The following is a 72,089-nucleotide window of genomic DNA, read 5'->3' as shown; positions in this document are numbered from 1 at the left end:
TAAATCACAGGAGGTTTATGTCATGTATGAGGATTATGGAATATATCCGTTATTTGACAGATGAATGTATGACTCATGAAAAAACATTTGAGAACACCTAAATATTTCAAGAACTGCTTGAGAGCCACCACTATGAGAAGATTCTACAAAACTTTAAAGGATTTTCAGGGCCCCTGGTTTCTGTTTTTTTTTCAGATATGTTTGTAGACTCTGCAGATAAAGGAAGTGTGTTCAGGGCATGGGTATAAGCCAAACAATGCAACCAGTGTCTGCAGTGCACAGAAGAAGGTCTTGTGCAATGAGCTCTAGAGCTACATGAAGTCAAAGCTCGGCATAGGTAAAAAGCAATTGCCTACAACCAAAGCTAATAGAGGTTTGTAATATATCTGTGGTGAACAGTGGACAAAGTATGCAACCTTACTCTATTGTGGGAGCAGAGCCTGCTTTGCATGCTCGAAAGCTCTTGGGGTAGAATGAGGTACAAGGAACAAAGTCAAAGGTCAAGGCAAGTTTCAAAGACCTCCATGCAGATTTGAAGTTGCTCAGAGTGAGCTCCTAGATTGGGTGTAGGATGTGGCGGAAGAACATACTTTTCGACCAGAACCAACCACATATGGCAAAAGTCCACCTGGAGTAGGATATAGGAGCTGATTTAGATCTTGGAGGGACTAACGATGTGCCAACATCACAGCGGCAGTCTGAAATACTCCGTCAGGCTGATCGAGTACCAACTGACTTATTTAGAGCTATGGTGCTTCAAACTCCATCCGTGCCGAAGGAGGGTACTCTGTTGGACGAGTGGTGTCCAACAGCTGGTGCAGCAGACTCCAATGCCAACTGAACTGTGGGATTGCGCCGACCATATTTAGATATCACAGTCATGCTGGTGGTGTACCAGCGGCAGTACCCTGATGGCGGGAGTCCAATGCAGGGCCGTTCAACATTGTACTATGGTTGTGGCTATTGGATGTATGCTAGCAACACACACTGGGTGTATATTGGCCAATTATGAACTCCCGCAAACCACACTATAAAATGCATTCCTTTTCAGAGCAGGATCTTGGCCATTCCACTGCAGTACAGCATTTAGATGCTGAATTTGCCACATAGAAGTCAGGTTTTTTAAATAAATTTTTCTCCCTCTGTTTTTTCTTTTATCAAATTTGTTTAATTTTCATCAACTTTTGGGGTACTAGTTAATTTCTTTAGACATTCACAATGGTAGGGAGGAGGAATACATATTTTTCAGAGAGAGAAGTGTCAGTCATGGTGGATTAAATTATTAGAGTATAGACTCAATTGTTTGGAGCCCAAGTATAAAATACTCAGAAAAGGCAAAGTGGTCCAGAATAGTTGACAGAGAGAATGATGTATCAAACAGCCTGCACACACAGGATAAAATTAGGAAGAGGTGGAATGACCTGCGGGGATGAGTGTATTCCCTGGCCTCCAAGTGTCACTTGGAGGCCCAGAGGACTGGTGGTGGTGGTTCTCCCAGACACCTTATTTCAACATTATCCTTGGGAGAACAAGGTCCTGCAGAATCCATGGTGGACTGGAGACTGGTAAGTTGGACTTAACAATGCCCCACTAATCACAAATGTAGTCTTTGCCCATAATTGTAAGAATGTTTTAAAACCCTTATCAAAACATAAATCAAAACTTCAGTTATCAAAACATGTTTTAATCAAATTACTAGCATCATTGTTGTACCCTCTTTTTAACAATGATTACTATGGGGGTCATTCTGACCCCGGCGGGCGGCGGGAGCCGCCCGCCTGGAGGGAACCGCCAGAATACCGCTGCGTGGTCAAAAGACCGCCGCGGGTATTCTGGGTTTCCCACTGGGCTGGCGGGCGACTGCCAAAAGGCCGCCCGCCAGCCCAGTGGGAAACACCCCTCCATGAGGATGCCGGCTCCGAATGGAGCCGGCGGAGTGGAGGATGTGCGACGGGTGCAGTAGCAGACACTGAAATTCAGGGTGGGGCCCCCAGTGGCCCCACAACACCCCATACCACCATCCTGTTCCTGGCGGCCGAAGCCGCCAGGAACAGGATGGCGGTATGGGGGTCAGAATCCCCATGGCGGCGCAGCAAGCTGCGGCGCCATGGAGGATTCTACAGGGCAGCGGAAAACCGGCGGGAGACCGCCGGTTTTCCCTTTCTGGCCGCGGCTGAACCGCCGCGGTCAGAATACCCTGGGGAGCACCACCAGCCTGTTGGCGGTGCTCCCGCCGACCCAGTGACCCCCAATGTGTTTTCAGTATGTGTATTGTTCTCCATGGATCATCTCTTGCAAGTGCCTAGAGTCTTGCTTTGTTTCAATGTATATTATTGTTCTTAACAAAAAGGTTAAAAAATCAATCTATTTGCACATGAAGGATTAGTGCTTGTAAGTGTTCTTTTCACCTATTAACATCATTCTCATTTGTGGGTACATATTGTAAATGGGTGTCCATTTTCACTGTACATATTTAATTAGGTAGGTTTAACGCACATTTTAACAAGTATTGTCAATGGAGTGTGCAAATGACTACAACTATCGTGAGAACCTCTTTTTGTCTCTGGAAAATAATAGTGCAATGTAATGTTGCTCAACCTCTCTTTTCTTGCCTACATGCACAACTGTAAAGTTTCATGTATTGTAAAATCAACATTTCATGTTATGCATGCAAATGTCATTTGCTGTGTTTATCCAATATGCTGTCACCTTCTTTTTACTCCATTGGAGTGAAGTAATTGCTTGCTTATATCATAGTATGTTGACTTAAAGGTTTCTAATCATGTTCTGTGGCATGCTGAATATAAGTAGTATTGATACACAATTTACTTTGATGCGTACATATGCTTACAATGCCATTAATTCTAATAAGTTGTACTATAGTCTGTTTTTAAGCCGGCTTGGCTTTGGAATGGTTTCATTCACAATTCACTTCTCTATTGTGTTGGGTTGAATGGCTGGTACATGTAATATACACTTTCTAAATAGCAGTTTCCTTTTCAGGACATCTCTTCAACCCTTCTTCAGAAGTTTGCATCTGTGTAAATTAACCTGCATTTGTAATGTAATAACATCACACAAAGGCCTAATCATTCCATTAATCACATTTTTACTTTTAGGTTCCTTCATTTGTAGCTGAGGTACAATCCAGACTTTGAATTTCCTCTTATCTGTACTTCATATTAGGAACAACACGCGCACTAGTGGACGACATTCCAGAACAGAGGACACTTCCACTCCAGACCAGGATCAAGCCTTTAGTGAGGTTACCCTCTCCTGCAAGTCTAGATGATAATGACCTTGTTGGCCCATCTGTTCTGTCGAGACAGACAGCTCCAGTGAGTCTCACTCGGATCCACACCTACACCTCCCACATCAGCTACAACAACAACTAAACCTCAGGATACCTCCACGTCCTGTGTCCAGAGGAATATGACAACCATCTTGTGCCCACCACAGTCCTGGCTGCTGTTGAGCTAACAGCACCACCACCAGTTCTGCCAAGATTCAGTTGGATAGGGCACACTGTCTCAAGGGCACAGGGTAGGGGTCGTGGGAGGGAATCTGTGGGCAAGCAAAGTGAAGCCACCGGGTACACTGTCACCCAGACCATCAACAGAGTCTTGGGAGCACTATAATAGTCCCAGGACGTGATGAGCCAGGTCCTAATGGAACTCAGGGAAATGAAGCAGGTACAGCCAGAGCAAAATCTAGAGATGCAAAATCTAAACTCCAATTTGTGCTTCCTGACTGGGGTGATATTTTACATTTATGATCACATGTGCAGGGCTTTTTGGGTACTATCCACCTCAGTCTGTGGTCATTCAATGTGTGGCCAGAATTAGGGGTGGGCAGAGCTGATGGAGGTCCACTGATGTGGAATTCTGCAAATTGGTTAAAACAAAACCTCGCAAGCTCAGTGGAATTCTGCCAGCGGGCGAAATTACTGGACTCGCCCGTTCATGCTATGTTTTTCACATTCAGGAGTGCGATGTGCATTCCCATGTTGAAAACAGCACCACATGGCTCACATGTGCACAACCATTTTGTTTTATCTGTCTGTCTTTACATGGAGCTAGGCCTAAGTTTAATCCACCCTTGATCTTTTCAGTACCACCTTTTCTAAATTATCCACACATTCTTTTCCTTTATTTCATCAGTGTGTGCCTTTGTGTTAGTGTATTTTACATTTCTGTCATTTTTTAAATGTTTTTTGTGACTTTTTTTTAATACTTTATTGTTTTTTTGCTTTTCCCTTAACTTCTTTATTTTTTCTTCTTCCCTCCTTCTTTCTATTTCTTCCCCTTTCTACTTTCCACCAACCGCCATGGCAGAGCAGGGCAGCAGAGGGAGTGGCGGTGTTGATGTAGCTGCTAGCCGCTTGCCTTGCACCAACTCCTCTCCATGGTAGCAGCAGGTGGCAGATCTGGGAGTGATTACACCCTTTGGAAGTGTCAACTGATGTGGAGAAGGCTGCTCTAGTGTGTTGACACAATGGGGTTCAGTGCTCTCAGCAGCAGTTGACGCACTGTTGGACAGGCATTCTGGACTGCAAGCAGAGTGTGCTGGGCATTGAGGTATCGGGCTTGGTAGGTAAATAATTTTTATTTGTTGTGTGTGTTCCACAATGCTATTTTTTTCTAATAGCAGGGCTGATTATCAGAGGTAAGCTACGTTAACGTTACAATGAATATTACAGGATCCCGTTTGAGCTAGCCAGGTGCTTAGCTTCACTTCCTAATTTTACTTGTCAGCCTGAATTTGGGCTGATCATTTAAGAAGAAGACTGAGATTCCTCCAGTCACCAAGAATAAGATAGTGGTAGTAGTAGTAAGTAATATCAATGAGTTAGCATTCCCTTTGTTGTGCCTTTCTTTATGCAGCTTATGCACTCCCTCCCAATCACATTTCCCAGTGATAAGTAGTATAATAGTATGCATCTATCCATTGAAATGAAAGGGAGACTGAGTTGGCCCATCAGATGTGGTTGACAAGTAAAGATCATTCATTGCAATATGAATTCATTATTAGCAGTACATAGTTGCAAATCTAGTTTAGGAAATTTGGAGAAGGGTTTAGGTGATGAAAATGAAAATGAAAAGGTCAACTCGAGTCAAATCAATACTAGCCCTATAGGTGATATTATTTAGAAAAGTACAATATTACTGTGTTTGCCTTTTACTGACAAAATATTTTTTGGAAAATTAAGTATACCACTAATCTATTTTTTATCTTCTTTATTTCTTAACTCAACGGCCAAGGGGAAGAAGAAGACAAAGTCTGAGGCATGTCCAGGAGACAAGGGTGTCAGTGCCACCACCAGTGCTGCAGCTGACGGATCTGCTGGCCCCATTAAGCCTTCCTGTTATAATATTATTATTATTTCCCTAACATTCACCTCTCCTCATTTAGAATCATTTTTCTTTTATTTTACTTGCCTGTCTACTTTTTTGTTGTAATTATTTCCATTCTATTTAAACCTCGTAAATTCGGGTTATCCCTGCAGTTTTCTATTTTTCATGTTTCTGTACCTGATGTCCTTCTTTCTGTACTAGTATGTAGCTTTCTTCTGCTTTGTTACTAAGTCTACCTTTCCCTCCTCCTTGCCGACTGGTACTGTAATACTAACAGGACAGATTTTTAGGACAGGTATTCTATCAACAAGACTGCATACCCTAGTCATCTTTTCAATGCATCTTTGTGAAGGTTTTCCTTTTCATGCTCATGCCCATTGCATTTGCCAACCAAGACCTCACCATAGGTTTTCCTCGATTGATCAAAATATTCCACCCCTTCATTGCACTTCAGTGACTTAGGGCCAGATGCAGGAAAGCTTTAGCGAGTCGCAAACGGCGAAAATCGCCGTTTGTGAGTCGCTAAAGCCACTTTGAGATGTAGAAATGCATTTTGCGAGTCGGAACTGACTCGCAAAATGCATTTCTGAGTCGCAAATAGGAAGGGGTGTTCCCTTCCTATTTGCGAGTCGCAATGCGATGTAATTCCATTTGCGACCACGAATGCGGTCGCAAATGGACTCGCAGTTACCATCCACTTGAAGTGGATGGTAACCCAGTCGCAAACGGGAAGGGGTCCCCATGGGACCCCTTCCCCTTTGTGACTGGCATAACAAATAATTTTTCAGAGCAGGCAGTGGTCCAATGGACCACTACCTGCCCTGAAAAATACCGAAACAAAAGGTTTCGGTTTATTTTCAAAGTGCAGCTCGTTTTCCTTGAAAAAAAAAAACTGCTTTATTTAAAAGCAGTCACGGACATGGAGGTCTGCTGACTACAGCAGGCCTCCATCCCCGTGAGTGCCCTGAATCGCTATGGGGTCGCATATTGCGACCCACCTCATTAATATTAATGAGGTGGGTCTTTGCAACCCCATAGCGACTCGCAGAAGGTGTCTGAGACACCTTTCTGCATCCCAAATTGCAACTTGCAATTTGCGAGTTGCAGGGACTCGTAAATTGCAAGTCGCAATTTGGGAATTTGCTACATCTCGCCCTTAGCTCTGCCCCTCCATTACAAAATGTTTGCAGTTGATTTGACTACCTGGCTTTTCTAACATAGTTAACCAACAAAATTCCTAAAGTGAATGATAGAAGAAGATGGAATTGTAGTCATGATAGAAGAAGATAGAACTGTAGTGATCTTTTGAGTTTTTTTTGTTGTTGTAATAGTTCTTAAAACAAGTGGAGGCATATCTGGCATCTTAAAATATAAAATGTTATCCAACTGCACCAATTACCAGTACAGGGGCCAGCAACAGCACCAGTGCACTGAATGCAGCAGTGGTCATCATGGGAGAACCGCAGGCAGCAGGGACAGGCATTGGTAAGTCATATTACTTGCTTATTGTCAATTATTAGTATACTCACTGCAACGGCATTGCTTGTGAAACCCCTGCTTTAGCAGCTTCAGCTGGAGTTGAGTTCTTAATGGCCTCTTCTATCTGCAACTCAGCAGACAAAAGCTCATAATGAATATATGCGTTGATGAAAGAAAAGATGATTGGAATGGTATATGAGTGAAAGGAAATGTGGGTGTGTAAAATGATGTGTAGGTGGGTGATAGGAGATGCATGGGTAGGTGAAACAATGGATGAAAGGGTATATGGGTGAAAGGATGCCTCAGTGGGTGAAGGTTGGATGGGTAAGAGGATGCTCAGGTGAGTTAATGGATGGGTAGATGGTAACAAACAATCCCTTTGTAAATAGATGGATGGGTGACTAGATGGTTGAAAGGGTGTACCGGATAGGTAATGCCATGGATGGAAAGGTGGATATATGAATGAATGGATTCGAATGGTGAAATACTGGATGAGGGAGAATGTAAATTTCAAATGGTGGGTATCAAAGTGAATAGAACAATGGAAAGATTAATGGATAATTGCTTGGATAGAGAAATAAGGGAGCTCTTCTGGAGATGGAAGTGTCTGTTCACCTACATCACTTGGTTTGCTTGGTTAGAAAAGCTTTGGCTCAAAGTGGAGTGTACTTTAGTATTCTGTCTACTCCCTTAACTCACTGTAGTTGTTAAACAAGACAAACAGGATTCCTACCCTTCATCATACCTCCTTCAGAATTAGTCACACATGCTACTATGATGTAACTGCAGCATGATTTAATTCGGCAGTACAAGTATGTTCCTTCCCTCCCAGTGTCCACTTTGTCTCCTCCTAGTTCTTCAGTCCTTTATTCTCACCAACGTTCTATCCCAGCCATTTAAAAAAATATGCTCCTCACAAACTCCCCTAAAAGCAGCCCCTCTCAGTCTATGGCTGCTGGAGGTGTCTTGTTCTCCTCTTCAGAGGTAAAGCCAGCCAGGACACGGGAATTGTGCTGCTGGGCACCGGTCACTGCTGTTGTGTAGCCATTTTAGTTATAGCTCCATGCATGTTAGTTTAATACACTAGGCCGCTGTGCACCTTGACCTAGATATATTTTATTCAGTTTCGCATTGTTATTTTTACAATAACCAGTTTTAAGGTCTTGTTTTAATTTCTTCTATCTAACTGTTTTGCTTAGTCCAGCACTGTGTTCTCAAACAACACATTCTTGATCACTCTGTGCTTCAGGGAAGGGTACAGTCTGGTACATTGCCGGTAAACGTGGTAGAAGGTTAGTCTCCAACATTCGTAGAAAATACACATCCTTACGTAGGGACATTTTCTTAGAACATCAGCTGTGTTGATTATAAAAACACTTTCTAATCCCATTACACATCAAGAGGGAGATTCCAGCCAGGGAACCACAACTGTATGCTGAATGCTTCGTTGCAGATGCTGACGCAGATTACAGGCCTTTGCTCAGGTATGAGGGTTGAGGTCCTCCGAAGGGAACCTGAAAGGCAGGATTAGAGCTTAACATGCCGTGCTCAAACTATGATTTAGATAGGAAATAGTCAATTGATTCTAGTGGCAATATGATAGCATTATTCTTGTGCATCACTCTCATCGTCACCATTTTATTATTGTTGTGTTGTGTCGTTCTGGTTATTGCAGCTCACGCTTTGCTATCTAAACTGCAGTCATTTATATATGAGACCGAATTGTGAATGAGAGAACCGGATGCGACCTTAGTTACCATGACTTCCCTGAGAAGCACGATATGTCATGCGCTCGGCTGCCCAATCATCTCTTCCTTTCGGGAGGGATGAGGCAATGCTAGTTAGCCGGAGCAAAGCCTGGATTTGGAGCGGCAGGTGTCACCTACCGTGGGTCAGACTTAGGGGGTCATTACAACATTGGCGGGCGGCAACCGCCGCCCGCCAAGTTGCAACCTCCGTGCGGCCGCCAATGCAGCCGCACTCCAGCGGTGCCCATTATGACATCTCCGCCGGCCCAGCGGGGATGTGGGACGCAACATGCAGACAGTGAAAAGCTGCACAGGGCCCTGTCAGGGGGCCCCTGCACTGCCCATGACAGTTGCATGGGCAGTGCAGGGGCCCCCAGGGGCCCTCTGACTCCCCGTACCACCAGCCTTTTCCTGGCAGTGAAAAGGCTGGCGGTAGGGGGACTCGTAATCCCATGGGCAGCGCTGCCCTGGTGGATTATCACCACCGGGGCAAATGTGGCAGGAAACCGCCGGCCCCGGCGTTGCGACCGCGGCGCTACCGCTGCGGTTGGAATCCCCTCTGAAGCACCGCCAGCCTGTTGGTGGTGCTTCAGCCAAAACAGCCCTTGCTGTCTTGGACCGCCAGGCTTGTAATGAGGGCCTTAGTCTCCCACACTGTGGACGATCTTGCTGCTAAAAATCCAGTAGTTCCATTAGAAAAATGAGATCCTACGCGACACTGCAAGTGGTTCACCTTCAGTTTCATCTCCATTAACAACCACCAAGGCAACCATTGGACAACCCTGTTGCATGGTGCAGCAGTTGCAGTGGCATAGGGGCCAAATGCTCTAGGAGACCAACTGAACATGGATTATTGCTATATTTTACTACTAGCAAGCAGTCAGGAGTGCTTTTTTTGTTCTTTTGTAACAATTGCACCCAAAGTAACACATAACCTAAAGTAACACTGTAATAAAAGCTGGAACCTAGTGGACTTTTCGGTCTACCTACATCTTATGTTACATTCAGAGTATTTATATTGCACATTTTAACCGTTTTTTGTGTGGTCCTAACATGCTTCTGCAGCTGGACACACTAACACCATGGCAGGGGCATTCTCCATTTTATACCATTAACATTTCAGATGTTGTAAACACTATATAAATACTTATACCTTACCATATAGAATTCCATACCAAGCATTGGCAAAGTCAATAGGTCTCGTCTATGCAATATCAATGAAGTGACCCATTTGATACAGCAGCGCTAGCTTCAGTGCAGCATAAATGAACATTTTAAAAAGTGCTATAACGAGGACAATACTGACTGTGTCATACAACTTTTTTTTTACATTACTTTCAGCCATTTGCAACATAGCTAAAAAACATTAGCAAAGCCAATAAATCCCACCAGGGCAAGACCTGTTGACTTTGCCAAAGCTTTTTTAATCTTTCTTCTTAAATTGTGCAACTATTCACCTAGCTACAACTTACAACAAAAAACAAAATATTATTAATCACGTAGGTGAATGTTCTTTCTTGCTATAGTTACTCCTAGTGGACATCCTCCTACAGGCCAGATGACAGCAGCATGCCTGCAGCGGAAAAAGCTGGAGGCCATCCGCATAGAAAAGCAGCAGATAATAGTTCCTTGGCAGGAGGAGGACAAAGCATAGGCAGCTGCCAGCTTGCCAGTGGGTTGAGCTCCTCCAACCGGTCTCTAGCACCTCCAGCCATTAGTGCCACCACTGGCTGACATTAGCCCGTCCACATGCCACCAATGCTGCCCCCCCCCCATACTTGAACACTATTTTTCAGTGCTGTGTCCTTCAACGCTTTGCAGGCCTGGACCAGCGGGGTTGTTGTAGGTGGAAAGGGTGTGTTTTTTATTTATAAATAATAAAAGGGGAATACTTTATTTTACTTAATTTATGCCTCAAATGTTTATTTTGGTGTTTTAGATTGCACTGCTGTCTTTCATTGTAGACTGTTTTTTTTAAAATCTGCTTGAAAACGTGTATGTCAATTAGTGATACCCTTGTTCTTCTGCCCTCTGTAACTATATTGACCACTAGAGGGTTATTGCCATTTCCTATTTTGCTTACACAAATGTAGTTACACAATATCTTCAGTAGAAGTTAAATATTAACTAAACAAGTTCATTTTAATCCATGGTTCTCTTACTTGAATAGATGAAGCAAAGGCTGCTACCTCAGTCTTGTGGCATCTTATCTTATGGTGCTGGTAGTAGTAGTAGTAGTAGTAGCAGGCTAGCACACTAATAGGGAAGAAATAGGTACCACTCCCACCTATTCAAACTCCAAATGTAGGAATACTCAATGGGTTATCCATCACTGTCAACCAGACTGAAGGAAAACATAGAGTTCATAGGTTATATTAATATCTTAACTTTAGAAAGACTACAACAAGATTACCACAATAAAAGTATGACTGATGACACACAACAGAGAAGACCTGATAAAAACATTAGGAATATCAGCTTCTTCTGAGAAATGGAAAGCAAGTATATACTGAAAACTAAACTTAGGAAATGAAATCCTCTAGTCAGGAGAAGTGGGCTTAGAGTCAGGAGTGGTATGGATGAGGTTAAGCAGTTACACAACATACAACTCAAGGCCTGAATGATATTGTTGCTGAATGATGCATGGATGGGTAAACGTGGCCAGTATGGGCTATTGCTCCTCAGGTAATAGAAGATAGAACAGAAGGTCATGCAGTAGGTTTGTGTTGCTTTCACCACATTCTCCCCAGAGAGTGTGATATGATCCATTTAATGTGTAACATGGAGTCACACCTCAATAAATATCACACAGCCCAGAGGAATAGGGTTGTGAGTTCAATAAATGTATGGGAAAGGGGATATGGGGAAGGGTGTGACAAAGAAATCACTATACAAAAGACACAATTAAAAATTTTAATTGCGGCGTTGAGCACCACACAGTCATCAATCTGTTATGGAAGGAAATGAAGGAATTAATATAACACAGTCCAATTAAATGCATTGCAAATAGTCCTCCAGCCCCAGAGAGACCCACACCAGAATATCTCTAAAGGTTCTGTCTTCTAGGTTTGGAAAATACAAATTATGGTGGAGTAAAATGAACCTACCCAGTTCTTAAAATTATGATTGTTGTGAGGAAAATTATATTGTATTGCCAAATTGGGTGGATCATCTCCATTCTTCCCGGAATGTCCGTCAGTCTTGAGGGCCTGTCTGAAACTGTCTTGTAGGTAAGCTGGAGTGTTTAGCTTTCAGCACACATTTGTTTGTAAGGGAAAGGACTAGGAGAAGGCCTGTGAATTGACAAACAATAACTGTATTGGAGAGTACAGGAGAAGGACAGAAGAAAGCAGGGTAAACTTCATCAGAGATGTGCCAAGAAAACTCAGAGATAGAGCAAGAACATAAGAGGAGTTTTATGTTTGAGCCAGCAATGCAGAAAACACACACCCAGCAGTATTTCTCAAATCAATGCACCTCTCTGTAGTCCACAGAGCTAAGTGAATAATAGGCCTTAGATTCTTCATCATCATCATGGTTACTCTTTGAAGTCGACAACTTTCTTCTTCTAGCTGTTGAGGTAGTCCTTCCTTGAGTGTTTCCATCCTTCTCCTCCTGTTTCTGTGTATCTCCATCCGAGTCCCATACTGTGTGAGATAGACCTGTGTAGTGTACTGCTGTTGAAGAACAAATAGAAAAACAGAATTGGAGTATTTTGTGTAGATTTGTGTTTGTAAACTAAAGTGACTGGGTTGGTCTCTGAAGAACCAGAAAAAAGGGTGGATCCTGCAGGTAAATTACATTGAGTTTGAAAGGCCAATCACCTTCAGTAAAAAATGATCACCCATCAGACCCCCAAACATTGCAAATCATCTAAATCAAGTTTACAAATTTGTTAAACTCCTTCCCTCCCTGTCTGACACAACATATATCATCATTCATCAATCACTCAATATATCATCAGTCATTGGTGCAATAGTTAGTAGTTTCATTTTCCAAACCAAGCACAGCGATAGAGACAAAATTATATCTCCTCTTTGTGGCTCACAACTCATTGGAATTGGGCATTGGCACTGGCAGTCTCTTAATCAATGATCTTTTCGGCCAGTCCTGCTAGGTGATGCAAAAAAGGATAAGCAATGCAATGCGAGGGATGCAGGCATTGTCTCCAATGTCCTGCAGGGAATGTGGAGGTGTCTTCATTACACACTGGTCTCCCTCCAATCCATCCATATATGTGACTAGAAAGTGGTAGGGCAGCATAAGTCCAACATGAATATAATGATCCACTCGCTTTTTTCTTTGCAAAGAAATAAGTTCAACAAGAAACAATTAAAATGTTCTATGATGGTACTGGCACAGTCCGGGAAGTATCAGGTAGTTCACTCAGATGTGGGGCAGCTAACACCCTTGATTCTGTCCAATCATTCTCCTCCTCCTGTAGTGTTTCAGGAACTGTATAATCAGGTGGTATGAAATGTTAGTTCATTTTGATCATGGTCAATTGCTCCATGTTTTGAGGTCAAGAGACTGGTCCTACTCGCTGTAAAAAGTGTACCAGTTGAACTGAATACATGCCCAGCAGACACACTGGCTACAGGACAAGCCAGATACTTTATTGCCCGCATGCTGAGCTTTGGCCATTGGTTCATCTTCCCTTACCAATACACCAATGGGTTTTGGTTCACATATATATCTTTTAGGTCATCCATATACCCCTGGATCATCGTATAAATGATCATTGGTGCTGCCACTTGCTCAACCTCTTTTGCATTTGCCTCTGCACTGAACTTAAGGCCTACCACATGAAACCAAGCCAATGCAGAGGCTGGGGCAATTCTTCTGTTCCGGTTGTTGCTGCTATTCTTGTTTCTGGTGTTAGCTGCTGTGAGACAAGTTCCCCCCCCCCTTTAGGTTGAAGGCGGCACCCCAGAACAGTGGAGTTCCAGCCATTCTATCTTGAAACTGGCTTGCTCACCAATCCACCTCGTGCATTTTGAAACATCCCCTTCAAAAATAAATGAATGAAAGGGGCAAGAATGTATTTGTAGCTTAGATCAAGTAGGGGGCACAGATGTGCTCTTTGGATGAGATAATGTTATTTTGCAGCCTTGCACTATAAGTCAAGTGATAGTTTAAGCTTTCAACCAAGTCATGCACTTCTGTGTTTCCATTCACACCTCCAAGTGCAAACCTTACAGACACCTTCTTTTGTTGGTCCTGTAGCAGATTGAACAACGGGATAGCTTGTCCCGTTGTACTGTCCTCCTTGCTAACTTCCCATGTGAAAACCTCAAAAGAGAGCAGCATCTGTGTCAGGCGTTTGACTAGGCCCCATTTGTCGGCATCCATGGTCCATACCGCATGGTCCTGGGTAATGGCAATAGTTAAGGTCATGTTAGGGATTTATTTTAATGCCTCTTGCTTCCGTCTTCATACTCATATATACTACTTCCAATGGCATCCCTCAAGGCCTACTGGCTCTTGTTATTGGGACTAATTTTCACTCTGTTGCTTCTTTGGTCTCTTTCTGGGGCAGGTAGGAGACCTATTTACTCTCCATGTAAATAAATAATTGCTGTTTCCTACTGGTTGTAAGCTTGCTTAGTTATTGTGAATTGGTTCGACCATCCCTTTGGTACCCATAGCAATACTGACCTCCTGCTTATTGGTTTTTATTGCAAGCAAATGCATGCTGCAGGACTCATTAACCTGGCGAGTTTCTCTCCTTTGTACATTCCAGGTACAGTTGTGTTGTGAATTTTGGACAGTTTTATGTAGTCCATTACCACTATTAATTGCTTATCACATTTTTTCTGGATTTTTAATTTAAACGTGAAGTTCCACAAGATATGACAGGGCACGTATACATGAGCATGTGTGAAAGGATTTCCAGTCTTGACTTTTCTACTTTACATCACCTACAACAATATTGGGGGAACAAAATCATCTTTGGTTGTCCATGGAGATATCACATTTTGGGCATGAGGTAAGGTGCTCAGCAGAGTCGCCTTGGGTATCCCGATGTCATCTACAACAGTTAATGTGGAGTTGTTCTCATATTATTCTTGAAGTCTTGAAAAAGTAGCTATGACAAAACACGTGTCGGCTGTCTGTGTATACTGGATGTCATTTGTGACACAAGAAGAATGAAGAATAAACCACTATTGACACTAACTATGGGCTCACAGTTGCTTCTTTAATGAGACTTAGAACTCTGATGTGTGATTCTGATTCTTCTTTATTCTTGTACAGCTGGACTAGGAGTTTTGTGGTTCCAGCAATTAAACCCCAGGTAGCAGAGTGTTTACAACGATAGCACCAACACTAATTATGATGACTCATGGAATTTCCCACAACTTGGGTACTACTTGGGAATGGGCATTACCATCACTATTATTTGTTATTGTAGGTCCAACTTGGAGGCTTCAATTTTGGGCAGATAGCTGCCACAAAATACAAGAATCCTACTCCTTCCACAAAAGGAGGAGGTTCAGCGTTAACATTTTTGCCAGCTTCCCATTGTATAAACATACTATTAGGTAGTTGCGGTCGCAGGACAACTTCTGCCTAAACATAACCGTAATAGTAGCCTGGGTTTTCTTTTTTTCTGTGACCACTGACAGAGGTGACTTTTGAGAAGTAGGTGGTGGTAGACTCAATGTGCATCACGGGGCAGTCACTGTATTCCATGTTATCTCCATCCGACTCTGAGTCTTCTTGTGTCATTGTGAGGTCGCTGAGGTGGGTGATTCTGGCACACTGCTGGGGACAAAGCTGCTTTGAGTGAGGATGTCTTCCTCTTCTTCCTTGCCTCCCACTGTGAGTTGACTAGTTGTATCTGATGTTTACTGGCTCTCCTCACCTTTGCCACCACGTTCAGCATTTTTTTAAAGTCTAAAAGAGGAGGTTTTTACTCAGCAGAAAGCTCGACCTCCTGTTCTGCTCTAGCTTCAGGTGGATCTACTGTTACTGGCTGGGGCTGCTGCCCACTTTGCTCTAGTTCTGAAACAATTGGGTACTACTTTGCAAAAGGGACAACTTAAATTCAGTGTCACAGCTTACCGGCATCACCATGATTGCAATGGCTGCTTTACTGACAGACATGGTCTTGGACTTAGGTTGGGGTAGTGCTGTTGAAGTGAAAGTACTGCTCCTAGGTTCCTCCCCGGTGGCCAATGAGGCAGGCACACATCTGAAAAAGTTTATGGCGGTCACACCACTGGTAAAAAGCTGCTTCTTCTCACTGACCACTTTCTTGGGAACAAATTCCTTTGTGGCCTTCGTAAGGCTCTCATTTGGCAGTGGCACTAAGCTGCACAAGCTGAAGAAATTGAAGGACTGAAATCACTGTATAGGCATGCTCTTTGGCAATACTGCAGGTGATGTCTCTTCCTCTCTTGTGCACCTAAAAGACATAATTCAGGAAAAAGATGTAGTTACTGAAAGGTGGCATTGTTGCAGGTTAAGATAATACAGGCAATCACAATATTAGTGTGGTTGGTTGTTTATGTAATAAATAACAATTTATCCAAACATTCTAAAGTCAAACCACACCACCATACAAAAAGATTTCATTTCAAATCATGCAACACAATATACAGATATAGCTCTTTGCTTTTTCTCCATCTATTTTAAATGAGACATCTGTGGTAGTCAGATAAGTGCATGGGTAAATAGATTATCCTTAAAAAAAACTATGGTGGCAAGGCAGTCAAGGGAAAGTGTGATAATCATTCAAAAAAGGAATTATGATGCTCATGTGTCTGCAGCGCACTGCAGCCAGGATTCCAGTAGGCAATGAAATTGTAGACCTAAAGAAACTGAATGCTGTAGTGTGGTTGTGAATCTATGGTAGATGGACGAATGGATGGGTGGCTAAAAGCAAAATGCAGAATTAAATAAATAAATGATAAGAATAAAAAAAAAAAAAAAAAAAAAAAAAGTTCAACTTATAAAAATAATAATGGACAAAATATAAACATCAAAAGTTAAAATCAAAAATGTAAATAAAAACATCAAAACAAAAGGTTACAAAAAATATAAAAAATTTAAATTAAAATATAAACCTAAATAAAACAAATGACCAATAATTGCTGATGTTTGTATGGGAGGATGAGAAGAAATGAACCTATTGTGAGGAAAGGAGGTGCAAAATAAAAATTGCAAAACAGCATATAATTATAATATAAGCAATAATTATCAAAATCTAATTCTAAGTATACATATACTGCTATGAACCCCAAGAATAATATTAAACTGGTATAACACATCCATCCATGCAAGCCAGAGGCAAAGGCACACTGGCTGGATGCACAAAATGGTGGCCAGCCACATGGTAAAACAACAATAACAAGCAAGGAGGCATAGGGAACAAAGAACACATGCAAGACCATGGCAAAAGTATACTGGCTGGGTGCACAAAATGACTACCAGCCACATGGACAAATAACTACAGAGAGCAGGGAGGCATGGGGAACAAAGAACACACACAAGACTATGGGAAAAGCACACTGGCAAGATGCACAAGATGAATGCCAGCCACATGGACAAACAGAGAGAAATGAGGCATTGGGAACAAAAAGCACATGCAAGCCTATATCAAAGGCACACTGTCTGGATGAGCTGACCCTGGGAAATGGGGAACACACATGAGATGTACACATCAGGCAAGCAGACAGCTTGCATATTGTTTAAATTGAAGCTGTAGACCTGTTCCCTGGCATGTGGTTGCACCAAAGCAATATGTATAGCACCAATTGCTCCATCCACATGTGGCAGGCCACCTGAAGCATAAAAATCTCCCTTCACATTGGCAAAAGACTGATGTTGGGAAAACTGGATAAAGCAATTGATGTGTTTCACCATTGACTAAAGAACTTCTTTTAGCAAGCCACTGAAAGTTGGTTGTGACTTGCCTCGAGATACTCCCATAGTGTATTAGAAAGATCCTGTGGTCACAAAAATGAAGTACTGCCATGATTTTCACTATTGGTTTTATTACTGTTGTATTCCTATTTAGAGACAGAAAATCAGTCTCCAGCAAGTGACATAAATCCAGTATAGTTAGCCTATTCAATCTGAATTTTTTTATATGATGTCTCTTTCCTCCTTGAGATCAAGATCCGGAAAAGGTTTAATGATTTGAGGTTGTCATCTTCTCTCCCTCTGTAGGTTCATATGTCTGCAGTTAAGAAAAACTAATTATTAGTTAAAATGGTCCTACAATAGTTAGATAATCCACACACATCTCACATCTTTGTAAAAAAAACATATAGTTTTGCAACATATATGTACTTATCATGTTTGTGTTAATGCTGCAATTTAGAAACATTTTTTTTACATGTTGGATATTTCTTAAAAATAATGTGTAAATAATGCATTTCAAATGTATTATTTACACATTATTTTTTTTTTTTATTTAAATCCGTCAATGGCAGTATAACATACACCACATTAAAAAACTGTGTTGTGCGTATCTTACATTGGAAAACAAATTAGCCACCATTTTGAGTGGTGATGCACATCAAATTAAAAAATACACTACTTCACATCCTAAAATGGTGGGTGCCTGACCTTGATATCAGGACATTGGCTATTGGATGGCCGTCAGCAGATGTTGACCATGTAGTAGGTGTAACACTCCATAACAGACATAGTTATAGGCTAACGTGTGATGGCTCTGCACAAAAGCCAATGGCTTGGTGCCTCACGGTGTACTTGTATGCAGTGCTAGGAAAAACATTCTCTTCCCTCTTAACACTGCAGCCAACAACATCTCCTCTACTTTTGCTGCTGTTATTGACCTCCGGGAGCCAGGATGATGGGCAAAGGATGTGATAGGGCCCCTAACTTCTCTCTTGGGGAGTTAGAACTACTCAGCACTGAGGACATGTCCCTGTATAGCCAGCTGCATGGGAACTCAGAACAGGAAAATGTTCTTCTAACTTGTTTTTTCTTAATGCACAGTCTAATGTGTCCCTTTTTCCTGGGTGAAGTTTTGTGATTGGAGTGCAGTGAACTCAATAATCTACCAGGGGACCTAATGACAATGTTTGGCATGTCTGTAAATTGAAATGAAGAGTCATCTGAATAAAGAAGGTGACTTTTCAGTTCCATTTACTTACAAATTGAGCTGACATTTAACAAACTGCATGCCCCTCACTTCCAGTGGCCAGTAGACAATGTACCATAAGTATGACATAAACATACAGCCATGTGTTGAAATGAGAGGAATGTAAAGTGCAAGAACAAACTTTCAAGTTATGGGCGTGTCTTCATTTTTATCTTTCACTTAAAATATATCCCATTTTCTGAAAAATGTGTATCTCTTTCTTTGACCGATGTAATGGTGGCACTGATGGGGAGAGGTATATCATGTGCTGCAAGTACAGTTGATGCTGGCTCTCAATCACCCAAACACATATGCCCCATTCCTACACACTTGCTCATATATCATCAATAGCCATGCTCTCACTGACACACATGACAGCCCTTCCATACCGGCCTTAGTCAATGTATGTGTTTCGAACCATAGTATCTGCCACTATAAACATTAGGCATGAAGTAAATGTAGCTTTGCTGAGGGATGTGGGTTTGCAATGTTCAAGCTGTTTAGCCTTTAATTGCTCACAATGAATTTGACTGCTCAGGAATGGTCCTCACTATGTGAAAGGACTCAGACCACTGGATTACTAGCTTGAGGACATTGAGAGTGTTGAGGGTACTCCACAGGTCACTACAAATTAGTATTTCCCAGGAAAAAAAAAAGAAACCTGGTGAAAAATCTGTACTGACTGTTTGCAAACGCTTTTGAGAGATGTTACAAGATTGTGTCCTAGCAGTATGAAAAAAAAAAAACCTGACAAAACATTTGTTCTCAACCATGCAGGTCAACCCCTATCAGAAAAAGGGGATTTGGCATGACATCGCCAAGGAAATGCAGACCATTGGGTTCTACAAGCTTTGCAGCACCCACTGCAGGAAAAGGTAGAAGGGCCTATGGACTCAAAAGTCAACAGAAGTCTAGTTTGCCCAGTCCTCTCAATATCGGAATGATGTGTGCTGCACACTGACCCCCCTAATGGCCTGCATACTTCGAGTGACCTATCCAGATATTGATGGGCAGTTGAGAGCTTAACAGCATCAAGGGGGTAAGTTCTAGTGTGAGTTCAACCTGTTAAATTAATATTTTTTTGTTACAGGAATTAATTTTGCCATCAACATTAAGGTTTACATATATCCAATGCAGACAAAGAGTTCTTAAAGGTATAACATTTGTATACGGTATATGATGACGTGTTTTGTAGATTACAATTTTGGAAAATATACCACCTGCTTTGTGTTCACTACCAAAGGACTGGTTTGAGCAACTACCTGAGTGCCTAACCAACCAATATACATCAGGTAGTTTGATGTTCTAAGAGACAGCAGGCCATTGGTCTTTATTGGGTCAGGTGTGATGCTCTTTCACTATTGTAAAGGATGTTACATTAGCCCTATTACAGATGACATGCATGAAATGCTAATATGGTAAGTGGATGTTCCAAACGTTACATTGTTAAGTTTGTAATATACAAAATCAAAAGTGAGCATGTGACCCTAAATGACTAGTAAAATCAGCAGTTACATTTCATCAATTGTATAATGGTAAAACAGACTTCAAATGACTAGAAATATTTAGGAGTCAAATGTGCAAATGCTTTAGCTCTGTATTGAAGTGGATTAGGAATTTATCAAGTCCTATGTTTTATTTATGCTGCAGGAGTCTTTTGTCAATTCATCTCAAAATAATCTTCTCCATTTCTTCAACAGCGTAGGTATATACACAGTGCATGATACATTGATAGGCTACTTCAGTACAGAATCCATATGATCTTTTTTACATGTGAAATACTCATTAGTTACTTGAAGTAAGTGTTACCATTGTGAAATGCCCAATCTTATGGTACAACATTGCAGTATTTTATTGACACACAATGATTCATGTTTTACTTTTTGTGATTGAAACTAATGCTGATTTTTGGGCCTTGTTAACCCACTGTACAAATGTATGTTTGGTTTATATCATTTTTGGTGACATAGGTTCACTATTCTAAATATCAAAGCCCACACATTCATAGCTGTTAAACATTTCCTTCAGAGACATTAAAATGGATATGAGAGTCAGGCAATACATGATATGGGAGCTATCATGGGGAATTACAGAACTGTGAACACATTTTTGGGAAATCGTTCCCTACATGCAGGGGATAATGACAATCAAGAACCAAAGTTATTTGATCAAAGTTCATGATCATTTCTATTTATACCAGTACAATAAAACTGTTGTCTATGTCATTTCAGTATCATCACAAGCACACTGAGGAGGCATTGTTCCCATAGGTGGGGAAACAGGTGGCCACTGCGGTTCGGGTGCTGAGAACACCAAGACTAGGAACCCAGTGGCATAGAGGGTAAGGGGACTGTAATGGAGCGAATAAATGGTAGCATACCTGAAGGCTGTCATTGTGCTATGTCTGGCTTACAGAGGTAATTTCAAGGTCCAGCCTCCTAACTGACTATAGCCTCCCAACCATCCAAACCTTGTGACCCAACCCCTTCATCCCAATTATCCATTCCAGCCCTGTCCCAAGCACACTCACTCCTTTGCACGTACCCACTCTAAAAAATATAACCAGCACACACACACATAAACACAAAAGCAGCTCAAAACACAGGCATGCACACAACGTACAGACACCACATCCACCACCATCACCACCTCCACCACCAAACAAAATAACACCCACAGAAACCCTCACTACCACAACACATGCACCACCACCACACCCACAAGCACTTCACCATCCACCACACCCACATGCACAGCTATCACAGCACATCTATAGACACCACATCTACCACCACCCCCACATGCACAGCCACCACTACCAGCACACCCATAGACACCAATCCCACCACCACAACCACATGCACAATCACCACCACCAGCAAATCCACAGACACCACACCTACCACCACATCCACATGCCCTGCCACATCTGCAAGCACCACAACCACACCCATCCACACACACACACACATTAGATACAACACACACTGAACAAAAATGCCAACACACACTCAAACAACAAATACCTAGGAAAATACCCAGACCCAAATGTTCACAATATAAACCAGAAACGTAAGCAACTGCAACCTCAACAGACACCCACACATTACTCACTGGCAAACTCTCTACTTCCCAAACCCAACTCTCTGCCAACAAGCCTATTAATTTTCCCCAAGAAGATATTTTATTTGATCTTTCCTTGACTCCTTCTACATCCCAAGCCACCCCTCCTAAACGCAAACCCACCCTTTCCAAATCCCACCTACCCCTCCCAAATCCACAAATGTCCTCCAAAACCAGGAACCTCACCTCCAAAATTCAGGCCCACCCCTTCCACACCCCCACTCAAGAAAAATCATCGAAGTGCCTGCTCTGTGCCCAATAGATGCCCCTGACTGAGAAGGTTGTACTTGACAGTGCAATTAGGAGCCAAGTAAAGGGTCTGAAGCCCACATTTCCACACCTGGGCTCTTTAGACCGTCCGGCACTCTTTCAGACTCTGGCGGTCTTCTGACTGCTAGAGTCATGGTGGCGGTCTCCACCTGTCTCACCTGTGACAGGCCGGTGTTTAAGACCACCACATTATGAGTGTGGCAGGTTCGCCTCTGCCAACCTGCCACATCCGTGCTTCAACCGCCAGCAAGGATGAACATGATGGGCTGTAGATTAGCATCTCTGACCCGGCAGTCGAATTAAGACCGCCGGTGGTATTTGCAGTCGGCTTTCCATCGGGGTTTCCGCAGCAGTAGCACCACCATGAAAACTGTTGCAGAAAGGCTACCAGTGACAGGAAATGTCTTTCCTGTCACTGGCAGACGACTCCTCCACCCATTCTGCAAGCCCAATACCCCTGACTCTCATCCATATCAGAACCCTCCACCCCCACCTACCAGAACAGCACCCCCTCTCCAACTCCCACTGCCCTACAACACAGCACCCCTCTACCCCCTACCAGCACAGCATCCCCCAGGCCTTCCCCACACACACGTACAAAGACACCCACACGTACCCCGTATGTACTCATTCACCAACACTGACATACATGCATGTACTTGCATGCATCCATACATGCACTGACTTCAACATTCATTCATTCACTGACTTCAACATTCATACATTCACTGACTTCAACATGCATACATGCACTCACTTCAACATTCATACATGCATTCATACATGCATACAAACACCGATATACACATGCATATACAAAAGCATTCACACCTACATTCACACATGCAGACAACACCCACTCTCACACACACACACAACCATTTTAGATTATTAGTGATTGATTGCTGATAGTGTTGTTTATGCAAATGTATGTGATGTGCACATATGCTCATTTCTGACAGTGACAAGGACAGGTTTTGTTCTAGTGCATACATTACTATTGTACATTTGTGATGGACATGGTAGTTTTGTTGCAATCATTCATCATGAAACTGGATACTTTGACCAAAATCATTTATGATAATATTTTTGTAACTTGAGAAAGCAGGCATGTTTATTTTAAGATAATATATGTTCATAATATGCACATGTACATTACACAAGGAAAATGACACTTTGTAATTACATGGCATTCAGTGTCAGAAATTGAACAAGACAAGGGGACATGTGACCTTAATTCATCTCTGGCATGCTTGACGTTTAGAGGTAACACTGGGTGAATATTCCATGTGAACCCACTTGTTGCATTATGTTATACAATTGCTACATCACATTTGATTTATGTAGTTACACTGATGTGTACTGTTCATGTATAGGATATGGTAGTTTAGGGAAAACTATTACACACACCTGTATGGACACATTTTGAAATAGGAATTAATGTAACTTTTTGTGTAGGTGTTCATTGGCATGAAGGCAGTTAGTACCAGATTGGTGAGTGTTAATGGTATGTCAAGATGTTTTCTAACTACTGCGTTACCCACATATGCATTGCTAGTATTTTGAAACATGTAAAACAGTGACTTACCTTCTGTTCGGGTGATGGTGGGATTGATTTCCATAGTGGCCCAGCAATAACAGCAAAGGTAGAACTTGTACGATATGGTTCAAGGTGAAAGGGATTTTGGAAATGTCAGAAAATGGAACGTTTCCTACTATACCTTCCAATCCTCCAGTGCAGATGTGGAGGTTTCCCTGCCACTGTTATGTCAGCAGGAAGGCACATCATGATTGGGCAGGTGGCAAAAGTGACTGGAGTCCCGCCACCCCTCCGCTTTTGCCTTTTATACAATCAATGGGGGTATACAATCTTAGAGGTGATGGCAGCTTCTCGACGGACTTTCGTCTATGGGCACGGCAACCTCTAAATAGAGGATCCAACATAGAATCCAACAGGAAATTCAATGGTGGGACTAATTACTCCAAAATCCAAATCAGGCCTACAATGATATATGAGCTTGGTGGAATGCATTGTCCAAGGCTGCTGTGCACAACAGGATATTATGTATAGTGGGCTCTGTGCCTTAGAATGGAAAAAGTGCCTGACCTGAGGTCACACACTGTGCTTGCTGTGCAGAGCTGATGGTTATGTGTGGTAGATTGTGAGTATACATGGAATGAGTACTAGATATGTCTATGGAAACCAGCGTTACTCCACAGCTGCAACACACCACAGACCACCTTAGCAAATCGTAGTAGGCTCAAAGCCATAGATATAGGTCTGACCTTGACCAGCGCCTGCTGCTCGTGGCTGAACTAATGCACAGTAGGCCTTGGCAGTACATAGAATGGGTGCAAAGCTACGTATCTTGATACCTACAAAATACGTAACAAATGCTGTAATAGGAAGTGAGTCAGAAGAAAAATAACATTTAAAAACATTGACGTTATCTTAAAAAAAAACAAGTTGAAGGGTTTGGATACATACCGTAAAAGAGACAACATTTTCCAGTTATGATGAATAAGTGAACTCCCACTGATAGAGTTTCTCAATTAAATTTGATTTTTTACATGTGATGTATTTGTTGTTGGAATGGAGCCTGATTACCATAATTGTGATACAAATGGTGAGAGGGCAGTTTCCAGGGGAGAGGAAAGTATTATTTTTGCTCAGGAAAACACAATTTCAATCACTGAATGCTCTATTTTGAAAATGTACTAATAATTGTATAATAATTTGCAGTCACTGAATGTTCTATATTAAAAATTCAAATGTGAAAAGGCAATGTTTAAACTTGTTCATATCTTCTGCACCATATAATGTACACAACATGCTTACATACTCTTTGTCTGTGACATTTAATGCAGGTCATTTGGCAGGGGTGGACCCAAGTTGAAAGGTGGAAGAAAAGTGTTCATTTTTCAGTTACTTTGGAGCTGTTTCTCTAATTTATATGAAATGTGACAGGCAGATTTTTAAGGTCTAACACTAATTGGCACACAGTAATGAGTCAGGACTATAGGGAGCAGGTGCATAGTAGAATGGACATTCAGAACACTACAAATGAATGATGCATGCAGGGAACTAGTGTCTCCCATGGACCATTTCAAACATGATTGTCAAAGTGGATATGCTTTAGTTGCCATGAGCCTCTTGGCTTTCTCAATGTCTATTTTGTTTTGTCTTGATTTTTGCTAACCTTGATCGTTGCAGGTGCAAGCTTTCAACAATCTAACACAAAGGGCAGAATGATATTGCTCACTGGGAAGTTAGCCTGTGGAGGGAGTGAACAGACCCAATGCCCATTCTGCCCTATGCAGTGGAAAGGGACAAACATGTGAATGACACAATAACAGATTAATGGATGATGAAGCTGGCTGAAAACCCCTATAACTTTATTTTTTTATCATACATATACTTTTATTAAAAATAAAAGGATCTAACTAATGCCATTGATGTAAATTTAAAATAATTCAGGCTTGTGTACTTAGTCAGCTAATCTTTGTTTAAGTATGGCAGTAATCCATGCTCTGACCAAGTAGGAGAACACCATAAATTAATCAAAGTCTTTATCTAAGTGCCCAAGTATCTACATACCTAATCTGTGTCAATTACACCACTTAGCTGTTCCTAAGTGAAACATCAGTAGTTTCACTGCTCCAACAAAACAATCCATAAAAAAAAAAGACATAATGGTTAGTTTAGGTGTAAGAGATTTGGAATAGGGTTTAGGTAATTAGGAATAGGTGAGCGTGATACTGGTGTTATATGTGATCTAATTTAGAAATGTATAATGTTACTGAGTTTGCCTTCCCCTATAGAAATATGTTTGGGACATCAGCTGTACCACTTATCCATTTTTTTGTCTTTCCTATTTCTTACATCATCATCCAAGGGCAAGAAGAGGGCTTCAGAGGCAGGTCAGGCAGGTGGAGTGCCATCATCAGTGCCATGGCAGGTGGAAGCTCCACCACCAGCGCCACAGTCATGGATGTTGGATCTGCTGGCCCCTGTTAATGTTATTATTTCCCTGACTTTTACCTCTCCCAATTTAGAATAATTTTGAATTATAGTTTTTACCATGATTGTCTTTTTTTCCAAATCCTCTTCATTCTAGCTAATGTTTGTTACATTATTGTTATCTCTGCATTATACTACTTTTTTCAATATTTCAAGTTCTGTGGCTGACTTCATCCTATATGTACTAGTCTGTGGCATTCTTTTGGTTTGTTAAAAAGCTTTCCCTCTGCCCTTATATATCTTGTGGACTGGTACTGTAAGACTAAGAGCAGCTTTTAGGATAGGCACTCTACTATAAGGATTGCATGCCCAAGAAGCTATGGGCCAAATGTATGAAACGTTTTTGCACTCGCAAACGGTGTGAATCGCATAAATCAGCCGCATGCAAGTGCAAAAAAGTGGCCTGCGATGCATGAAAGGCATTCGCAGACCAAAAATAGTAAATCGCAGAATTTGCGATTTTTTGCATTGCGACCTGGTTTTGTGACTCACAATTTGCAATTCGGTATTTCCAGTAGGGAATTGCGAGGCGCAAATTGCGAGCCGCAAAATCCAAGTCGCAAAGAGATGCATCAAAAAATCTCAAATTGCGTTTATTCGCAGAAACATTTTGCACATGCAAAATACCATGAACTGAAACCAGGTGGTAACCAGGTGCAACCTATATAAAGAGGCACAGAATGCCTCAAACTCTTTTCAACAATGGCTGCACTCTACGTCATGGCGAGGAGGATGAGGATCTTGGCAGGTTTGAGGAGAGGGAGGAGGAGACAGGAGTGCATTTTCAGAGTGCGCATTACACTTGTTAACCTGACAGAGAAGGAAATATATGAGAGGTATAGGTTGAACTCAGCCATGATACTTGATCTGATAGCTGAGCTACAACCCATACTACAGCGCAGAACACTAAGGACTCACAGCATACCCACCCATGTGCAGGTATTATGCTCCCTCCACCTACTCGCCTCAGGGAGCTATCAAGGGGTCATAGCAGCAGCTGGAGGGGTATCACAGAGTACCCTCTCTAGATTTTTCAATGCATTCATCAATGCCATGCTGAGCAAACTACAACAGTACATCAGATTCCCTCACACCCCACAGGAATTACAGCAGACAAAAATAGAGTTTTACCAGATAGCACAGTTCCCCCACATCCTAGGTGCCATAGATGGCACACATGTGGCAATCTGTCCACCATCAGCCACAGAGTATGTGTACCGCAACAGGAAATAGCAACATTCCATGAATGTACAGGTTATATGCAATGCCTCCTACATCATTACTAATCTCGTAGCCAGGTACCCAGGGACCACACATGATTCTTACATCTGCAGCCACAGCGGGATTCACACAAGACTGCTAGCTGGGGAGTTTGGTGAAGGATATCTACTAGGTATTGTCCCTCTGTACACTGGCGCATTGATGGTGTGCCGATGTCAGATGGCTCTGTTACTCATCATACCCTCTGTCCCTTCTAGGAGACAGTGCCTATGCAGTGCGCACCTACATGATGATGCCCTACCTCAATCCTGCAACACCTGCTGAATGGAGATACAATGCAGCACACAGGTCTAGCCGCAACGTGGTGGAGCGCACATTTGGAATGCTGAAGAGTCGCTTCCGGTGCCTCCACAAAAGTGGAGGGGCACTACCGTAAAGCCCAGAGACGACATGTAGAATAGTGGCTACTTGTGCAATCTTGCACAATATAGCTACCACCAGGGGCATACCTGTAGAAATATGTGAATCTGAATCTGATGAGGATGATGATCCCCTACCACCTCTACAGTCAGCAGACAGGACCTGTGCAGCAGAGGGAAGGCAAAGGCGTGCCGACATCACACACAACCATTTCAGACGTGAGTATTAATGACAAAAATCCTCTGACAACTGTACCTGTAGTGAAATAAATTTATTACCTTAAGTCAGGTAATGTACTTGTGAGTAATAACAAAAAGCAGGTAATGTGATAAACGCAAAACAATGAAGGACCAGAGTAATGCACTATTATTTCATAGTGTCAACAGTAGTCCACTGGCAGCTAGAGTCATTTTATGCGCCCACGCACACCACTCGGGTGCCCAGTTACATCACTAGCACCTCTATTGTCACCCTCAGTGGCAGTGCTGTGCCTGGCACTGCGCCGTCTGGTGTCCGCTGCTGGTACAGCAACACTGCTGAGGCTGGAACTGTCCTCAGTGTATCCCAGTGCTAGCTCACTCGTAGTGGCTGACCTTGGTCCCATAATGTGTTCGATCACATTGGTGATCTGCACAAGCCCATTTATAACGTCCCTGCTGCTGTGTGCTGCCTCCACTTGCGCAGCCACTGCACGACGGGCAATCAGTGCTGTTGAATTTGCCACCCTGATAGAGGAACGACGGAAGCTGCCAAACATGGTATGAAATCTGTGCTCTCCCTCTCATGGCGCAGCTCCTGGCAGAGTTCACGGACAGCACTTGTGAAGTCTCTGGTGTCCTGTGATGCCTGCACCTGTCCCTTCTGCAGCTGTACAATGTTATTATTGAGGGAGTCAAGTTGGCGATGCAGGCCCATCATGTTGCAGTTATGTTTGCGCAAGTTCTTATCTAATGTAAGGATCCGCTTATTTTGTAGACGCTGCTGCTGCAACATAGCAGCTTCCAGGCCACCAAATAAGGAGGGACCCTCACCTGCCTCATGCTGCTGTGCCCAGGAATCTGTTGCCATCCTGCGTGGTGCTGTGGTCTGATGACACCTGACCTCCTGAATCTGGCTGCGCCTGCCTGTTGCTAATGGGGTACTTGGCCCTTCCTTCTGCTCATCGGAGTCGTTGCTGAGCAGTGGCAGTGCCCTGGGCCTGCGTCGTACAGTCGCTATGTTGAGGGACCCAGTGGTGTTAGAATCGGAGACCAGATGGGTGTTTGTCTCACCTACCCATGCTGATGCTGTGGCTGCTGGGCCTGGCCCACCTGCAACAACAATATGCAGCATGTCAGTTATGTATGTTACATTTACGGTCAGACAATGGTAATAAAGGTACAGGTACTTCTCTACACGATGTTGTGTGTGTTGTGTTCCTCTGGGTGTCACTCTACTTAAATACATTGTTTGTGCTACTTTCAGTTCTGGGTTGTGGACACATATGGGGTTAAAAATCTATATTGCACTTACCTTGGCTGGTACTTGGTGTGCCGGAGGTGTCGATCTCTGTGACCCCAGTCACAGCTTCAGGGAGGAGTGTGGACTCGACTAGGTCCTCCAATGGTGTGGATGGTGCCTCTGTGGGTGGACCGCCTCCTGTGCCCCTGGCCTCCGCAAGTCATTCCACCTTTTTTTTATCTCTTCGATGGAGCGCTGTGCCACTCCAATTGTGCAGTTTTTTGACTGTATGTCCAACCATAGTCTCCTCCTCTCTCTCTCAGGCACCTGGAGTGAGCTTTTTCCAAAAAGGCGGTCATGGCTCCTGACCACCTCCTCAGTCAGCACCTCAAGCTCCTGCTTGCTGAATTTCAGCTTGCGCTTTCTTTCACCCTTCTCCTGTGCTTGGCCTGGGGTATCCATGCTGGCTCCTTCTGAGTGCTGCTCTGTGTGGCTGGGCTGCTCTCTCTCAGGATGCTGGTTTGGGTGTGGCACCTGAAACTGCCTGGGGTGACTCATTTCCTGCTGGTGATGTCATCAGGCTCCTCCAGGTGTGCTTTCTCAAACTTTCTTGCAATTTGCGATTTTTTACTGAATCGCAAAAAAATTGCAATTTGCGAAAATGCTAATTGCGATTCGGTAAATGGGCCTCGCAAATCACAAATAGCGATTTTTAAGAAATCGCTATTTCCGAATCGCAATATTGTTACATGGCCAATTGTGACTCAGAAATAGCGATTTCTTAAAAATTGCTATTTGCGATTCGCAAGCCACTGTTTTCATACATATGGCCCCATGTATCTATGCATGCTTGTTGAGAAGGCTTTCTTTTTCTTCCAGATGCTCAAACATAAAATGAGAGTGGCCATGGTCATAGTGGACCCCCCCCCTATTGTATTATTATTGACATTCATTTATACGGGAGTATACCAGCAGTTTCAAACTTTCCATGACAGTTTAGTGCAGCTGGAAAGTAGTTCAAGGGCAGTTCCATTGCATCTGCCAACTAAGACAATAGGACGTATTCCACTTCTTCATTGTGTGTCTATGACAGAGTCATCACAGCTCTGTCCCTCCATTACGAAAACTTTTTGGATTGGCTTGATTACCTTGGTTTTCTAACAAACTTTTCAACAAACAAAATGAACAAAGTGATAAGAAGATACTGCGAACTGAACTGTAGTGATGTATCACGGTTGAATTTTATTAAAAAACTTAAAATAAGGAGAGACGTATCTTGCATCTAAAATGTGTACTGTATTTTTCACTCTTTTCCAGCTTTGCTGGCTACCAGTACTGGGACCAGCAGCAGCACCAGTATGCCAGAAGCGGCAGAGGAGGTTGTTGGAGGGGGGAGTCCCAATAACGGCGGGGACAGTTGGTAAGTCAGATTGCTTGCTTATAATATTGACAAGTTAAATATATTCATTGTATTTGTTAAGCAAGGCAGGTATCCCACCCACCACCGTTCATCATCACCTCCCTGCCCATTTCATTTCACCACCTATGACCTAACTGCAGCATGGCTCAGTTTGGACCTGCAGTGTTGGCTGTGTAATGGGCGTCTGCTGGAGGTAATGCGTTGTTTAAGAAGTTTTCAATTAATTAACCGGAAATAAGCTGTGCTTCTGAGGGCCCACTCAGTTATGTCCTGGTACCTGTCTCTTTCCTATGTTCTCTCCGAGCCTACCTAAAAAATTGAAAAAAAATATTCTTGTGATGTGACACATACTGCAAATTTTACATTGGTATTATCAATTTTGTTATCAAAGATGTAATGACTGCCGTAATGTGTGGGGCAATTAGCAGTGAATGGTGAGGGCACAAGTTATAGTTATCGTAGGGCAGAAATTATACTTAAAGAGATACCTCTAACTATAATGGGTGAATTTCTATGGGTTTGTACATTTGAAATGTGAGCCTAACTTTAAAGCCTCTGTAACCTTTAGTTCTTTAGGTGACTTTCTGTGTTTTTTTAATTGTACTTGCTAACTATAACGTTCTTGTAAATTTTTGTTTCAGGGAATGTTAATGTTTTTTTAACGCATAGTAATTTTCCTAATTAATCCAACCATAGCTGTGCAAGTCAAGTGTTTGCTCTCACTTGGCAGGAGCTGTCAAAGCTCCCACTAAGTCAGAGTAAACAGTTATGTCCTGGGGATGGGCACCCTGGGATATAGTAGGAGCTAGCCCTGGGGAGTGGCAGTTCCCAATGCCATGATTGGCTCAACAAGGGGGGCCATGCAGCCCCCCTACAATGTAAAATAGCCCAGGGGAGGCGGTGGTCCCCGGAGCTGTGGTCAGGGGCATGTGCCCCTCCCACATTAATTATAAATAAGCCCTGAGGAGGTGGTGTTCCCTGGGGCATTAAAATGTCCTAGGAGTTGTGCCCCGACTGCCCCCTCCTATATTTCAAAATGCCCCCACATCCTGGCCTGCCCGGGAGCTTCATAAAAACAATTGCAGGAGACACTGTTGGAAATTCACTGCAATGTTTTTTTTTTAATGTGCGTTTTTGCCCTGGCTGGGTTGCTCTGAAACTTCAGCAACAGAACTAAGGGGTCAAGGTGTACCTGGCCTGCCCAGTTTTTCTTTTTTTCTCACTTTTTTCATGGACTCAGTTGAAGCCAAGTCCCTAGATGTCTTCCAGTGCTTCCTGGTTTAAAGTGTTGGCAGCTAATAAGTGTTCTGCAGCTCCGTGCACAAGCTCTTATTATTCACAAAGTCATCAGGGAGGGTCAGCAGCCCTAGATATACACATTTATTTTCCTTTTATTATCTCAAAAACTACTGAACAGATTTACATGTGGAACAATATCTAGCTTTCTGCCAAATTTGATGTAATTCTGCCCAGCAGTTTGGGTTGTAGTCATGTTCTAAACTCCTATGGGAATTAACATTGGCAGCACAAGTTTTTTTAACTCCCCCACCCCTTTTTCTTGGCCTCTACTTGACTGATCATCCCGAAACTTCCGATGCACAGCAAGAATCATGGGCACACTTTTTTGGGGGAAATATGGTGACATTATAGTTAGGTTCTGAATTTACTCCAAATAAAAAGAGAAATTCAGCAGTAACTATAACTTGTGCCCCCACCATGCACAGTTATCTGATCAATAATATTTAATAATATACTATATTTATTTTATGGCTTCCATAAATTTTTTTATCTTTCGTCATTCATAACTGCAGTGAATAAGCCAGTGACAACCCTTTATTCCTGAGCAAAGCCTCTACCTACCCTAATCCTGCTAACTTGCCTTCAGTAGTGTAAGATTCCTTACTGCCAAGCAAAGGTATATCTCTTTATTGAAAATAATTTGTGGTGGTGGACGAGATCAGGGAAGAAAGTGGGACAAAGTGCCAGTGATTTAGAGTTTGTCGTATGGGAAACTCTGTGACGAACGTGCCAAGTAAAGCCTGTGTCCCATTACTCCTGCAGTGCATTGCTTTTCCCACTGTCTACTTACAGCACAAACGTGCTAAGTAAAGCCTATGTCCCATTACTCCTGCAGTGCATTGTTTTTCCCACTGTCTACTTACAGCAGACAGGAAAGCTGTGTTTTATCAGTTTTTTTTTATATATGACGTGTGTGACATTATTCATTAGCCTCTATGGCATTAGGATAGAATTAAAAGGCAATTAGAGAAGAACAAAGCCATTGGGATTAAAGTAAGATAATACATTGTCCATTACAGCTACCCCAGCAGCAGACTGCAGAGAATAACAAAGTTCCCACTGTGCTAGCAGGCCTCCATTAATCTATCACAACAAGAATAATTGTGCTGCACACTGTATAATGCTTACTCATTAATAAGAGGTCATTTGTTTGACTGTTTTCACACAAAGGGCCTCATTACGGGGCTGACAGTCTTCAGACCACCAGTCCCGCAGTGGTGGTCAGGACTGCCGCTGCTGTGGTGGTCCAACCACCACAGAAAGACTCTGGCAGTCAGACTGCCAAGGTTATGTGAGCACTGCTGGGATCAGTGATCCCGATGGCCTGATGGTGGAGAAGCTTGTAACCCACCAGGGCAGCGCTGAAGTCAGCAATGCCCTGTGGATAATGACCTCGTTCTCTTCCAGCCTTCTTATAGCGGTTTCACCACCATGAAAAGGTTGGCAGGTAACAGGTGTAAGAGGCCACAGGTGGGCCCCTACACTGCCCATGCACTTGGCATGGGCAGTGCAGGGGTCCTCCTGCCCAGCACCCTCGCAATTTTCACTGTCTGCTTTGCAGACAGTGAAAATTACGAGGGGGCTACAGCATTGCCGCTGACTTAGTTACGAGCCGGAGACAATGCTGTGGCCTGTTTCCGGCTAGGCCAGTGGGCATAAACCGAGGTTGCGGAAAACTCCTAATAGGCCACTACGGCGGCGGCCACCCTGTTGGGAGTTTGGTGGATATGCTTTCCCATCTGCCAAACTCATAATGAGGGCCAAAGTGTCTGTTTAGATTTGTATTACCCCAAAATGCTTTAAAAGTAAAACAAAATACCCATATTTTAATCTGGAGTCAAGTCAGTGCTCTTTTATGAGGCATGTGTGAAGAAAACTTCACCCTGACCTTGTGACCATGACAAATTCAATGGCCCTGGGGGACCAGAAATGTACTGCTACTGTGCAACTGTATATGAACAGGTGTTTGCTCATAGCATTAGTTACAATTATTCTTTTTTATTTTCCCTTTTTAATATAGCTACTACTGCTAGATGGTCCACCATCTCAGCAGGAGATAGCAGCTGTGGCAATGGATGAAGGCCATCTGAAATGAATATTGCAAGCTGGTGGCTATAGAAGGGGAACAGCAGAAACCAATTTCCATTAACCTGCACTCCAGCCAGCTATCAGCACCTTCACCCTGCCAGAAAAACTGACACAAAACCACCACTGCTGCCCCCCTCTATTCAGATTGCTTCATAATTGGCATTCTTTTGCAGCTGGCACAACTATGCCATGCAGCACTAAGCTTCAAGAGGGAGGGGAGAAGCCTCCAATCCCACATTTGAGCCCTTATTTTGATTTGGTGGGAGGGACTTTTTTTTAGGTTGAGATGGTGGGAATTGGGAAGGAAATTTGGGACTTTTGTTTTGTTTAGACAATTTGAACATTTGGAGTGGACATTGGTTGGGGACGGGGCTGTTTGCGCAGAAAGGTGGTCCTGTTGTGGTCGGAGAGGATGGGTTTACTTTAATAGTTCAGAAAAATTCAAGGGGAATTATTATTTTACTTTATGACTGTAATTGTTGACTTTGCACTGCTCCATTTTAGCACAGCCTGTTTTTAATCCACTTATCAAAGTGTATAAGTTAGTTATAAGATAGCATGCCCTATTACCTTCTGTAACTATATTGACCATTGTGTTTATGTCATTGCCTATGCCTATATTGCCTAAAAGAACCTAAATAAACATTAATCCTCATTTGAACAGAAGTTATCTACAAACTAAACTAGTTCACTTCGTTCCATACCATAGTTCTCTTACCTACATAGATGAAGTGATGCCTGCACCCTCTTTCAATCTTCAAAAAGTTAGTTCAGGATTTCTTGAGGTATTTTCTTAAGGGTATTGGTAGTAGTAGCAGGCTAGCATGTTAACAGAGAAGACACCACAAGCTAGGTCTCACCTATGTGAACTCCAACTGTAGGATTAATCAGAAGGATTATCCATCACAGACAACTAGATTGAAAAAAACACAATGGGTAATCTATTTTTATATCACAAGTTAAAAAGACTGTCTGAGACCAGACTATCAACTTGACACAAAGAGACCTGATATTATCACAAAAACTATCAATATTAATTTCTTCTGCACAATGGGGAGCTAGTGGTCAATTAAAACAAAACTTTTAACATTCTCGAGTTGGGAGAATTTTAGTTATCATAGTCAGGAGTGTTCTAATCAGCAAGGTTAAGCATTTTGCAACACGAGGCCTGAATGATGTTGGCGAATGATGTATGTTAAATATCTAAATTATCGATATATTGTATACGTCATTGGGTAAGTGGAGATGGTGTGAGCTATTGCTCAGGTAATAGAAAAAGATCCACAATGAGTTAGTATTGCTTTCACCACATCCACACCGCCAATTGTGTGATCCATTTATGGAGAAAATTATTTAAGTCACTTCTCAATATATCACACAGCCAAGGGTAAGAGGGATAGGGGTTTGATGAATTGTTAGGGGAGGGAATTTGGGGAAAGATGTGATAAAGACAAACACTACACAACACACAACAATATTCATCAGGGTGATGAGCTGCATATCATCAATCTGCTGTGGAAGGAAATGTAGGAATGGGTATGACACAGTGCAGTTCAATGCATTGCAAACAGTCCTTGAGCCCCAGAGACCCATGGTATTATATATCTGCATGTTCGGTCATCTAGGGTTGAAAAACTAGAAATTATGGAGGCGTGAAGTGAAAATACATACTTCTAAAATTAAGATTATTAAAAGAAAAATGATAATGTACAGCCAAATTGGGTGGTGCATCTGCTTTCTTCTCAGAATGTCAGTCACTCTTGGACACCTGAATGAACAAGTCCAGTAAGGTAAGCAGGAGTGTTATGGAGCTTTCATGTTTCGTGCTAGAGAAGAGAAGGCTTCTGGTTTGTAAACAGAAATTATATTGTAGAATAAAGGAGAAAGACAGAAGGTAAGTTTCATGAAGAGTGTACCAAGAAGACTCAGAGGCAAAGAAAGACCATAGACTGCTGCAATTATTAATTGAATTTTATGGCTCATGTAATGCATGATATATAACATTAACTGAGAAGTGAGAGCAATTTACAACTATTCACGGATACCCTATCGGCACGTACCGGCACGGGTTGATCAGTCTTTAACTGTCATCATCATAACATTTATCTAAGTGCCTATATCATGTGTTGAATGGCACTACTAGTCTGTCTCCAGTTAAAAGCGAAAGCCCCCTTCCCCCGCAACCACAAAGAAGAGTTTCATAATTTAGCCAGTACAAATACTCAGCAGCATTTCCCAAATCAACACACCCCTCTACAGTCCACAGAGTTAGGCTTCTGAGTCATGATCATCATGTTTTCCCTTTAAAGTCCATATTTTCCTTCTTCTAGCTGTTGAAGTAATTCTGTCCTGAGTCCTTCAATACTCCTCTTGACTCTGACCCGGCCAGAGTGAGATAGACCTATATTGCACTGCTATTGAAGGACAAGAAGAGAAACAGAATTTGAGTATTTTGTGTAGATTTGTGTTTCTTAACTAAACTTAATGCTCTGGTCTCTGAAGAACCAGAAAAAAAGGAGTGGACACAGCAAGATAATTCTGCTAAGTGTGAAAGGCCCACTCACTTTCAGGAAAAAAGATCACCCATCAGGCCCCAAACATTGCAAATCATTAAAATCAAGTTAGAAAATGAATTGAATACCCTGCCTCACTGTCATGCACCGTTTTAAACATCACTCACAATCGCTCAATAATATATTATCACTAATTGGTGCAAGAGTTACCTCTTCCAATCCAAGCACAGTGGTATGTACACAATTGCATCTCCTCTTTAATGGATGAAACACATTGGAATTTGGCAGTCTTGTATATCAAATGATCTTCTGGGACAGCCTTGCTAGGTGATGGAACAAAGAAGGATAGGCATGAGTCTGAGATAGGCCTGTTCTCCAATGTCCTGAAGGAAATAGGTATGCTTCTTTATTACACATTGTTCTAACTCCAATCTGGCAATACATGTGCTTAAATATGGTTTGGATGCACAAGTCAGACACAAACATAATGTTCCACTAGCTATATTTTTTTGGGGGGGGAAAACAGTTTAATGATAAATAATTAAAAAGTTATATGGCGCCTACTCAGTCAGAGAGGTAGCGTTCATCCTCAAACACAGGGGGTTTGCCTAGAAGTTGGTCAACTAACACACTTGAGTTTGATCAATTACCCTCATCCTCCACCTCCTGTAGTATTTCAGGAACTGTATAAATATGAGGTATGAAGTATTGGCTCATTTTGATCATGGTCAATCTCCCCACATCTTGTTGTTTTGAGGTGAAAAACGGGTCCTTCTCACTGTAGAAATGGCATCAACACATGCCCAGCACACACTGGCTACCATACAAACAAGATACATTATTGCCAGCCTGCTGAGCTCCTACCATTGGTGTATCTTCCCATAACAGTACACCAATGGTTTTGATCCACATAGACCTCTTTAGGGTTATTCAGATACTCCTGGAACATCCTCTGAATGGTTGTTGGTGCTGCTTTTTGCATGACCATTTTTGCCTTTGTCTCTGCACTGGATTTAAGATCTGCCACTTGGAACCACGCCAATGCAGAGGTTGGAGCTGAATCCTCTCTTCCTGTTTTTGCTGTTGTTGCCATTTATGTTGTTGCTGGTGTTGGCTGCAGTGACACAACAGGTCTGCCCTCTCTAAAAGTTGAAGACGACACCCAAGGACTTCTGCACAGGAGTGGGACTCTAATTTCCAGCTGTTCTTCATCCACTTCACTGGCTTGCTCAACAACCCATGTCTTGTATTGTGAAACATCCTAGTCCGAAAAAGGAATGAAAGTGGATATTATTTTGTTTGTAACATGGATCAAGCGGCAGAGATGTACTCTTTGAAAAATGTGATGTCTTTTTGCAGCCTTGTATTAACAGTCAAGTGAAAGATTAAGCTCTCAACAAAAACATGTCCTTCTGTATTTTCACTCTCACCTTCACTATTGTGAGACTTTTTTTAACTGGCCCTGTAGAGAATGAAACAATGGGACAGTGTGGCCTACTGTACTGTCCTCCTTGCTGGCTTCCCATGTGAAAACCTGAAAAGGAAGTAGCATCTGTGTCAGGCATTGGACGAGGCCCGGTTTGTGTGCATCCAGGGTCATGCTTTTCACAATTGCATCCCCTTCTCTTTGAATAACATAGTAGTTGATCTGTCTGTACTGCTTAAACAGACATTGCAGCATGTAATAGGTTGATTTCCAACCTGTTGGCCCCTCCTGCATGAGGGCTTTAAATCATACTCTGTTAGCACGCTGAATGATCCTCAACTGCTTCAGGTCTTTAAAAGAATTGGCTGAACTGAGTGCAGATTCTTCTGCAGGTGGTCAGTGTGTTGCTGACTATGTCTTCTTTCTTGAGAAAGTCCTGCATAACATGGTTGATGCAATGTGCCAAACATAGGGCCCTGAAATAGCCACTACCTGCCATGACCTTAACTATTTTACTGCCCTTGTACGTGGCAACAAATTAAATTTTAAGACCTCTTGTTTACAGACATTCAAATAACTTGCAGTTAAAGTCTTCCGAGATGCTTGCAGCTATATGAGATTTTTCCATGGCTAACATGGACACTGTTGCATGCTGCCAAACGCTCTTAAAAGTTTTCTTCAGCACCAAGACTTGTACACAGCTGTTGCCTAACCCCCGCAATAGAGACCCCATTTGTAGTTATACACATGTAATCAGTTGCTTGACAAATGGCCCATATGTCTGGTGTCAGGAAGATAGTGTGAACAGCACTCTGCTGCAAAGCTTGTCCAAACAATTGAAGCACATCATCATGTGGCACTGGAACAGGAACTCTGGCAAAATAGATCTGATTGGGAACCTTGCATTTCAGGGACATGGATGCCACAAATTCTAAAAACCCCACTCCTTCCACAAAAGAAAAAGGGAGCAGGTCCAGCTCTAACATTTTAGCCTGCTTCCCATTGTACAAACGTGCCGTTGGGTGGTTGCGGTCATAAGGCCCCTCCTGCCTAAACATGCACATAATAACAGCATAGATTTTTTTTTCTTTTCTGGTGCCTCTGATGCAGGCATCTTCTGAGATGTAGGAGGTGGTGTACTCAATGTGCTTCTTTAGGCAGTCACTGTATTCTCTGCTATCTTCATCTGACTCTGTGCCATTTCAAATTTGCAAAGGTGGGTGATACTGGCACACTGCGTGGGTGATACTGGCACACTGCTGGTTACAGGGCTGATTTGCATAAATATGTCACCCTCATCTTCCTCATCACCTTCACTTCCCACCATGATCTGAGCTGACTTCTGGTAGCAATTTGTTTAAGATGTGACTCCCACCGGATTGTGTGATTTTTTTTTACCACTCTATGAACCAGGCTTATCTCAATGAACCCTCTTGTGGCAAATTGAAAATATTGCTCTCAGCTACTTTCCCCGAGACCGGTGTGGCAGGGACAACTTTCTTGAAAAGGGTTGTGATCAGAAAACCCACCAGTGGTGGAAAGTTGCTTCTTCTCATTGGCCACTTTCTTGGCAGTACTAAGCCATCTTGAAGTTGTCAGTTGTCAGTGGCACTGAGCTGCACAAGCAGAAGAGATTGGAGAACTCATGTTATGTGTTGTATTATCATGTCACTTTGTAAGGCCTTTTGTCAGGCAGCACTGTGGGTGATGTTTGTGCACCTAAAAACAAATAAGCAAGAAAAACTTTTAGTGAAAAATGGCACTGTTGCAGTTTGAATTCATACAGACAGAGACATCATAACTAAGTGTGCTTGGTTACTTAAGTTATTATACTAAATAATTAACAACAGTGAATCCATTCCAAAGTCAGACCACACCACCATAACATAAAATGTAATTTCCAATCAGGTAAACAACATACAGAGGTAATTCTTTGCTTTATGTGCTTCTATTCTAAGGGAGTCAGGCAGGTGAATGGGAAAATAGACTAATCCTTAACAAATGAAGGATGGTGTGTGCCTACGGCAGGCAAAGGGGTCCAGGGGAAAAATAAATAATCCTTAAAATATAATGACAATGTTGTGTGTGCACCTACTATGGCAGGCAGTGAGTTCAGAGGAAAATGGAGTAATGGAGTAATACTTATAAAATGAATGTTGTTATGTGGATGTGCACCTATGGCAGGCAAGGGGTAAATGGATGGCATCAACATGTCATAACAAAGTAAAAAATAATAAAAACATTTTTAAAAATTAAAATTGATAAGATACAATGAAATTTAAAAATTTAAAGAAACAAAAACATAAAAAATAAATAAACACACAAAAATGAATTGCTGGAATATTACAGGACTATGAGAAATCCATGGGAGGCAAGAAGGTGCAGGTGAAACATGCAAACAAATGCAACTAATATAAAACACTGTTCATCATAATAGACATGTACTACAATCATCCTCATGCACATTATCAAACTCATATCACAGAAAAGTAAAACAAATTAACAAAACCAAACAGTCATAGCCCTCTCCTATAAATCTCCCTAGAATATGGCTTTGAAAACTGGGATAAAGAGTGACTGCACAAAATGTTCTCCGATCACATGCTCAACCAAAAACAGCAAGCAAGGAGGCATGGTAAACAACCAACACATGCAGGGCCATGGCAAAAGCATATTGACTGGCTGCACAAAATGCTGACTGGCCACAATGTCAAACAATAATAGTAAGCAAGGAGGCATGCAGAACAAAGAAGACATCCAAGCGTATGACACAAACACATTGGCTGGCTGCACAAAATGACCACTGGCCACATGGTCAAACAACAACAGCAAGCAAGGGGGAATGGAGAACAAAAGGAACACATGCAGACCTATGGCAATAGCACACTGACTGGCTGCAGAAAATGGTGACCACCAAAAGGTAAATCCAAAAACAGCAAGCAAGAAGGCATGGATAATAAAGAGCACAAGTAAGGCTATGGCAAAAGCACACTGAGAAGCTGCACAAAATGGCCAATGACCACCTGGTCAAACAACAACAGCAAGCAAGGAGGCATGGCCATAACAAAGAACACATGCAGGCCTATGGCAAAAGCACACTGGCTGGCTAATGAAAATGGCCACCAGACAGATAGTCAACAAACAACAGCAATCAACGAGGGACGGCCACAAAAAAGAACATATGCATGCCGATGGCAAAAGCACACTGGCTGAATACACAAAAAGGCCACCAGCCACATGGTCAACAAACAACAGCAAGCAAGGAAGCAAGGCCACAGCAAGGAACACATGCAGGCCTATGGCAAAAGCACACTGGCTGGATACATAAAATGGCCACCAGCCACGTGGCCAACAAACAGCAGTAATCAAAGATGCATGACCACAACAACGAACGCATGCATGCCTGTTGCAAAGGAACTCTGGCTAGATACAGAAAATGGCCACCAGCCGCATGGTCAACAAACAAGCAAGGAGGCATGGAAAACAAAAAAAATATTCAGGGCTGTTTACATTGATGGCACTAAATGGCCCCTGGCCACGTGGCATGTTAGCCTAAGGCAAACACACTGACACACACACACTGGCCAAACAAAGAAGATATTGTAAAACTGAAGAAAACACTACATTAATTCAACAATGCCAAAAACAAAAAGTAACTAAGCTATAAACATTTTACAACAACACACATCCTCCCAAGGAATCACATTTTACACTGCCTGTACACTTTTTGTTCAAATAAATGCGAACTACAAAAAATAACAAATTTTTTATTAAATCTAATGCCATCCCTGCCCTAAATGATATTTTAATTAAAATAACATATAGCACAGAAACAGGTCTTTCATGCACTGATGACTAGTACTGGGCCTACTGGCTGCATGAACCATTGGCAGAATAGGCCACATAGTAAAATACATGAATATTGCAAATGTAAGAAACATGGACAAATACACTCAACTGTGCAACATCTTTCCTGAAAAGATGAAAAATTTAATGAAAAAAATAACTAGGTCCATACTGAAACTCCAGGCCACCCACCACAATCACAATTAAATTTAAAACATGTATAAAAGTACAAAAAGTCCTTGCCCTCTATCAAACAACCCCCTTATAAAATAGTTTTTGTACTGACTCGTGACATCAAAAAAACAAAGTCCTTAAATCAAATGGTATATATGCAGGAGACAAAATCTGAGTGAAAAGTATCCAGGAGATGGACAAAGCTCTGGCAGGAGCCTACTGGACCAGAACAGGAAAATCGAGTCTCCGAGGCACTTCTCTCCTTTAAAAAAAGGGAAAATATAAAAAGACTTCTTGCACAAAAAAAAAAAAACTTCAACAATCTGTTGGAGTAGAATATTCACTGAAAAACATCTTTTCAAGTAGATTAAGGTGCTTCTCGAGTAGAGAGCCAGAAGGTGGCATTGTGGCTGGAAGGCATGCTAGTGGGTGCGAAATCTCATGGAAGTTCACAAGCAGTTGAAAAATATCATGCTACTCACCAGCATGTGCAAAAACAAGACTCTTGAGTACCTGCGGAAAAAAAAATCCATCACTCCCCAGATGGTGGAATTTAGCTGAAATTCCACATTATACATAGAGCACTGAGTCCCATATTTATACTCTGTTTGCGCCGGATTCGGGTCATTTTTTTTAACGGAAATTCAGCGCAAACTTAACTTCATATTTATATTTTGACACTAGACCTGTGTAGCATCAAAAATATGGAGTTAATGTAATTTTAAGGATGCGTGAAACCGCCTTATGTCAATGATATGCAAAGTAGGCGTTCCCATCCAAAAAATTACTCAAACACCTTAGAGCCATATTTATCCAACAGGGCAAAAATTATGCACAGGTGGGAGGCAGACCAGAAAAATGACGCTAATCCCGAATTGCGTCCAAATGTAACGCCTTGGTCAGGGCGGGTGTTAAAATGAGGCTAACATACCACTACTTAAGGAAAACACACACAAGCAACATCACAGCACAACAGGACAACATGGAGGTGCTACTGATGCAGCTTGCAAGACGACGCAGGGCACAGGACCAACAGCAGCAGCCACCACCACCCCAATGTTTCCCCCAAAGGCGATGCAGAATGCAGGAGAGGGTCTTCAGGAACAGGACAATCCTCAGGGAACAGGACATCATCCAGAGGTATAGACTCAACTGGGAAGCCATACAGCAACTGCTGTGCCAAATTGAGCCACAAATAACAGCCAGCACGCAGACACCACACAATATACCACCGGTGATTGAGCTGCTAGCTGTCCTGCATATGTTGGCAAGTGGCTCCTTCCAAACAACAGGTGCCTTGGTCGCTGGGGTATCATAGCCCTCATTCTCTGCCTTCCTGTCCAAGGTCTTAGATGCCATCATCTCCCTCACACTCCACCACATCAGCTTACTCAATACCGAGAAGAAGCAGCAGGGGATAACACAGGGGTTTTTATCAAATCCATGGCTTCCTGCTTGTGATTGGTGCAATTGACCAATTGCAGGTGGATCGAACCACCTGCTGCAACAGACCATCTATACCAGAACAGAAAGCACACGCACTCCATCAATGTGCAGGCCATAGTTGACCACCCAGGATTGTTCACCAACATATTGGCCATGGGAGTGTACATGATTCCTTCATATTTCACCACAGCACGATCAATCAACACTTCCAGGATGGCCAATGTTGCAATGGCCTTCTTGTCGGTAATTCCATAAACCTAACAATATATACACAGCGCAGCAAGCCTGTAGGACACAGATAACATACACCACTACATTGACACGTGGGCAGGATGACACTGAGTTGTGACACAGGTATTTATGCGGTACACCCTGACACAATGGGATACACACCGATGGACAAATGACGGCTGCCACAAACATTAGCTGCCACTCTAGAGGTACAAGGGACCAATGTCAAAGCACACAGTGACAATGACATGGCCTGCACTGGAAGCACAAGTTGGAAGATGAACCATTTACAATTTCATTAGGCCACATAGTCAATCCGACACCCTCTCAAGCAGTATGTAGCATGGAAGGGGTGTGCAATGTATGTTGCTATAGGTCTAACACCATGAGACACATAGCATGATGATGCTGACTCACAGGTAGGTGACACAGAAATACTGAGGCAGTCCCAACATCATACATCACTCCTGGGGACTGTGTTGTGAACACATATGGATGTGCCACTAATGCAAAATGCACACTGCTGTACACACTGAAAGAGCCATTGTCCATCAAAATAACAGATGCACAGGGAGATGGCCCTTCCTGCACAGAAACATCCACCTCCACAAGGCAGTTAGCCAGGTTACCTGGAGTAAGTTTGGTAGGGTAGGTGCACAGTTGCACATGAGCCACTGGAAGAGGGAACAACAAAGGTGTACATAGAACAAAGTCACACATGGGACAATTGTGCATTGTCAATACTGAACACCTCAGTGCTGCCAACTTAGAGAGGTGTGTTGTACATTGTCACCTAGCCAAATCAAAGGGCCTCACTGTTGCATTTCATCTGCAATGACATATGTCTAAATGGATGGGAGGTCCAGGCAATGTAGTGCAGCCATGTTACCACTTCATCGGAATCTCTTGTGTGTGTGGTAGTATCATGTCCCCTCCAGTATAGGCACACTAAAACAGGTTGCTCACTACAAAACCCTTGGTACATACATACTGACCAACAGTTTGGAAACAAAATCATATATCCCAGGTCAATGAGCCAAGCACAAGTTGTCAATTCAAACAACCCACCGCAGAAAAAACCTCACAAAAGCCCAGGATCTCACACAATACCACAAACACTTATGAGTCACGGATGACACAATATATCAACTGCCATGCTACAAGGCATTCCTGTTGCAAGCACTAACAAAATACTCACTCCTATTATCTTTTGCAGTGGATCAGGATTACGGGATCAAGCCATGGATCATGACACCATTCCCCAACCCAAGCACAGCAGCATAGCGTTCCTATAATGAGGCACATCAGAGGACACGCACCATGAGGAGGAACATCCCTCTATATGAGCCAGAGCAAGAACTGCCTGAGGAGGAGGAGGAGGATGGTGCCAGGGAAAATGATGGGGAACAGCAAAGCACTGCTGCAGGATCACACCACAGACAGCTAATTGTACAAAACTTTTTAAACCAATAGCCACTCCACACACCTTGTTAGGATATGTAAGTTAACACCTTACCTGATCACACAATCCTGCTCTGGTTTCTTCTTTCTCCATCACATATTCCTTAGGAATGTGAGTATTACCTCAGGGAGCATGTTACAAAGACAAATCTGAATACTTCTGATGCAACATCACAAGTGATGCGTATGATTGTGCAGCAAACATCACACACATATAAAAAATACTCATCTATTGAATTTCACATATGAAGGACACAATCAATGGACCACAGCATATGACTCACATCCACGTTGCCAACATGTTCTATTGTAGCACATGACACACAACTATGTCATCTCCAATCATAAGGTAAATAACCTCCCCATACATGAGGCAGTGGATATGAAATATCAGTGGAAACAGGAATGAATGAACAGATCCCTGACATTAGTAAGTGTGACATTTGCTAACTCTGCAAGGAGCTAGTGTGACAAGAGGGGCATCATTTCTGAAAATGGATAGAATGAGTGTCCCAGGTATGACAAGCAATATTCACAACACATGCCCTGCGCAGTCCATCCCTGGAAACAAGTTCTGCCATTGCCATGTGTTAAGTCTCTGCCCTCCCATCTCTAGGGGGCGCTGTACGTTGGCTATCAGTACCCTGGGAATCATCATTAACACTCAACCAGAGTCCCTTTCTGACTTCTGTTTGCTTCCCTTTTCCATATAGCATGCTATAGAAGAACTACATTAGTTTGCATGGACTTCAAGTCCCATAATGCACTGCCTGATAGGCGGTAATACCTGTAATCTTCTGTCCATTGATTCCTATGGGAAAAGTCCAGTGGTCCCTTTATTCTGGATTCTCTCCTCCAGGACTTGTGAGAGACTGATGCTGCACACAACTGTGACCTCTCTTGTGTAGACCAGCCATGTGACTCTGCCCTGACCTTCCTGATGTCTGGAACTGCTTAGAAGCTGCTATTCCCTGAAGCTCCTCGTTGTGCATTGGAGTACGTTTCCTTTGAGTTCCAGACCCCTTATTGGATTGTGTTACAGTCCTGATTACACCTGAACCTGCTCTCTGTTTGCCCAGTCCTGTTCCTGCTTGTTCCATTCAGTCTGCTCCCTCTTTCTCAGCCTTGTTCATGTTTATTTCTGCCAGACCATGCTTTCTGTTTCCCAGCCTTTGTGTCAACCTGAGCCTGTTCCCTGTGCCTGGCTTTGTCTCCTAGTTGGTTCCCTCGCTTTCTGTTTCCTCTTGGGTTATCATGTCTGATAAGTGTCCTATCATCCTCACCTGTCTAGAAGAATTTGGGCTGGCACCTGGTTTCCAGGAGACAAATCCAGCCCTCATCCTTTGTCTAGTGTTGCATGTAATCATTAGTGCCTAACAGTGACAGTGTGCTATGGCTGTATTCCAGGAATTGCCACTGTCTCCAGCCGGACCCACAAAGGCTAGTCTTGTGTATGTAAGTACAATCCTATTTTGTGCCCTAAGGGTCCAGACACAAAATCACTTCTGCTGCCTCCTTTCTATGGGGCTTGCGTGGTGACTATCTGCAAGATTAATCTGTACAGATGCACTGACGTTCCCTGTTGCTGTGGAAAGTTTTGAGCCCTACCCTGTGCACAGTCTTAGTGATAAGCCCTGTGTCTTTGTCCGTTACTGATCCGTTTCATATTTGTTCACACTAAGGTTGCTCTGCCTTCATGTTTCTGTTTTTTCTCTGCGGTACCATAGTTGGCCATTTCACTTGTATGCTTTTAGCTGCTCTTCTGCTTTGGTAAACTACTTCCTTGCGAGATACTCTGTGAAGTCAAGGGGTGGCTCTAACAGACTCCTGACCAGACCCGCATGAAACCGTAACACCATAGATCCCAATCCTGACACAGGGTACAAATGCCCACATACTTGAACTGGACACTTCTGTGGAATGCACATCTGAAAATATGTGAACACATGCAGCCAGGGCAGCAGGTCCACCACAGCAACATAAGTAACATAGGTTATTCTTATGTGTCAAACTGACGTGTACCTAACATTTTATGGGTATAATTAAGGCACAGTGTCTCAAACACTGTACGTCCCAAACATGTACACATGGCCGACATATGGGTAGTTCACACACAGGTCACCATGAAGTCATAACCAACAATTAATGACATATGAGGGGTAACATATCCAACATAGCACTCATCAGCCATCCTCAATCATCCCAGAGTTTTGTTTGTCGTGTGAAATGTAATGTCCCCAAAGTCAAACAACTACACACATCAAATGAGTCAACATATATTACAAATATGTATCATCACTGTTGTAGATCACTGATTGCCATCAGATGTAGATACCCATTTGTAACACATTCATAGATGAGCATTACATCCAATGTATTCTATGATGTTCCTTCAGAAACACACATATTGTTGTTATCGATCATTCACACACAAAATACAGAGTTGCATGCTCTACCACATGTGGCCAACCACTTTACCACACACTGCAGGCCATACCATCCTATCTTCATCTTGATACAGGGTGCGTCCATGTTAAATAATAGAAAATCACGCAATAACAGTCTGAGTCAAACGTTTTGATGCAAACATGTCGAAAAATCACGCAAACTCTAACTAACCATGCATGGGGCCTTAAAGTTAATTACACCTGCATGCGGATATCCATTAAAATTGAAGTTTACAGGTAAAGCGTGGTATTTTGCCGCCCATATAGCTTATACGTCGAAAATATTCACGTAAACATCGTATACACGCATAACGGAAAACGGGCCGCAAAGGGAACAGGAAGTGATGTAATAAGAAATCCTGTTTACAGGCATGGTACAGTGGGTGAACTTTCACTTTCACTTTACAGTCTGTACTTTTTCTTGACTGTGTCGCTGTGTCTTGGTGTTTCTGGTGTCTGGATTGCGTTTCTTGTATCTTGTGGTGTCTCTCTGGTGTCTTTTGTGTATTCTGTTTGTTTATTGTACCTGTGTATGTGCTTTTGTGTAGTTTAGTGTCTTTTGGATTGTATTTGTACTGTCGGGTGTCTGTTTGGGGGTTAGATTAGTTGGGTTAGTTGGGGTTCTTAGGTTTGGGCTGTAAGTTTCCTTTCTTTATATTTATTTCCCTTCCTTTTTACACTTTTTACACTTTTTCTGTTTTGCTTTGTTGTGCAAGGACATGTCAGGAAGGGCGAGGCTGACCCGTGTAGGGAAGGAGGAGCTTGGGGGCTTTGTGTGGCTGGTGTACCACTTTCTGCCATTGATGCTGGAGATGGGTGGGCATGTGATACAAGTGTGTCACAGAGAGACAAGGCAGCTGCAGTGGGCAAGGTGCCCTACCACCTCAAATGAGTATTCCACACGAGCAGGAATGAGCACCAGCTGAAGCATCGCTGGGCTGACCTGATAACCAGAAAGCAGGATCTGCTGGACCACCTGGGAGTGGTGATTGGTTGCCCTGTTGGTGAGTATCACCACAAATGTGTACAGTAGAATGCTCCTGAGTGACAGTAGCAGATGTCTTGACATGCTGCATGCAATGTTTGAGGCCATGTTGAATGCAAGCAGAACAAACTGTTAGTGTCCCAGTACTGAGATGTAGTCCACATGTCTATACATGTTAACACTGCAGTCCTGAGGTTTGTTGAGTCATGTACGACTATCACTTAGGGCCACATGTACCAAGTTATTTTTAATTGTCATAAATGGCCTACTTTTCTGATTTTGGCCCTCATTATGACATTGGCGGTAAATCCCACTTACCGCCACGCTAACTGCCGCAAACTTACCACCGCTGCTGCAGATATCCGTCGACCATATTATGACACACACACACACCAATCCGTCACTATTCAGCCACATACACAATTCTACTAGTCCAAAGGTCAGTGGTAAAGTGGGGGGTATCAAAACCCACAGCCTTACACCAACAGAACAACGCCCATCACATTATGACCCACCAATCATCACAGCGGACATTCAATGACGGTAAACCATGGCGGTACATACTGCAGCTCTTAAAATACTCACAGTCAAGCAAAACAACACCACATTGGACAGTTCAAACAACACACACCTGACACCCATATACACACCCCAAACACACACCCACACCCACACTACTATAAAACACACACACACATTACATACAACCCTTTACCATTACAAACCATTGGCACAGGACAGACACCATGACCACAGACAAAACATGAGCCACACACTACCTACACCTATACACCACCCACGCACCCCACATCACACACCCCAACACATCACCCTACACACCCTCACCCACACAACCCACACAACACCCATGGCACCACAAGGACACCCATGATTCTCAGAGGAGGAGCTAAGGGTCATGGTGGAGGAAATCATCAGGGTAGAGCTGCAGCTATTTTGGAGCACAGGTGCAGCAGATATCTATAACTAGGAAGATGGAGCTATGGCGGAGAATCATGGACACAGTCAATGCCGTCGGAAAGCACACAAGAACCAGGGATGACATCAGGAAGAGGTGGAACGACCTACGGGGGAAGGTATGTTCCATTGCAGGAAGACACCAACTCACTGTACAGGGGACTGGCGGTGGACCACCACCTCCTTCCCCACAACTAACAACATGGGAGGAGCAAGTCTTGGCAATCATGCATTCTGAGGGCCTGGCTGGAGTAGGAGGAGAACTGGACTCTGGTAAGTCAACTTTATACTACTACTATCCCACCACCTGCATGCGATCACATACCCCACCCTCACCCTCATTACCATCACATCACCACGTCCCACACCCCCCACCATCACATCTCAATCATCCCAATACCAAGCCCTGCATGCCATACCAATGCACGGACACCACTAACAGCCCTGCATGGACACCTATCACTAAAGCATGCACACTAGAGAGAATCAGCTATCCCACCACATACCAACATACACAAGTGAAAACTGCTAGGGCAAATACAACCAAGTCATGGATGCACAATATGTCAGACACAGAAAAAATAACTGCATTTAAATCCCCACAGGTGCCACAGCCAATGTCAGCGGAGAGGAAGTGCCAGCAATATCCAGTCCCCCATAGAAGAAGCCCACAGTGATGACAGCAACTCTGGACTTCAGGATCTGGATGACCAACCTGGTCAATCAGGGACCTCTGGACAGCCGGTTAACCAGGCCCAGGCCCAGTCACACAACACCACAGAGCCTCACCCATCAGGAAACACCACCACAGCACCCACCAGGCGTACCCATACCTCTGTCCCCAGGACACGTCAGTCAGCAGTGTGTACACCTCTACAGGGACCCCAGGGCACCCCTTATACCCAAGACAACCAGGGACCTGGGGTCAGTGGCAGTGGGCACACGGTTCAGGGGACAGAGGCAGAGGACAACAGGGAAACTGGGAGGAGTCCTGTGTGCCAGGGGGAGGACAGGTCCAGGGAACTGACTCTCCAGGAGGCACTTGCAGAGATCCTGGGAGCATATCAACATTCCCAGGACATGATGGGCCAGATTCTGGACAATGTGCAGGAGAACAGGCGGCTGCAGGAGGGACAGTACCAGGGGATTAAGGAGGACCTGCAGGCCATCAACCCCACCCTGGTCTCCATAGCAGGGGTGCTGGCAGACATGGCCAATATTATGAGGGAGGCAGTCTCACAACAGTGGGCCCCCGTCACTGCCTTCCACCTCTGCTAGTGGGCAGGAGGCCCCACCACAGGACCAACAGGCCACCACCACTCCTCCCCCGGCAGAAGGGGAACCACCCCACAAACATTCCCTGTGATCCAGACTGAAGCCAGAGACACTTGCCTAGACCCCTGCCAGGAAATGAGACTCTCCTGATTGTCACCATCGTGTCCCACACAGTCACCCTGTCCACCTTGAACTGCCATTGCTCCCCTTCCTATGTCCCCTTGAACAATGCATCTGTGCTACAAATAGACAGGAACAATACCCTGGACTATCCTCCATCATCACGCCATCCCTTTGCACTTGCCCCTTTTTGTCTTAGCACTTCAATAAACACCCTTGGAAAAATAGACGTTTGGAATATGTCAAATTGTTCAAATATGTATTCATTTAACCAGGTACAAACAGTGCAATTCAACTGTACAGTAAATGAGCATATGTTAATGACCTGTAGCTGGCTGCAGTGACCACACCAGGAACTATTGTGAGGCACCAAAATCTGAAAAAATGAATTGCCAAAGGGCACATTAAGTGGGGATAGAAGCGGTAAATAACAGCATGCCAGTGCCACAAAAACTAAACATAATTACAATGAAATGTGAATTAAGACAGTCTTACCTGTGTGTCATTGGAAGTACTGTCTGATGACTGCTGTTCTGTTGTCCCCAACCTCATCCTTTGCCTCCTCATCCTCACTGTCCACAGGGTCCACTGCTGGCACACAGGCATCTCCAGCCTCCTCCTCCTGCAGAAAAGGCACATGGCGTCTCAGGACAAGGTTGTGCAACATGCAGCATGCCACTATTATCTGGCAGACGTTCTTGGGTGACTTGCACAGGGATCCCCCTGTCAGATGGAGGCACTGGAACCTGGCCTTCAGGAGGCCAAAGGTCCGTTCTATAATCCTTCTGGTTCGCCCATGTGCCTCATTTTAACGTTCTTCTGCCCTTGTCCTGGCATTCCTCACAGGGGTCAGCAGCCCAGATAGGTTGGGGTAACCAGAGTCACCTGCAAATATTGAGGGACACAATTTAGCCACACACTATCCCATATGGCCAACAGCATACCCATACACCAACATATACTGGGTGGGGACCAGGGCTCACCTATTAGCTACACCCTGTGGCTCTGTAGTTGGGCCATCACATTTGGAATGCTGCTATTCCTCAGGACAAAGGCATCATGCACCAACCCACAATACTTAGCATTGATGTGGGAGATGTACTGGTCCGCCAAGCACACCATCTATAAATTCATAGAGTAGAAACTCTTACCATTTCTGTACACCTGTTCATTTTGTCTGTGGGGGACAAATGCAATATGTGTTCTATCAATCACCCCTATTATGTTGGGGATATGTCCCATTGCATAGAACTTGGCCTTCACTGTGGTCAAATCTTCCACCTCGGGAAATGCAATGTAGCTGCACATGTGATTAATCAGGGAAGACAACACTCTTGTCACTATTGAGAACATTGGCTGTTACGTTCCTGCTGCCAATCCCAGTGTCACTTGGAAAGAACCAGTTGCCAGGAAATGGAGCAATGATAGAACTTGCACAAGAGGGGGAATCCCAGTGAGGTAACAGATAGCAGATGTAAGTTCAGGCTCCAATTGGGCACACAGCTCTGTGATTGTGGCCCTGTCAAGTCTATAGGTGAGGATAATGTGCCTGTCCTCCATTGTTGCCAAGTCCACAAGGGGTCTGTACATGGGGGTATGTCTCCATCTCCTATTCATCCACAGCGGTAGCAATCTATGGGGCAAAAGAGTGAGGAGCCGGTCACAAACTGAACAATCGGGCTACAACAGAACATTACATGCTGTTAATTTGGAATGGGTCAGTGTGAATTGTCCTGTATGTCCAAATTTAAACAGTGACGCAGCAATTATCCAGGGCTTGTCCCCCACCCCTGAAATGGCATCTTCCTGTCCTGTGTGGAGGGACAGGTGGAAGTAAGGTAATTCCGCTGATGTTTTGTGCCATTGCAGGAGGCGGTCGGAACCGCCATGCAACTCCTCATTAGGTAACATTGGGCCCTGTGGGTTACAGTGGCCAATGGTGATCTACGCCGGTGGTGATGGTATGCACTGCCATGGACGTGTCTGCCTTTTCTATCTGATTCCTCACTTGCTACCTGATCTTCAACAGGAGAGGATCTACACTGCATGTGCTGCTGTGACCTGTGTCTGGAACCTACCATGGCCCGTGTGACTGAGCAAAGGGCCCCTGCCTTCACTTCGGCGGAGTTGGAGAGACTGGTGGATGGGGTCCTACCCCAATACGGACTGCTGTATGGGCCTCCAGACCAACAGGTGAGTACACTGTGGGCACGATGCATGTGCTATAAATCCATGGAGTGGTCTGTGTGAATGTGTCGTGTAAGGGGGGAGTGGATGGATGTCCTCTGGGCGGCGTACAGGTTGTGTTCTGGGCTATGTGTGTTCAAATGGTGATGTGAAGGGGTATGGTGGGCCATAAGTGTGAAACGCAGGCCTGTCTGACTAATACAATTTTCCTGTCTGTATTCCCTTTGCAGGTCAGCGGCCATCAAAAAAAAGGGTATATGGCGTGCCATTGCTAATGAAGTGCAGCTCCTGGGGGTCTACGGCAGGCGGAGCACCTACTATCAGAAACAGTGGGAGGACCTGGGATGCTGGGCATGCAAGACAACAGAGGCCCAGCTGGGGATAGACTCCCAATGAGGAAGGGGTGCCCGTCGAACCCTGACCCCCCTGATGACCCGCATACTGGTGGTGGCCTATCCAGAGCTGGATGGGTGCTTGAGGGCATCACAGCAGCCACAAGGGGGTGAGTACAGTGCCCATCATTACTGCTAACGCCTGGTGGGGTGGTATCCGGGTGGCAGATGTGTGTCAGTGGGTGCCCCTAAGCCAGGCCTGACATTGCAGTGTAGGTCCGCTAGTGGCTAGGGTTTTGAAGGGAGAGTCCTGCTACCAAGCTCGTAGGCATCCACTACTGGTCAGGGCTGCGTGGGTCCCAGGTGTGCTGGATTTGCCAGTGTGCGCCCCTCTCCATGCCTTAGTGGCTAGCAATATTACTGGTATTGAAATGCATAGTGCATAGGCCTGTTCCCTGTGTGTGAGGGTGCTGTGTACGCCAACGGTGGTGTTGGCGCAGCCATTGACCAAGTGTATCCTTTGTCTCTTCCCCCCCTTCTTGTTTTGTCACCCTGTCCTTATGTGCATTAGCATCACCTGGCAGAGAAGCAGAGGCACCGGTAACGGAGGGAGCTGCATCCCACAGGACCCAGGAGGCAGAGTTCACCGATGCTGAGGGCACCAGTGGGATGGACGGTGGGAAGATCACCACGTCAGAGACTGTTCTGACAGTTCTCACACAGATACCTCCTCTGATGGATGCTCTCTGGTGGTGGCAGACACCTCTTGCAGGTACAGCCGCCACTCCCCCTTACCAGCACCGCCCTCCCAGCAGCCCCTCATGGAGTTGCCCCTGCCCGCTTACCCAGGAGTGTGGGCATCTCCTTCACCCCAGGCACCTCAGGCCCTTCCCCATTGAGCCCTGCTGCCCTGAGTGAGGAGGCTATTGGCCTCCTCAGGTCCATCTCTGTAGGGCTGGAACCCCAGATGCAACAGTCTAATGCACTCCTGGAGAGCATTGACACTGGTTTGGCGGCCCAACAGAGATCAATCCAGGATCTGGCTTCCTCTCTGATGGCAGCCATTGTCCCTGTTTCCACCCTCCAACTTCCTCTTCCTAAGCCCATTTTCTTCAACACCAACCTATCCCAAGCACACAGACAGATGAGCATGCACACAAGACAACACACAACAGTGGTTCAGGCAAACACAAGCACCACATTTCATCCCACAGGCACTCACACAAACATCATCCAGATGCAGACATACCAACATCCACTATTTCCACTGTGTCCCCCTCCTCTCCCTCCTCTCTCTCCCTCCCAGTTCTGTCTACACTCACACCTGCATGCACTACACCATCATCCACTACCAGCATCACCACCATACCTCTTTGCACACACACCTCACTGGCAGACACCTTCACAACAGCCATGCACACGTCCCCAGTGTCCTCTTCCACTGTGTCTGTCCCCCCTCCCAAGGTACACAAACGCAAGCACTCAGACACCCAACAGCCATCCACCTCACAACATCATCCAGCCCATGCACCTGCAACCAAAATCAGCAGACACCTCCTACAACCACTCCCTCTTCCTCCACTCCCAAACCTTTTCCCTCTTCCCATCCCAGTGTCCCTTAAAAATTTTTCCTATCCACCATTGACCTCTTCCCTACCCCTACCCCCATCCTCCACGTCTGACCAGGGTAGCAAAAACCCAGCCAAGCACCTCAGCCACCCAGTCCACAGACCCAGTCGCCACCATACCCACTCATGGTGGGAAAGGATCCAGGGCACATGTCCTGAGGGTGGAGGAGCCTGCACCAGGCAGCCTCAAGGGAAAGGAGCATGCTACAGCTGCCGGAAGGATCAAGGAGCCTGCCCCACCTGCTGCCAGAAAGACTAAGGAACATGCCCCAGCTGCTGGTAAGAAGGTAAAGGAGCCTGCCTGAGCTGCTGCAAGGAAGACTAAAGAGCCTGCCCCAGCTGCTGCCAGGATCCTGCACCAGCAGGCAGGAAGAGCAAGGGGCTAGAAATGTGATGAGTCCCAACCATAAACCACCACTGAGCACCCGTCCGAGGCTGCAGAGGATGGGCAGGAGCTTCCCCCATCAGCAAGAGCAGCAGCACCAGCACCACCACCATGAGGCGCCGTCTGAGGCTGCAGGGGATGGTCAGGAGCCTCCCCCATCAGCAAGAGAAGCAGCACCAGCACCACCACCATGAGCAGCCGCCCGAGGCTGCAGGGGATGGGCAGGAGCCTCCCACCACCAACAGCAGCACCACCACCACCACTGAGCAGCCATCACCGCCGGTGGACGGTATGTAGTCCTGCCTCCATGGGCTGCTGTGCGGCCTGCACCCTGCAAATCCAGTGGGTATGACACCCACCTGAGAGAATGTGACCTTACACTCCCCCGGATCAAAAGCACAGGGCACGATGCCCCCTCCAGAACCATTGGGTAAGACACCCACCAACCCCAGCGTCCCCAGGATCAAGAGCACAGGGCACGATGCCCCCTCCAGAACTAGTGGGTAAAACACCCACCAACCCCAGTCTCCCCAGGATCAAGAGCACCGGGCATGTTGCCCCCTCAAGAGCACGTGGACAAGTCACCCACTTGAGAGACTGTGGCCTTGCACTCCACAGGACCAAACACAGGGCTTGTTGCACCCTCCAGAGCACGTGGACAAGTCACCCACTTGAGAGACTGTGGCCTTGCACTCCCCAGGACCAAACACAGGGCATGTTGCCCCCTCCAGAGCATGTGGGCAAGTCACCCACTTAAGAGACTGTGGCACTCCCCAGGTCAATGCACAGGGCATGTTGCCTCCTCCAGAGAATGTGGGCAAGTCACCCACTTTAGAGACTGTGGCCATGCACTCCCCTGGATCTCACACAAAGGGCATGTTACCCCCTCCAGAGCATGTAGTCAAGTCACCCACTTGAGAGACTACGGCCTTGCACTCCTCAGGATCACACACAGGGCATGCTGCCCCCTCCAGATCATGTGGGCAAGTTACCCACTTGAGAGACTGTGGCCTTGCACTCCCCAGGACCAAGTACAGGGCATGTTGCCCCCTTCAGAGCCTGTGGTCTTGTTCCATCTGCCATCTCCCATCCCCCTGAAGTGCCTGCCTATTTCCAAACGGATGCCCCTGCAGTGTTCTCTCTGTGTTGAGGCAGGTGCCATGTGTGGCCTTAGATTTTGGCCTGTGGCCATGTGGACAATGTACATTGTGGACTGAGCTGTGTCCCTTTTTAAGTACATATGTATATATTATTTTCTTGCCTCTCTTATTTATATTGATGTGTTGCTCTCAGTACATTCACTTTCTCTAAAATGTTTTGTCCTTGCATTATTCATCCGAGGTATGGGGTAAAAATATTTTAGTAATGCAGCTGATTGTGTATATGATGTTGGGGGGTGTTGTGCATGTGTGTGTCACTCTCTTCTTCCTTCGACCCTCCATTGTGTGCTAGGTGGCTGTACTCACTGTTGTCGTCTTCGCCGTCATTGGTGTTCAAGGTGGAGCAGCAAGTAGAAGACCATGGGGAAGACATACAGCTCGGGCTCCATGGCGGCGTGGTTATTCCCTGTGTCTCCAATGGTGAATCCTTTCCCTTCTGAGCTCAGTTTCCGCCAGGCTTTTAATGTCGTTGGTACCGCCCCAGAAAAGGTGGCGGTTTCCAGGGTCTTAATATGGTGGGCAGAACATTGACGTTCGCCTGGCTGTAGGCGGCTACCGGTCGGTGAGGTACATTGCCTGTCTATTGGAGATAACACTGCCATGGTCATAATCGGGCGGTAATTGCAGCCGGCCTGTTGGCGATATTACTGCCACTTTTACACCAACCTCCAGGGCAAAATGAGGGCCTTTGTGTGTTTACATCAAGGAAAAATGTTTATTCCAATGCACATCCCCAATTTTGCCATTTTGCAATCACATTGCCCAATCACAAAACAGGGTTTGCTAGTATCATTTAGGAAGGGGCGTTCCCTTCCTATTAGCGAGTCGCAGTCTGCTGATTGATTGTTTGGTGACCGTGAATGCTGACACTAAACAATTGCAGTTACCACCAGTTTCAAGTTGGTGCTCACCTGTTGGACTTTTTTGCTTATGCAGGGTCATCCCCAATCTTTTTGCCTCCTGCCTCCTAATTTTTTTCTGACCTGTTGCTGTTGGCTTTTGAACTCTGAGCACTTTACCACTGCTTACCAGTGCTAAAGTGCATATGCTCTCTGTGTAAATTGTATGTAATTGGTTTATCCATGATTGGCATTTTTGTTTTACTGTTAAGTCCCTAGTAAAGTGCACTAGAGGTGCCTAGGGCTTGTAAATCAAATGTTACTAGTGGGCCTGCAGCACTGGTTGTGCCACCCACACAAGTAACCCTGTAATCATGTCTCAGACCTGCCGCTGCAGTGTCTGTAAGTGTATTTTTACACTGTAAATTCGACTTGGCAAGTGTACCCACTTGCCAGGCCTAAACCTTCCCTTTTCTTACATGTAAGGCACCCCTAAGTTAGGCCCTAGGTAGCCCCAAGGGCAGGGTGCAGTGTAAGTATACGGTAGGACATATAGGGGGTCATTCTGACCCCGGCGGTCAGAGACCGCCGGGGCCAGGGTCGGCGGGAGCACCGCCGACAGGCCGGCGGTGCCCCGCAGGGCATTCTGACCACGGCGGTTCGGCCGCGGTCAGATGCGGAAAACCGGCGGTTTACCGCTGGTTTTCCGCTGCCCTTGTGAATCCTCCATGGCGGCGGAGCGCGCTCCGCCGCCATGGGGATTCTGACACCCCCTACCGCCATCCTGTTCCTGGCGGGTCTCCCGCCAGGAACAGGACGGCGGTAGGGGGTGCCACGGGGCCCCTGGGGGCCCCTGCAGTGCCCATGCCAATGGCATGGGCACTGCAGGGGCCCCCGTAAGAGGGCCCCACTTTGTATTTCAGTGTCTGCTATGCAGACACTGAAATACGTGACGGGTGCCACTGCACCCGTCGCACCTTCCCACTCCGCCGGCTCAATTCTGAGCCGGCGTCCTAGTGGGAAGGCCGTTTTGCACTGGGCTGGCGGGCGGCCTTTTGGCGGTCGCCCGCCAGCCCAGTGCAAAACCCAAAATACCCTCAGCGGTCTTGCGACCGTGGAGCGGTATTTTGGAGGGGGGAACTCTGGCGGGCGGCCTCCGCCGCCCGCCAGGGTGAGAATCACCCCCATAGTAATGTGGTTTATATGTCCTGACAGTGAAATACTGCCAATTTCGTTTTTCACTGTTGCAAGGCCTGTCTCTATCATAGGATAATATGGGGGCTACCTTTAAATATGATTAAAGTGTAGATTCCCCTAGAGAGTAGATTGACATGTGGAGTTTGGGGTCCCTGAACTCACAATTAAAAAATACATATTTTAGTAAAGTTGATTTTAAGATTGTGCGTTTGAAAATGCCACTTTTAGAAAGTGAGCATTTTCTTGCTTAAACCATTCTGTGACTCTGCCTTGTTTGTGGATTCCCTGTCTGGGTCAGTTTGACAGTTGGGTTGTTTTTCACCTCGCACTAGACAGTGACACAAAGGGGGCTGGGGTGTAACCTGCATTTCCTGATTAGCCATCTCTGCTAGGAGGGAGGGGTGGAGTGGTCACTCTCATCTGAAAGGACTGTGCCTGCCTCTGACAATGCCAGCTCCAACCCCCTGCTGTGTGTCTGATGCCTTGCCTGGGCAAGGAAGGATTTCACAAGTAGGTGTGAGTCCCCTTTGAAGAAAGGTGACTTCAAAGACTAAAATAGGTATAAGAAGGGCACCCAAATCTACAGACTTTAGAAACACTTCTGGAACCAAGAGGAACCTCTGCCTGGAGAAGAGCTGATAGCTGAGGAAGAAGTGCTGCCCTGCCTGTGACTGTGCTTTGTGGAGCTTTCCTGCAGTGCTGCGTCTGCCAGAGTAAGTGGGCAAAGACTGGACTTTGTGTGCCTTCCATCTTGTGAAGAAATCTCCAAGGGCTTGAGTTAGAGCTTGCCTCCTGTTGTTTGAAGTCTCAGGGATAGCAAAGACTTCTCTCTGCCAGCACCTAGAGTCTCTGGAGAGACTCCTGCTCTGACAAGTGGTGCCCTATCCAGTCCCTGGGCCCTTGAAAGGAAAGCTGGTGTAATCCAAGGAAATCGACTTCGGACGACTTCGGACCGATGCGCTGCTGAATCCGGTAACACCGCCTGCACCTGACGCCGTGACCATCGCTGGAACGCGACGCTCTTCGCAGGCCCAACGCCGCAGCAGCCCCGCTGAAGTCCGGGACTCCGTGGAAGTCGCCACCCCACGTCGTGACCGACGCCGCTCGAAGTGCACGGATTCAGCGTTTCGCACAGACGCTGCGATTCCAGACTTCGCGCATCGGCTTGTTTTCACTCTTCACCAAAGGTACTGTACTTGGGGGTCTACACGACTCCGTGTCCGGCGCCGCTGGTGTCGGCTTGTTGGGAACGACTCCGTCACGACGCCGTGTTAACATCTCATCGAAGCATTTTTGTTTCTAAGCGCTATTTTTGAGTTTAATCTTTAAAAATTTATAACTTGACTTGTGTATGTCGGATTTTTGTCGTTTTGGTCTTGTTTTGTTTAGATAAATATTTCCTATTTTTCTAAACTGTTGTTGTGTCATTTTGTAGTGATTTCATTGAGTTACTGTGTGTGTTGATACAAATACTTTACACCTAGCACTCTGAGGTTAAGCCTACTGCTCTGCCAAGCTACCAAGGGGGTAAGCAGGGGTTAGCTGAGGGTGATTCTCTTTTACCCTGACTAGGGTGAGGGCCCTTGCTTGAACAGGGGGTAACCTGACTGTCAACCAAAGACCCCAATTTCTAACATAACCGATTTGCAAAAGGGGAGGGGTCCCCATGGGATCCCTTCCCCTTTGTGAATGCATGCCCCAAAATTGTTCCAGAGCAGGCAGCGGTCCCACGAACCACTGGCTGCTTTAAAAAAATATTAAAGTCATAATATTGGTTTTTGAAATGCTTTCTGTTTACCCTTGATGAAATAAGGCTGCATTTTTAAAATGAATATACATGCCTATTTGTAGGCAGTGACAGACATGGTGGTCTGCTGAGCCCAGCAGGCCAGCATCCCTGTGACTGCCGCCATTCCAAAGGGGTTTGCAAAATGTGACCTACCTCAATAAAATTCAAGAGGTAAGTCATTTGCTACCCCATTTGTGATTTGCAAACAGTGTCATTAACAGTGTTGTACCTCAGATCATTCCACTTGCAAATTACGAGTTGCTAAGTCTCTCAATGTGTGACTCACCAAACCTGATCTTCGTACATGTGGTCCTTAGTCACACATTTCAGGTGCAATGACAACACCTGTGCCTATGCATTCTGTCAATGATGATCAGGTAAGACACCGTTAGCTTACCACATTTCACTGTATCAGGACAGCAAAGTGGGCAATCCATGTTTAGTGCTACATTGTAATCATTGTACACACATGATTACTGCCATTATGTTAGCAAAGGGGGCATACACAGATTTTGGGACACTGCCAATTGTGCATTTGTTACCTATACAACTATGCCACGTCTGTTATGGACCACTGAATGCATGATCATTGCAGACTGAAAATTGAGCCACATGTCCATCACACAGTAACTCAGTGTCCCTTGATGAGCACGCCACAATACCTAGTATTGAAGTGCACCAGGGAAACGCCATGGAAATTGTCACCCAAATACAAATCATGACATGGAGTACCATCTAAAATGGATTAGCCACAAATGTTTGCAGTCAGGATTAGCACCACATGACTGATAGGCCCAGTGCATGTGTGTCTATCACTCACTGGAGTGTAAGTGTCAATGTGAGTTTGCAGCGGATGTCTGTTGGACTGTCTACATGCAGGATCAGCAGCTCACTCATATAAAATGTTACACACTGTGATATGTTGTCCACATGTTTGTACAGTGATCTGCCACTGAGCATATATTTCCTTTCCATGTCTTACAGGTGGACCTGCCCCCATACCATCGGGGAAGTGGCTCAATTTCAGGACCCAGACGTATCCGGTAAGTGTGATAATATCTGCCCTGTGTAGTGATTGCAGCTGTTGTGTGAGGGACTCTTGTGTGTTGCACTCATTGCAAGAAATGATGAGCTGGCACGACATAGTGTTCCGTGCAAGGATGAAACATTCACAGGCAGAGAGTCATATCTTTGGAGTTGTGTGCTGAACAATAGGCAGCAGCGTGTGAACAAGGTGATTAGTAACCACATGTAGGCCCACATGTGACTTGGAAGCGCTCCAGTGTCAGTATATTGGCACCAGGTCATGCCCTTGTTCTCACAAGACAGTGATGCATCAGTTTTCCTCACAAAAATGTGCATCCTGTATTGTGATGTACATGTAGGACTGTATGGGTAACTGTCCCCCAACATCTAGCCCCATAAGTTGTACTCCATTTATGTGACACTTATGTGGTATGCAATAGGCGTGCATGCAGGTCAAGGCCAGACGTGTGCTGCACCAGTGTGGGTGTTTTGGGAATTGTGTTGGCAGATCAGGTGTTGATAGTTGTCCACACCTGGACACATGAATGTAGATGTGAATGACCTATGGGTACCTTATTCCTATGTGGCAGCCCTCCTCACATGTGTTCCACTCAGTAAATCCATGTACAAGTGGACATGCCTTTGTGGTTGTCCTCGACAGTTGTGATGATGTATTGCATGCCCATCCTCCCTGAGGCACAAGGGGTAGGAGAACAACATATATGTCAGTAGATGTGATGGCCACACTGTAGATGACAGTCAACTCATTCAAGCATGCATCTGTCCCAAACAACACTGACCCCTTATAATTTGCATCTGCATACCATCCTGCCAATTACATCCACAAATCACTGTTCTTGGGTGTCTTGAAGTTGACTCAGATGAAAAAGATTAGTCAGACTGGCCCATGTAAAGTATTTGATGCCCTTGCATTGTGACATATTGTACTACATCAATTCACAGATCACTTTATTTGGTCCAACACTTGTTGTGCTTTGCTGTGGTGTAAAAGACATGATGGGTAGGCAGCGTTGCCATTACCTTCATCAGGGACATTATGTCATCTGGACTGTGATTTGGACAGCATGTGCAAATTGAGGCAGAGTGTTAGATTATCATCTTTACATGCATCACACAATGATGACACTGATGGTTGCCTGTCTCATTTTAACAGCTGCCAACATGGATCCAGCGGAGATCAGGGCTTTCTAGAAGCAGGTAGGGAGATACAGACACATCTTGGATGTCGAGTCTGGGTACCGAAGGATGGCAAGACGCTATCCCTTTGAGAGAGAGAGCCACAGGAGAATGCGGGCTTTCAGCCAAGGGGACCAGCATTGGCCACATAGGGTATAGCCACCACCACAACTGCACCCAGTACCACAGCGGCCACCATCACTTCAGCCCCACATGCTGCACTGTCAAACTCAGTACCACCACATCGGCTGCACCTTTGATGACGCAGAAAAGAAAGACTAACATATATTCATATATCATATAACCAAGATCGTATAATGTAGTGTGATTTTAGTAAAGAAAATAATGAACGAGGGAAATTGTGCCCTCAGGGTAGTTCGCCATTATTATAAATAAGCCTAATTAATCATGAAGAATTGACAAATGTAGTAATCCATCATAATTGCAAATCTGTTTTATGATTTTCGTGATTGAAACTGTTTTGTGCTTAGCTTAAATTTAGTAGAGGCTTTGGCCTAGTCACCTGGTCTCAAATTCAACTGCGTGGTTTTACTCTTAAAAGAACATTATTCTGTATTTTTCCAGTAGAGATGACTAACACTTATCTCCAAGGTTTCGTGCTAGGCCTGTTGCATCCCTTTTGATGCAAGGTCAGTCTCTGCAGGTGCGGACAATAAAAGTACTGATATCGATATATGTGGCAAACTTTGTTGCAACTTGTGTTCCAAAGCTCCAAGTACAATAAATGCATAAAAGAGTACTAGGAGAAAGGCACTATTCATTGGTCAAATTGAAGCCACCCTATCAACCCTCCAATGGAAGACCCTGAAGAATTTGGAATGTTTCTTACTTAAACCCACTGGACAAAGAGAAGTCAGCCATTTTCCTTGATGCTATCTTTGAAGCCAAATGCCAGACGTCATCTTGGACGACATCTTGATGCCCTTTACTCTATTCCAGAGAAAGAGACTTTAAGAATTCTCACCCTAGAGACTTTAACTTTAATTTGCCCCGTCTTGCCCATATAGTAACTTTGCCCCTTTCTCCTTGCTGCTGCAAGAAAACTTGCCCTTTAATTTGCCCCTTTGAAATCTGCCCCTTGCTGATCGATCCGGTACCTAAAGGACAAAGACTTTCTTGAATGCTGATTGTATTTGGTAATTATGAAAGGATAATTGTATTATGCATTGTGTTTTTCCTTTTAGGTACCAACTGCTATTTTGATAGGGCCCAAGCTAGAAGTTTTCCAAATTTGTGTTGACCAAATTCGTTTGCATGAAGCCCCACATGCCAATGCTAATTAGAGGTTAGTCAAGGTATTCATCTGATGCACCATGCCAAATTGAAATCTTGTTATGCTGACCGATGCATGAAATTAGTCAAATTCAGTTGCTTATATTAGTGATTTGTATTGCTATAAGTGAATGCATTATAATTCAGATTTTGCATAGACTGTGTTTCTTCCGCCGCTATGGACAGCTAGTAATGTTCGTATACATTTATCATTTGGTTTTGAGACTTATATACATTGTGCTACCTTTGTTAATGTAGGGAAATAAATTAATTAACTTTTAATAAACTAGTGTGGTTATTCATAACTGAAAGGTCATGGTGCGTCGAAATACCAACTGTTATTGATTCCTAATGTGTTATTTTGATCTATTAATTGAGTATTGGCCATCGATTACAATAGTCATTGATTATTGGTTTAAGTGATCCGACTATTCTAGGATGAGGAGAGCCCAACTCGGTTTAAAGGTTCACCGACCTCCAACGTGTCCAGGTACAGGGAAATTTATAAGGGCTGGACGCGTTAACACCTTCAATGTCTGCAACACAGACCACCACACCTGCTGCACCTTCAATGTCTGCAACAAAGACCACCACACCTGCTACAATTAACATGGCCGCAATTACTGAGCTCCAGAGGGACATGAGGAAAGTGTTGACAAAGCTTGACACAATACAGGAGGATGTGGACAAAAATACCCAGATGCTCAAAGCAATTAATAAGACACTGAGGAGGGCAAACCCGTGAACTCTTGCCTCCCCTCACCCCTAATTCAGTCCCCTCCCTCCTCATTCCTCGTCCTGTTTTGTAGTGGTTTTAAGTGGTTTAGTGATAGGTTAGATTAGGGTAGTAGTTTAGATGGGATAAGTAGGGTGGAGGGGTTCATATTATTACATGTTAGTTTGTGTATTTAATGTTGGGGATTTTGTATATTTAAATATTTATATATATATATATATATATATATATATATATATATATATATATATATATATATATATATATATATATATATGTATCCAGATATACTGATATATAGATACATATTTGTCTAGTATTAGGTAGTACATGTTTAGGTTAGTATATGTTGTCCTACATGTGTCTCGTCATATAAAGGGGGTGGGGCAAATGTTTAGAGTGTGTTGTTAAATGTGGTAAGTAAGCTTAGCATAGGTTAGATAGTGCCATCTGTGGGTAATGTATAGTTAGGATAGATTAGGTTAGTATAGGTGTGTTACATAGTTTTAAGTTCTGTTTTGTACATAGTTATTAAAGATGTAGGTACTCCCTTACTGCATGTGTCATATCCTTGGGGCTCAGGGTCTTTGCATGAGTGTACAGTGCCAAGTTTCTGTTGGCCTGTGTATTCCATACTGCATCCCCATCCCTCTCTTGACATCTTAATTTCCACTTCCAATTGAGCTGTCACATTGGCAGCTACAACAAATCTCAATCTCAATGCATCTGCCATTCATTGTACCCACCACTCAACGAGACTATGGTTCCCATGTATTGGACAGGTAGGTGTGCTTTTTAAGCTGTATAGTTTTGATCTACTGTTGTGATGTTGGGCACTGTGGGGCATCTGCCTGCAGCCTGAAGTTCATGTCAACGCTGCTAAACTGAGTAGTGCCAATTTCAGATGAGGTAAAGTATACAAATTTCACACGTATGTGTTTTACTTGTACTCCCAGCTGACGTTATTGGCCAAACACACTTACACAGCCATTGCTGTTGTATGTTTTGGGTGAGGCATGTATGTTTTAAAGAAAATGTCACATATATAATGACTTGCTTGTAGGTGATGTGGCCAGCTTTGACTTTCATCTTGTAGATACCTTGGCCCTGATTTATACTTATTTAGCGCTTCATTTGTGTCATTTTTTGATGCAAAAGCAACGCAAACTTACAAAATACAATGATATTTTGTACATTTGTGCCGCTTTTGCATAAAAAATGATGCTAATGCAGTGCAAAATAATTATAAATCCGGGCCCTTGTGCGTAGATATCTGCCCACATTAGTTCTGGACTCTGGTATTGACACTCTGTGACCAGACATGTTACATGCATCACGAATCTCCACCAAAGTAGATGTGTCACATTACACAGAGACAAAGTGGGTGCGTATGTGTTGTTTATTTAAAAGTGCTGTAGTGCAATATTTACATAGTCAAGGTCTGTGACCTCGTTAGTGTAAAGCAATATGTTGTGACACAACACAAGTGCAAGGTTGAGGGACATGTCATTGGACATGCTGAGATGAAGTGTCGTTCAGTGCAGAGGAACATGAATTGCCAATGGAGTAGCGAGAGATAATTGCAGTCCATAGTGGAAAAGTTAACAGTGTGTCGGTGAAGAGTGCATGTAACCAACTGTAGCAAAACTGGCATGTTGTCAAGCACAGGACAAAGGAAACTCATTGCCCATGTGGCATGGGCTGGTGCTACCTGGTACTCCTTCTGGTGAAGATGATCTGTTCCACATCTTCATCCTCTGGTGTGTATGTTGTCTTCTCTGCCCTTGATGGTGGTGCTGGTGGGTTTGAGGGGGCAACACACACTTCAGTGGTTGGAGAAGTGGACACCAAATTCCATGCAGCTGCCATTTGTGGAACCACATATGGCATAACTGCAGCAAGGAGGAGCTGCTGATTATTGAGCATGGCAGCAACATCCCTGTGATAGGCAGCCAAGTCTGCCCTGAGGGAGGCCAGTTCCTGTGCATGGAGTCCAGGTTGCATGCAGCAGCAAGATTCGGAGGGCAGGTGGTGTGGCAACACCCTCACAGCAGTGGTTAGGTCCCTCACACACTGTTGGACTCCTTGCAGTAGGGATTGTGTGACTTGTATGGCTTCTGACTGTTCTGCTGACATCATCATGCACATGAGCATCCCGTCAAGGCTGGCTGCCATAGTTTGCATCCCAGCCAGCACCTCCTTGGCCAGCTCCCGCTGTACTCCCACTACTGTCCTCTGAAAGGTGGTCCCTGTGTCATCAGAGTCCTCAGCTGTGTTTGAGCTGGCAAGTCGTATAATTGGAGTGGTGGGTAGGTCTTCTGGGATGGCTGCTGCATGTATGCTCCTCCTTGCGACTGGAGGTGGTGTCTGGAGGGTTCCCACGACATCTTGGAGGGTTTACTGGCTGATGGTTGTCAGCTGGTCATTCGGGTCATCAGGGTAGTCCAGGACAGACAGATCCCCAGTAGAGCCATCCTCCTCTGCAATGAGATATTGTACAGTTAATGTGTCTGTGTTGTGCCAGTTGTAATGTGGCGTCACTGACTTCCTATTGGTGGTACATTGTCATGATGGTTCCCATGCATTGTTCCTGTCAGTAATGTTTGCAGTCTCTCAGCCCTATGCCCCACCTTCATGTCACATGTAGTGTTGGCAGTTTAGGCAATTGTCTGCGTCACATCTTCTAGGTGTGGGTTCTGTCCAAATTGTGGCTTGCCACCTTCTTGTCCTCATCAACCCTCCCTCTGCTTCCATTTGCATGGTGAGGCCTTGCACTGATTGTTGGTGTGCTGATGCCACAGCACCACACATAACAATATGGCCTTGTCCCAGTCTATAATTTTTCACATGCACCTGTGCGGTGCTGAGACCTAGCACCACACCATGTATGGCATATCCGTGAGACAACACAGGTGTTACTATTGTTAGTTTCTCATGTTGATGTTTGTGTATGTATGCTACATTGCATTGCATTGATGGACCTGGCAGAGTTCTGTTTCCTCTTGTGATTGTGCGGGTGTGTTTGCCTTCCTACACACATATGTTGTCCCCCTCAATGCAGTTGTTTTAGCACTATGACACCTGAGATGTTGCATAGTGGCATTGCAGCTATTGTGACACGGGCGCACTGGTAAACCTAGGAATGGGCAGCATGGCAATGCGATTACTGCTGTGTACATAATTATGTATGTGGCAGGGCCTGATGGTTATTGAGTCTATGGACATGAGCGCCTGACAGGAGTTGCACTTGGATAGGGATTGATGGAGATTGATCGCGTAGTAATACTGAACACTCATTTAGAGTGTGTTTGTGCCACGAGCACCTAACTGCCATTTCCTAATTGACCAGCGCACACAGCACAGGTAGTAGTGGCAACTGTTGTCTATGGTAAATGCTGCTTGAGCCAATGGCCTGTGACTGGGCATTGTCCTCTAGCTTACCTGCTGACAATACCAGCTGTCCTGTGACACCAGACCAGTTTTACGTTCTACCCTACCCTCTTGGTCTGCTTCAGCATTTCCAGCAGCCTTGGCATGGCAGTGTACCCCCATGCAAAGGTTGTTGATGTTGTGTTGTGCTGTGCCCATGGATGTCCCTGCACAGCCCATGCACCTGGCATGGGCAGTGGAGGTAGTCCTGTTTCGTGCTCCTTTGCCCTTCCCACTGCCTGATTTGTAGGGCTGACATGCATTGTGCAGCAGGTTTGTGGCTCCCCCTTCTAACACTTAACGTTTAGGCATTTTGGTCCCCCATGCAACCTACCTTGCATGTGTGTTGTTTCCTGGTAGTCTGTGCTGTCCTGTCCTGCATACCAGTCACGATTTCCTCCATGATGAAGGCTGCAACCATCTCCTCTATCTCGTCCAAGTCCTCTTGCGGTGCTGGACTCCCACCTCCGGTCTGCCGGGCTACCTCCCTGTTCCTTGCCATTTTTTCCTTTGTCCTGTGCTTGCATTCATGTCAGCATTTCTTGCACTCATTGACAGTTCTCCTGACCTCTGCCACACTGTTAATCTTGTCCACAATCTGTTGCCAAATTGCCTCGCTTCTCCCAATTGGAAATTTAGAGGTGATGAAGAGTTGATGCTGGTGCTCTATCACCTCTCTCACCAGAATTCCATGCTCCTCTGTGCTGAAGCGACATTTCCTCTTCTTCTTGTCTGTCCCCAGGGTCTTGTCTGTGACCTCCTGGCTCATTCCTGGATGTCTGGGCTCTCCCTGGGGTCTCTCCTGGCTTTTGGGATCCATTTTGGAGCTCCATGGCACTGTTTGCTTCTTTAGCGTCGCTTTTTGGCGCTATTGCGTGGAAAATGGCGCATATCCATTTTGCAACGTTTTTGCATGTTGCAAACTGGATTAGAGCTGTTAATGTCATTTTGCCTTACGACAAGGTGCAACGGTTAGCATCAGGAAAAATTACTCTAACCTATTCTTAGCGCCACCCAGCGTCAAAGTATAAATTTGATGCACGTGTGGCGTTAAGAAATGGCGCTAGCCAGTTCTAACAATTTTGACGCAAAACTGCGTTAGTTCAGTTTTACGTAAACAATTTAAATCTGCCCCTGAGTTCTTGAATGCTGCCACATCTGCAGGCAGAAATAATTTTTCTTCCCACTCCCACTAAATACATGTCAGGTACGGTGTGTAGCCTGAATAGGCTTGTAAGGTAGTAGGTGCTCTCTTTGCTCATTGAGTGATGTCTCTGTATGCATGCCCTCAAGGGCCCAGCTTTTCCATTATCTTCTTGCTCTGTATCCCAAGGCTTTGATCGATCTGGCCTTCTTTCCGTCCTGTCTTACCTGCCCAATTGGCAGCATTAGGTTGAAAGATTATTTATATTTTTGATTAGTTTGTCAACTTTACTGCCTCCACGACTCCTCTCCCGGTTTTGGCCATAGAAGAATAACTGTAGGCTGTGGGCGTGTACTAATTTATGCTACAATGCATGTTTTTCTTTTTGCATGTTTCACTAACAGCTGGAAATATTTACCTTTGTTTTTGGCAGTGACAATGTTGATGTGCCTCCTCTATATTTTGTTGCAGTGATATTTTACTATTAACTTTTTTAACAAATTCTTATCACAGCAGTGTTGCTACTGTGATTGGTGGCCTTTGCACAATCTCCTGACCGTATCTCTGTCACTTTGTGTTTCATTTTTTGCACTTTATTGTGGTTTTTAAAGTTTTATATGATTTATTTTATCATTGGGCTCTTTTAACTTGAGTATACTTTGTTGGATTGTTCCAAAACAATCCAACTATTTCCTACTTGAACTTGTGTTAACACTATTCTACTTTGAGTCCTCCTGATAGGACAGGTCAAGGGCTGATCCGTTTAATCCAGGCCCAGAGTGATTATCTGCTATTTTTGCTTCGGTCAGTGGCCTAATGTACCATTGCCACTTCATGTGAGTCTCTGGAATCAAATCGACAGCACTCCTCAAGGCGCACTCCTCATCATTAGAGAATTATTTTTGCCGTAAAGGGGCTGTGCTGTCATGCAGCACCTAGCGCCTGCCTGTGTGAACCTGTTTGGCCTGTGGCTCCAGAGCTGCACACATTTTCTGGCTGCCTAAGACCTCTAAGTTAAGATCAGCAGTATTCCATCATATCATGGAGAAAGTTTGTTGCAACCCTTGAAAAATAACTAAACTTGTTGAAATGGTTTAAATGAACGGAAGAGAGGAACATCACTCTTTGCAGGCCAGGGCTTACAAGCTGTGTTGTGTCATGCCGGGGATAGAATTGAATACTGCTGAGCCTACTGGAAGTGCGGGTGGAGGACGGACACAATCTCTGTTCCTTCTACCTGGAGTGGAGCCACAGTAGATTTACCAGGGGAGTTTTCAAACACAGGGACATTGGGCCATTCAGAATGAATGATGAGGGTACCCACACCCCCATCCTTCTAGTGGCACCACTCCACCGCCATTTCTCACGTGTTGGAGTCACTGGTCGTTGTTTTTCTGGTGCGGGCTATTCAGACAATTTTTTAAGGGTATCTACACGTATTTAGTTGTTCATAGGACAGATCCTTGCATTTATTTTCACATAATCAAACCGGTAGTAGGAGTCCGGGGTTGCAGCCTGTTCCCTCGACGATTTACTTCCCATCATGGCATTTTCAGCGAGTTTCCTCACTACAGCAAGTCTCTTGGGGTTGTGTTTACAGAAACTAATTCTGTAACAAGAACAAGAATAAAACTCTTGAGAGGGAACGAGAGCGCTTGAATTAGAATCATGTTCGTCTTATTGGCAGGTGACATCATTGACAGCGTCATTTTCGATATTATTATCTGGCTCTACAAAAATAAAGCAAAGTAAACATCGCAGTGTTACTATGGCAACCAACTGGAGTGCAACTCAGAAACAGGAAAAACAAGCCAGAAGCCTTCGCGCAACGCTTCGCTCTTCCAATTTATTGTAATAAGAATACGGTTCTATGCCAAGCTCTTATTAGGCAGGTACAGTACCAGAACAGGCACCTGACAGGTGTCTCACAACCTGAGAATTAGTGTGTAAACATTCAAACAATTAACCGATAGAGCAGCACTGTCTGTCAATAATATTTCAGTGAGGCATATACCCTATGAAGTCGCAAAATCACTTCAAAGAGTTTGAACGAAAAGTTGTTTATATGTTTTTAAACTTTGAAAACAGGCGTTGATGCTAAATTCACCTGTGGTATTACAAAACCTAACTAAAAATACACAGCATGCAAGGCTGGAGCAGGTGTGCGATCTGATGCAGACGTATTTTAGATCTGCTTTTTGAACTTTTCGTCTCTGGCAGATTGGGTATCACTCATGCACCATCATCTTTGCACTAAAATGTAACCGAGATCATGCATTCTCACTCAATTTTTGCATTGAAAACTCTTCGAAATTCAAACGAGATACTAAATGCCACGAAGGGACACGAATAAATTAATTTGTACACGAGGTTCCATGTCTAATTCAGATTTAATTTTACTTTTTAGTATTTAGATCCTCATTACAAGTTTAATTTCCATTTAATTTTACCTTTTGGGGCTTAGATCCTCACTGCAAATAGACCGTTTTTTTGCACGATTACTAAAAGAAAGTACGGGCTCAGATTTACTAACTACGGGCCATATTTATACTTTTTGACGCAAAACTGCGCCAATGCAGTTTTGCGCCAAAAAAATTAGCGTCGGCTAACGCCATTCTGAAGCACCATGTGGGTGCCGTATTTATTGAATGACGTTAGCCGGCGTTAGCCGCCGGCGCTGTCTGGTGTGCGTTAAAAAAAACGACGTACACCAGGCAGCGCCGGCGTAGGAGGAAAATGGCGTATGGGCGTCCACAAATGGTGCAAGTCAGGCTGAGGCAAAAAAATCGCCTCAGCCCGATTTGCGCCATTTTTTACGACGCCCAACCCCCATTGAAATGACTCCTGTCTT

Source organism: Pleurodeles waltl, chromosome 2_2, assembly GCF_031143425.1.
Source record: "Pleurodeles waltl isolate 20211129_DDA chromosome 2_2, aPleWal1.hap1.20221129, whole genome shotgun sequence".
In the NCBI taxonomy this organism is placed as follows: Eukaryota; Metazoa; Chordata; class Amphibia; order Caudata; family Salamandridae; genus Pleurodeles; species Pleurodeles waltl.
Note: the sequence above shows the minus strand (reverse complement) of the source record.